Below are 72,089 nucleotides of genomic sequence, written 5' to 3'. Positions count from 1 at the left end.
ACCCTGTCTTGGAAATCATGTTGTTAGACAACGGTGAACCTTCGAACTATGAAGAAGCGATGGCGGGCCCGGATTCCGACAAATGGCTGGAGGCCATGAAATCTGAGATAGGATCCATGTATGAAAAGGAAGTATGGACTTTGACTGACTTGCCCGATGATCGGCGAGCCATAGAAAATAAATGGATCTTTAAGAAGAAGACAGACGCGGATGGTAATGTGACCATCTATAAAGCTTGGCTTGTCGCTAAGGGTTATCGACAAGTTCAAGGGGTTGACTACGATGAGACTTTCTCACCTGTAGCGAAGCTGAAGTCCGTCCGAATCATGTTAGCAATTGCCGCATTCTATGATTATGAAATATGGCAAATGGACGTCAAAACGGCATTCCTTAATGGTTTCCTTAAGGAAGAATTGTATATGATGCAGCCGGAAGGTTTTGTCGATCCTAAGAATGCTGACAAGGTGTGCAAGCTCCAACGTTCGATTTATGGGCTGGTGCAAGCATCTCGGAGTTGGAACATTCGCTTTGATGAGATGATCAAAGCGTTTGGGTTTATGCAGACTTATGGAGAAGCCTGCATTTACAAGAAAGTGAGTGGGAGCTCTGTAGCATTTCTCATATTGTATGTGGATGACATACTGTTGATGGGAAATGATATAGAATTCTTGGAAAGCATAAAGGCCTACTCGAACAAGTGTTTTTCAATGAAGGACCTTGGAGAAGATGCTTATATATTAGGCATCAAGATCTATAGAGATAGATCGAGACACCTCATTGGTTTTTCACAGAGTACGTACCTTGACAAGATATTGAAGAAGTTCAAAATGGATCAGTCAAAGAAGGAGTTCTTGCCTGTATTGCAAGGTACGAGATTGAGCACGGCTCAAAGCCCAACCGCGGCAGAAGATAGAGAAAAGATGAGTGTCGTCCCCTATGCCTCAGCCATAGGGTCTATCATGTATGCTATGCTGTGTACCAGACCTGATGTAAACCTTGCCATAAGTTTGGTAGGAAGGTACCAAAGTAATCCCGGCATGGAACACTGGATAGCGGTCAAGAATATCCTGAAGTACCTGAAAAGGACTAAGGAAATATTTCTCATTTATGGAGATGATGAAGAGCTCGTCATAAAGGGTTACGTCGATGCTAGCTTCGACACAGATCTGAATGACTCTAAGTCACAAACCGGATACGTGTATATTTTGAATGGTGGGGCAGTAAGCTGGTGTAGTTGCAAGCAAAGCGTGGTGGCGGGATCTACATGTGAAGCGGAGTACATGGCAGCCTCGGAGGCAGCACAAGAAGCAATCTGGGTGAAGGAGTTCATCACCGACCTAGGAGTCATACCCAATGCGTCGGGGCCGATGACTCTCTTCTGTGACAACACTGGAGCTATTGCCCTTGCCAAGGAGCCCAGGTTTCACAGGAAGACCAGGCATATCAAGTGTCGCTTCAACTCCATTCGTGAAAGTGTTCAAAATGGAGACATAGAAATTTGTAAAGTACATACGGACCTGAATGTAGCAGATCCGTTGACTAAACCTCTCCCTAGAGCAAAACATGATCAACACTAGAATTCCATGGGTGTTCGATTCATCACAATGTAACTAGATGATTAACTCTAGTGAAAGTGGGAGACTGTTGGAAATATGCCCTAGAGGCAATAATAAAATGATTATTATATTTCCTTGTTCATGATAATTGTCTATTATTCATGCTATAATTGTATTATCCGGAAATCGTAATACATGTGTGAATACATAGACCACAATGTGTCCCTAGTGAGCCTCTAGTTGACTAGCTCGTTGATCAACCGATAGTCATGGTTTCCTGGCTATGGACATGGGGATGTCATTGATAACGGGATCACATCATTAGGAGAATGATGTGATGGACAAGACCCAAACCTAAGCATAGCACAAAGATCGTGTAGTTCGTTTGGTGTAGCTTTTCTGAATGTCAAGTATCATTTCCTTAGACCATGAGATTGTGCAACTCCCGGATACCGTATGAGTGCCTTGGGTGTGACAAACGTCATAATGTAACTGGGTGACTATAAAGGTACATTACAGGTATCTCCGAAAGTGTCTGTTGGGTTGGCACGAATCGAGACTGGGATTTATCACTCCGTACGACGGAGAGGTATCTCGGGGCCCACTCGGTAATGCATCATCATAATGAGCTCAATGTGATCAAGTGGTTGATCACGGGATCATGCATTACGGTACGAGTAAAGTGACTTGCCGGTAATGAGACTGAACAAGGTATTGGGATACCGACGATCGAGTCTCGGGCAAGTAACGTACCGATTGACAAAGGGAATTGAATACGGGATTGATTAAGTCCTCAACATCGTGGTTCATCCGTTGAGATCATCGAGGAGCATGTGGGAGCCAACATGGGTATCTAGATCCCGCTGTTGTTTATTGACCGGAGAGTCGTCTCGGTCATGTCTGCTTGTCTCCCGAACCCGTAGGGTCTACACACTTAAGGTTCGGTGACACTAGGGTTGTAGAGATATGAGTATGCAGTAATACGAAAGTTGTTCGGAGTCCCGGATGAGATCCTGGACGTCACGAGGAGTTCCGGAATGGTCCGGAGGTGAAGAATTATATATAGGAAGTGTAGTTTCGGCCATCGGGAAAGATTTGGGGTCACCGGTATTGTACCGGGACCACCAGATGGGTCCCGGGGGTCCACCGGGTGGGGCCACCCATCCCGGAGGGCCCCATGGGCTGAAGTGGGGAGGGGAACCAGCCCATAGTGGGCTGGTGCACCCCCCCCCTTGGGCCCCCTGCGCCTAGGGTTGGAAACCCTAGGGTGGGGGGCGCCTCCACTTGCCTTGGGGGCACTCCACCCCCCTTGGCCGCCGCCCCCTTGGGAGATCCCATCTCCAGGGCTGGCCCCCCCCAGGGGGCCTATATAAAGGAGGGGGGAGGGAGGGCAGCCGCACCCCAAGCCTTGGCACCTCCCTCTCCCCTGCTACACCTCTCCCTCTCACAGAAGCTCGGCGAAGCCCTGCTGCGATCACTGCTGCATCCACCACCACGTCGTCGTGCTGCTGGATCTTCATCAACCTATCCTTCCCTCTTGCTGGATCAAGAAGGAGGAGACGTCATCTGCTCCGCACGTGTGTTGAACGCGGAGGTTCTGTCCGTTCGGCACTTGGTCATCTGTGATTTGGATCACGGCGAGTACGACTCCATCATCCCCGTTCTCTGAACGCTTCCGCTCGTGATCTACAAGGGTATGTAGATGCACTCCTCTCTCCCTCGTTGCTAGATGACTCCATAGATTGATCTTGGTGATGCGTAGAAAATTTTAAAATTCTGCTACGTTCCCCAACAAGTCCTTCAAAGATGCATCTCTGAGGAGGAGAGCCGGCAGCTCCTGGCTGAAATTCATGCCGGCCTCAGCGGGCACCATGCCGCAGCTCGGGCCCTTGTTAGAAAGGCCTTCCGTACAGGGTTTTATTGGCCGACGGCCCAAGCAGATGCACAGGAACTTGTCCAACGTTGCGTCGGATGCCAACTCTTCGCCAATCAAAGCCACATGCCCCCCACTTCCCTACAAACAATCCCCATCACTTGGCCTTTTGTGGTTTGGGGACTGGACATGGTTCGACCCCTTAAAGGAGGAAGCCATAAGAAAATATATCTGCTGGTCATGATGGATAAATTCACCAAGTGGATAGAGGCCAAACCAGTTAAAACGGCTGAGTCCGGGCCGGTGATAGAATTTATATCCGGCGTTGTACACCGTTATGGTGTCCCACATAGCATCATCACTGATAACGGCTCTAATTTCACAGCCGACGAAGTGAAAACCTGGTGCACTAATCTGGGCATCAAGCTCGATTATGCCTCTGTCTATCATCCGCAGACAAACGGTCAAGTCAAACGGGCCAACGGTCTTATAATGAGCGAAAACAAACCCAGGCTGGTGCAGTCTTTGAAGGAATCAGACACACACTGGGTCGAGGAGCTTGACTCCGTACTCTGGGGGCTGCGGACCACGCCCAACCGAACTACCGGATACACACCTTTTTTCATGGTGTATGGCGCAGAGGCTGTGCTACCCTGCGACATTATACATGACTCACCTCGGGTGCGCATGTACAAAGAGAGAGAGGCCGAGCTCGATCGGCAGGACAGCCTAGATGCCCTAGAGGAGGAGCGTGACGTTGCAAAAGCCCGTTCCGTGTTTTATCAACAACAGGCCCACAAATATCAAAGAAGAGAAGTATGGGCCAAGACTTATAACATTGGTGAACTTGTTCTACGCTTGCCGGAGAAGAAAAAGGACAAACTCAAGCCCAAATGGGAGGGTCCCTTCATCATTGACGAAGTCCTCAACGGAGGAGCGTACCGCCTGCGTGATGCTTCAGACAATCGCCTCGAGCCGAACCCCTGGAACATGGCCAGACTCCAAAGATTCTATGCCTAAGCGCTGAACTCTTTGTGCGTCTCCCTCTCCCTGCTATTTCCATAATACTTTTTTCTTTCTCTCTCTCTCTTTTAGTTTTTCTCTTTAGCCTTAAAGCTTTTGTGCGGTTAGACCGCACACCTCGGACGCACACATATGCCTTCAAATATGTATGTCCATATACCTCGGGGCTTCTTGTACAGAAGCTTGCTATTATTCTCCGGGCATCAAGCTCATCACATATGCGTTTTCCCCATATGTACCTTTTCTTCGCCATTATATGCATCAATATGACTTAAGTTTTGGCCAAGCTGGGTTGCCTGGCTCCTGTGCTTATGCCCTACGTTCCCGTTAGTTCGGCTAGGGAATAAAGGGAGCACCTCTGTGATTGTTACTGTCGGGTCATCCGGAAGTGTACCTCAGACTGGGTGAAGCCAGAAGCTAGAGTTCTTAAGGGAATATTCAGTCGGTGAATTAAAGATGTTTTTTGCATTTGCTCCATTTGCGAACCCCAGAAGATATATATATATATATATATACATATATATACATATATATATATACTGCGATTTTTTCAATCACAATTTGGACATGCGGTCTAACGCATGCACACCCAGGGAAAGGAACCCTTAACGGAACTATTCTCTCTAGAAGATGTTTCTTACATAATGTAATATAACATAACTAGCCGAATACAACTTGTCTTTTCAAGCAACTATGACCCTTACGCCTGGTTTCCACGCATACCTCGGTCTATTCGGCTGCACGGGTACTCGGAAACACTCCGCGCCTTCAGGTCCAGAGGGCAAAGCGAAAAGGTCTGCCATGAAAATCGTTTTACAATTCAGCTAGATGAAAAAATACACAGTCATTTCGACTCAAAAATTTCCTCCTCTATACCCTGCAGTAGGCTATCTAACTTACAATCCTACTGGGAATATCTAGCGGCCACCTCTACTTGGTCATATACTAAACTAACGGGAATTTCTTCCCCATTTGACCCTAGCGGTCCGACCCGGGCCATGTGATTTGGATTCAGCTTCGTATGCCGCATTTTCACCATGGCCCAGGCCTCTCGCGCACCCTCACGGCAGGTTGATATCTTCCATAGTCGGATACGTGCTACCTCTTGAGCACTGCATTGGTTTTCCCCGAAGAGGAAGGGATGATGCGGCAAAGTAGCGTAAGTATTTCCCTCAGTTTTTTAGAACCAAGGTATCAATCCAGTAGGAGGCTACGCGCGAGTCCCTCGTACCTGCACAAAACAAATAAATCCTCGCAACCAACGCGTTAAGGGGTTGTCAATCCCTACACAGCCACTTAAGAGAGTGATACCTGATAGATAGATATGATAAGATAATATTTTTTGGTATTTTTATGATAAAGATGCAAAGTAAAATAAAAGCAAAGTAAAAGCAAAAGGAAATAACTAAGTATTGGTAGATTAATATGATGAAGATAGACCCGGGGGCCATAGGTTTCACTAGTGGCTTCTCTCGAGAGCATAAGTATTCTACAGTGGGTGAACAAATTACTGTTGAGCAATTGACAGAATTGAGCATAGTTATGAGAATATCTAGGTATGATCATGTATATAGGCATCACGTCCAAGACAAGTAGACCGACTCCTGCCTGCATCTACTACTATTACTCCACTCATCGACCGCTATCCAGCATGCATCTAGAGTATTAAGTTAATGAAAACAGAGTAATGCCTTAAGCAAGATGACATGATGTAGAGGGATAAACTCATGCAATATGATGAAAACCCCATCTTGTTATCCTCGATGGCAACAATACAATACGTGCCTTGCTGCCCCTACTATCACTGGGAAAGGACACCGCAAGATTGAACCCAAAGCTAAGAACTTCTCCCATTGCAAGAAAGATCAATCTAGTAGGCCAAATTAAACTGATAATTTGAAGAGACTTGCAAAGATAACCAATCATACATAAAAGAATTCAGAGAAGCTTCAAATATTGTTCATGATAGACTTGATCATAAACCCACAATTCATTGGTCTCAACAAACACACCGCAAAAAGAAGATTACATCAAATAGATCTCCACAAGAGAGGGGGAGAACATTGTATTGAGATCCAAAAAGAGAGAAGAAGCATCTAGCTAGTAACTATGGACCCGTAGGTCTAAGGTAAACTACTCACACTTCACCGGAGGGGCTACGGTGTTGATGTAGAAGCCTTCCATGATTGCTGCCCCCTCCGGCGGAGCTCCGGAACAGGCCCCAAGATGGGATCTCGTGGATACAGAAAGTTGCGGCGGTGGAATTAGGGTTTTGGCTCCGTATCTGATCGTTTGGGGGTACGTAGGTATATATAGGAGGAAGGAGTACGTCGGTGGAGCAGCAGGGGGCCGACGAGGGTGGAGGGCGCGCCTGGGGGAGTAGGCACACCACCGTACCTCGTGGCCTCCTCTTTTGTGTCTTGACGTAGGGTTCATGTCTCCTGAGTCTTGTTTGTTGAGAAAATCACGTTCCCGAAGGTTTCATTCCGTTTGGACTCCGTTTGATATTCCTTTTCTTCGAAACCCTAAAATAGGCAAAAACAACAATTCTGGGCTGGGTCTCCGGTTAATAGGTTAGTCCCAAAAATAATATAAAACTGGATAATAAAGCCCAATAATGTCCAAAACAGTAGATAATATAGCATGGATCAATCAAAAATTATAGATACGTTGGAGACGTATCAATCATCCCCAAGCTTAATTCCTGCTTGTCCTCGAGTAGGTAAATGATAAAAACAGAATTTTTGATGCGGAGTGCTACTTGGCATAATTTTGATGTAATTCTTCTTAATTGTGGCATGAATATTCAGATCCGAAAGATTCAAGACAAAATTTCATATTGACATAAAAATAATAATACTTCAAGCATACTAACTAAGCAATTATGTCTTCTCAAAATAACATGGCCAAAGAAAGTTCATCCCTACAAAATCATATAGTTTAGTCATGCTCCATTTTCGTCACACAAGGATGCTCTCATCATGCACAACCCCGATGACAAGCCAAGCAATAGTTTCATACTTTAGTAATATCAAACCTATAAACTTTCACGCAATATATGAGCGCGAGCCATGGACATAGCACTATGGGTGGAATAGAATATAATGAGGGGGGTTATGTGGAGAACACAAAAAAGGAGAAAGTCTCACATCAACGAGGTTAATCAATGGGCTATGGAGATGCCCATCGATTGATGTTAATGCAAGGAGTAGGGATTGCCATGCAACGTTTGCACTAGAACTATAAATGTATGAAAGCTCAACAAAATAAACTAAATGGGTGTGCATCTAACTTGCTTGCTCATGAAGACCTAGGGCACTTGAGGAGACCCATTGTTGGAATATACAAGCCAAGTTCTATAATGAAGAATTCCCACTAGTATATGAAAGTGACAAAACAAGAGACTCTCTATCATGAAGGTTACGGTGCTACTTTGAAGCACAAGTATGGCAAAGGATAGTAACATTGTCCCTTCTCTCTTTTTCTCTCATTTTTTATTTGGCCTTTCTCTTTTTTTATATGGCCTTTCTCTCTTTTTTTTATAATTCCTCACTTGGGACAATGCTCTAGAAAATGATCATCACACTTCTATTTATTTACAACTCAATGATTACAACTCGATACTAGAACAAAAGATGACTCTATATGAATGCCTCCGGCGGTGTACCGGGATATGTAATGGACCAAGAGTGACATGTATGAAAGAATTATGAATGGTGGCTTTGCCACAAATACTATGTCAACTACATGATCATGCTAAGAAATATGACAATGATGAATGTGTCATGATAAACGGAATGGTGGAAAGTTGCATGGCAATATATCTCAGAATGGCTATGGAAATGCCATAATAGGTAGGTATGGTGGCTGTTTTGAGGAAGATATAAGGAGGTTTATGTGTGAAAGAGCATATCATATCATGGGGTTTGGATGCACCGGCGAAGTTTGCGCCAACTCTCAATGTGAGAAAGGGCAATGCGCGGTACCGAAGAAGATAGCAAGGATGGAAGGGTGAGAGTGCGTATAATCCATGGACTCAACATTAGTCATAAAGAACTCAAATACTTATTGCAAAAATCTACAAGTCATCAAAAACCTCGGTACTACGCGCATGCTCCTAGGGGGATAGATTGGTAGGAAAAGACCATCGCTCGTCCCCGACCGCCACTCATAAGGAAGACAATCAAATAACACCTCATGTCTCAAATTTGTTACATAATGTTTACCATACGTGCAGGCTACGGGACTTGCAAACTTCAACACAAGTATTTCTCAATTTCACAACTACTCAACTAGCACAACTTTGATATTGTTACCTCCATGTCTCAAAACAATCATCAAGCATCCAACTTCTCTTAGTATTCAAAACACTCATAAGAAATTTTACTAATCTTGAATACCTAGCATATTAGGATTTTAAGCAAATTACCATGATATTAAGACTCTCAAAATAATCTAGGTGAAGCATGAGAGATCAATAGTTTCTATAAAACAAATCCACCACCGTGATCTAAAAGATATAAGTGAAGTACTAGAGCAAAACTATATAACTCAAAAGATATAAGCGAAGCACATAGAGTATTCTAACAAATTCCAAGTCATGTATGGCTCTCTTAAGAGGTGTGTACAGCAAGGATGATTGTGGTAAAATAAAAAGCAAAGAGTCAAATAATACAAGACGCTCCAAGCAAAACACATATCATGTGGTGAATAAAAATATAGCTCCAAGTAAAGTTACTGATAGAAGTAGACGAAAGAGGGGATGCCTTCCGGGGCATCCCCAAGCTTTGGCTTTTAGGTGTCCTTAGATTGTCTTGGGAGTGCCATGGTCATCCCCAAGCTTAGTCTCTTGCCACTCCTTGTTCCATAATCCATCAAATCTTTACCCAAAACTTGAAAACTTCACAACACAAAACTCAAAGTAGAAAATCTCGCGAGCTCCGTTAGCGAAAGAAAACAAAAGACCACTTCAATGTACTGTAGTGAACTCATTCTTTATTTATATTGGTGTTAAACCTACCGTATTCCAACTTCTCTTTTGTTTATAAACTATTTTACTAGCCATAGATTCATCAAAATAAGCAAACAACACACGAAAAACAGAATCTGTCAAAAACAGAACATTCTGTAGTAATCTGTAGCTAGCGCAAGATCTGGAACCCCAAAAATTCTAAAATAAATTTCAGGACGTGAGGAATTTATCTATTAATCATCTGAAAAAAGAATTAACTAAATAACACTTTCCAAATAAAAATGACAGCAGTTCTTGTGAGCGCTAAAGTTTATGTTCTTTACAGCAAGTTTAACAAGACTACTTGGCACAAACAGTAATTAAACTCAAAAAAACACAACCAAAACAGAGTCTAGATAAATTATTTATTACTAAACAGGAGCAAAAATCAAGGAATAAAAATTGGGTTGCCTCCCAACAAGCGCTATCGTTTAACGCCCCTTGCTAGGCATAACAAGCAAGGATAGATCTAGGTATTGCCATCTTTGGTAGGCAATTCTTCAATGAGGCATCTACCATCTTTAGGAATTTCTTTCTTTTTATTAATTATCAAACTTTTAGGCACAATATCAAAAAATTCATTTGTAACAAATGGTTCCTTAGTGATAGCAAAAAGATTGGGATGAATACTTATAGATTTGAGATCCGCAGTTTCCTTACTAGAGGATTCACCCTTATTTTTAGGACTATACATAAGTTTGGAATTTTTAGTGGGAGGACCTGGAGTATTCTTTACGGAAGAAAAAGTGGTTCCCAAGTTGGTAATAATATCCTCAAGTTTATCGATTCTAGTGGAATCATGATTTATTTTCTCATTAACTATGGGTTCCTTCTCTTTAATATTTTTCAAAGTGATTCCTACTTTAGATCAATATTGAGAGATTCGGTTGTGGATCTTTTTATCCAAATTTTCAATTAACTCTACGGTAGCAACCTTATTTTCAATAATTTCAAGCCTTTGCATTACATGCTCCAAAGTTAATACAGTTCCATTAACCAAAAGAGGGGGTGATCCAAACAATTCTATAATAGCATTATAAGAATCAAAAGTGTGGCTACCCAAGAAGTTCCCTCCAGCAATAATATCAAGGACATATCTGTGCCAAGGAGTAACGCCTACATAAAAATTGTGAAGAATAACGGAAGTAGATTGCTTCCTAGTAGATCTATTTTGAGCATTGCAAATTCTATACCAACCGTCTTTTAGATTTCCCCCCTCCCTTTGCTTAAAATTTAGAATTTCATTCTCGGAAGACAACGAAGAAGATAAGGGACTAGCCATAACGACAAGCAAACGAACTAATGCACAAGAAAACAAAAAGCAAGCGGGCAAAAAGAGGCAAACGGGAAAGAGAAGGAGGATAGAGAGAGAGGGCGAATAAAACAGCAAGGGTGAAGTCGGGGAGAGGAAAACGAGAGGCAAATGGCAAATAATGTAATGCGGGAGATAAGGGTATGTGATGGGTACTTGGTATATTGACTTTTGCGTAGACCTCCCTGGCAACAGCGCCAGAAATCCTTCTTGGTATCTCTTGAGCACTGCGTTGGTTTTCCCTGAAGAGGAAGGGATGATGCAGCAAAGTAGCGTAGGTATTTCCCTCAGTTTTTGAGAACCAAGGTATCAATCCAGTAGGAGGCTACGCGTGAGTCCCTCGTACCTGCACACAAAAAAATAAATCCTCGCAACCAACGCGTTAAGGGGTTGTCAATCCCTACACAACCACTTACGAGAGTGAGATCTGATAGATATGATAAGATAATAATTTTTGGTATTTTTATGATAAAGATGCAAAGTAAAATAAAAGCAAAGTAAAAGCAAAAGGAAATAACTAAGTATTGGTAGATTAATATGATGAAGATAGACCAGGGGGCCATAGGTTTCACTACTGGCTTCTCTCGAGAGCATAAGTATTCTACGGTGGGTGAACAAATTACTGTTGAGAAATTGACAGAATTGAGCATAGTTATGAGAATATCTCGGTATGATCATGTATATAGGCATCACGTCCGAGACAAGTAGACCGACTCCTGCCTGCATCTACTACTATTACTCCACTCATCGACCGCTATCCAGCATGCATCTAGAGTATTAAGTTAATGAAAACAGAGTAACGCCTTAAGCAAGATGACACGATGTAGAGGGATAAACTCATGCAATATGATGAAAACCACATCTTGTTATCCTCGATGGCAACAATACAATACGTGCCTTGCTGCCCCTATTGTCACTGGGAAAGGACACCGCAAGATTGATCCCAAAGCTAAGCACTTCTCCCATTGCAAGAAAGATCAATCTAGTAGGCCAAACCAAACTGATAATTCGAAGAGACTTGCAAAGATAACCAATCATACATAAAAGAATTCAGAGAAGATTCAAATATTGTTCATAGATAGACTTGATCATAAACCCACAATTCATCGGTCTCAACAAACACACCGCAAAAAGAAGATTACATCGAATAGATCTCCACAAGAGAGGGGGAGAACATTGTATTGAGATCCAAAAAGAGAGAAGAAGCCATCTAGCTACTAACTATGGACCCATAAGTCTGAGGTAAACTACTCACACTTCATCGGAGGGGATATGGTGTTGATGTAGAAGCCCTCCGTGATTGATGCCCCCTCCGGCGGAGCTCCGGAACAGGCCCCAAGATGGGATCTCATGGATACAGAAAGTTGCGGCGGTGTAATTAGGGTTTTGGCTCTGTATCTGATCGTTTGGGGGTACATAGGTATATATAGGAGGAAGGAGTACGTCAGTGGAGCAACAGGGGGCCCACGAGGGTGGAGGGCGCGCCTGGGGGGTAGGCACGCCCCCCTACCTCGTGGCCTCCTCCTTTGTGTCTTGACATAGGGTCCATGTCTCCTGGGTCTTGTTCGTTGAGAAAATCACATTCCCGAAGGTTTCATTCCGTTTGGACTCCGTTTCATATTCCTTTTCTTCGAAATCCTGAAATAGGCAAAAAACTGCAATTCTGGGATGGGCCTCAGGTTAATAGGTTAGTCCCAAAAATAATATAAAAGTGGATAATAAAGCCCAATAATGTCCAAAACAGTAGATAATAGAGCATGGAGCAATCAAAAATTATAGATACGTTGGATACATATCAAGCATCCCCAAACTTAATTCCTGCTCGTCCTTGAGTAGGTAAATGGTAAAAACAGAATTTTTGATGCGGAGTGCTACTTGGCATAATTTTGATGTAATTCTTCTTAATTGTGGCATGAATATTCAGACCCGAAAGATTCAAGACAAAATTTCATATTGACATAAAAATAATAACACTTCAAGCATACTAACTAAGCAATTATGTCTTCTCAAAATAACATGGCCAAAGAAAGTTCATCCCTACAAAATCATATAGTTTAGTCATGCTCCATTTTCGTCACACAAGGATGCTCTCATCATGCACAACCCCGATGACAAGCCAAGCAATTGTTTCATACTTTAGTAATCTCAAACCTATAAACTTTCACGCAATAAATGAGCGCGAGCCATGGACATAGCACTATGGGTGGAATAGAATATAATGAGGGGGGTTATGTGGAGAAGACAAAAAAGGAGAAAGTCTCACATCAACGAGGTTAATCAATGGGCTATGGAGATGCCCATTGATTTATGTTAATGCAAGGAGTAGGGATTGCCATGCAACGGATGCACTAGAGCTATAAATGTATGAAAGCTCAACAAAATAAACTAAGTGGGTGTGCATCCAACTTTCTTCCTCACGAAGACCTAGGGCACTTGAGGAGACCCATTGTTGGAATATACAAGCCAAGTTCTATAATGAAGAATTCCCACTAGTATATGAAAGTTACAAAACAAGAGACTCTCTATCATGAAGATTACGGTGCTACTTTGAAGCACAAGTGTGGCAAAGGATAGTAACATTGTCCCTTCTCTCTTTTTCTCTCATTTTTTATTTGGCCTTTCTCTTTTTTTATATGGCCTTTCTCTCTCTTTTTTTATAATTCCTCACTTGGGACAATGCTCTAGAAAATGATCATCACACTTCTATTTCTTTACAACTCAATGATTACAACTCGATACTACAACAAAAGATGACTCTATATGAATGCCTCCGGCGGTGTACCGGGATATGCAATGGACCAAGAGTGACATGTATGAAAGAATTATGAATGGTGGCTTTGCCACAAATACTATGTCAACTACATGATCATGCTAAGCAATATGACAATGATGAATGTGTCATGATAAACGGAATGGTGTAAAGTTGCATGGCAATATATCTCAGAATGGCTATGGAAATGCCATAATATGTAGGTATGGTGGCTGTTTTGAGGAAGATATAAGGAGGTTTATGTGTGAAAGAGCATATCATATCATGGGGTTTGGATGCACCGGCGAAGTTTGCGCCAACTCTCAATGTGAGAAAGGGCAATGCGCGGTACCGAAGAAGATAGCAAGGATGGAAGGGTGAGAGTGCGTATAATCCATGGACTCAACATTAGTCATAAAGAACTCAAATACTTATTGCAAAAATCTACAAGTCATCAAAAACCTCGGTACTACGCGCATGCTCCTAGGGGGGTAGATTGGTAGGAAAAGACGATCGCTCGTCCCCGACCGCCACTCATAAGGAAGACAATCAAATAACACCTCATGTCTCAAATTTGTTACATAATGTTTACCATACGTGCAGGCTACAGGACTTGCAAACTTCAACACAAGTATTTCTCAATTTCACAACTACTCAACTAGCACAACTTTGATATTATTACCTCCATATGTCAAAACAATCATCAAGCATCCAACTTCTCTTAGTATTCAAAACAATCATAAGAAATTTTACTAATCTTGAACACCTAGCATATTAGGATTTTAAGCAAATTACCATGCTATTAAGACTCTCAAAATAATCTAGGTGAAGCATGAGAGATCAATAGTTTCTATAAAACAAATCCACCACCGTGCTCTAAAAGATATAAGTGAAGTACTAGAGCAAAACTATATAACTCAAAAGATATAAGCGAAGCACATAGAGTATTCTAACAAATTCCAAGTCATGTATGGCTCTCTCAAAAGGTGTGTACAGCAAGGATGATTGTGGTAAACTAAAAAGCAAAGAGTCAAATAATACAAGACGCTCCAAGCAAAACATATATCATGTGGTGAATAAAAATATAGCTCCAATTAAAGTTACTGATAGAAGTAGACGAAAGAGGGGATGCCTTCCGGGGCATCCCCAAGCTTTGGCTTTTAGGTGTCCTTAGATTATATTGGGGGTGCCATGGTCATCCCCAAGCTTAGTCTCTTGCCACTCCTTGTTCCATAATCCATCAAATCTTTACCCAAAACTTGAAAGCTTCACAACACAAAACTCAAAGTAGAAAATCCCGTGAGCTCCGTTAGCGAAAGGAAACAAAATACCACTTCAAGGTACTGTAATGAACTCATTCTTTATTTATATTGGTGTTAAACCTACCGTATTCCAACTTCTCTATGGTTTATAAACTATTTTACTAGCCAAAGATTCATCAAAATAAGCAAACAACACACGAAAAACAGAATCTGTCAAAAACAGAACAGTCTGTAGTAATCTGTATCTAGCGCAAGATCTGGAACCCCAAAAATTCTAAAATAAATTGAGGGACGTGAGTAATTTATCTATTAATCATCTGAAAAAACAATTAACTAAATAGCACTTTCCAAATAAAAATGACAGCAGTTCTCGTGAGCGCTAAAGTTTCTGTTCTTTACAGCAAGTTTAACAAGACTTTCCCCAAGTCTTCCCAACGGTTCTACTTGGCACAAACACTAATTGAACTCAAAAAAACACAACCAAAACAGAGTCTAGATAAATTATTTATTACTAAACAGGAGCAAAAATCAAGGAATAAAAATTGAGTTGCCTCCCAACAAGCGCTATCGTTTAACGCCCCTTGCTAGGCATAACAAGCAAGGATAGATCTAGGTATTGCCATCTTTGGTAGGCAATTATTCCATGAGGCATATACCATCTTTAGGAATTTCTTTATTTTTATTAATTATCAAACTTTTAGGCACAATATCGAAAAATTCATTTGTAACAAATGGTTCCTTAATGATAGCAAAAAGATTGGGATGAATACTTATAGATTTGAGATCCGCAGTTTCCTTACTAGAGGATTCACCCTTATTTTTAGGACTATACATAAGTTTGGCAATTTTAGTGGGAGGACTTGGAGTATTCTTTACGGCAGAAAAAGAGGTTCCCAAGTTGGTAATAATATCCTCAAGTTTATCGATTCTAGTGGAATCGTGATTTATTTTCTCATTAACTATGGGTTCCTTCTCTTTAATATTTTTCAAAGTGATTCCTACTTTAGATCAATATTGAGAGATTCGGTTGTGGATCTTTTTATCCAAATTTTCAATTAACTCCACGGTAGCAACCTTATTTTCAATAATTTCAAGCCTTTGCATTACATGCTCCAAAGTTAATACAGTTCCATTAACCAAAAGAGGGGGTGATCCAAACAATTCTATAATAGCATTATAAGAATCAAAAGTGTGGCTACCCAAGAAGTTCCCTCTAGCAATAATATCAAGGACATATCTGTGCTAAGGAGTAACGCCTACATAAAAATTGCGAAGAATAACGGAAGTAGATTGCTTCCTGGTAGATCTATTTTGAGCATTGCAAATTCTATACCAAGCGTCTTTTAGATTTCCCCCTCCCTTTGCTTAAAATTTAGAATTTCATTCTCGGAAGACAACGGAGAAGATAAGGGACTAGCCATAACGACAAGCAAACGAACTAATGCACAAGCAAACAAAAAGCAAGCGGGCAAAAAGAGGCAAACGGGAAAGAGGAGGAGGATAGAGAGAGAGGGCGAATAAAACAGCAAGGGTGAAGTGGGGGAGAGGAAAACGAGAGGCAAATGGCAAATAATGTAATGCGGGAGATAAGGGTATGTGATGGGTACTTGGTATATTGACTTTTGCGTAGACCTCCCCGGCAACTGTGCCAGAAATCCTTCTTGGTACCTCTTGAGCACTGCGTTGGTTTTCCGTGAAGAGGAAGGGATGATGCAGCAAAGTAGCGTAAGTATTTGCCTCAGTTTTTGAGAACCAAGGTATCAATCCAGTAGGAGGCTACGCGCGAATCCCTCGTACCTGCACACAAAAAAATAAATCCTCGCAACCAATGCGTTAAGGGGTTGTCAATCCCTACACAACCACTTACGAGAGTGAGATCTGATAGATATGATAAGATAATATTTTTTGGTATTTTTATGACAAAGATGCAAAGTAAAATAAAAGCAAAGTAAAAGCAAAAGGAAATAACTAAGTATTGGTAGATTAATATGATGAAGATAGACCCGGGGGGCCATAGGTTTCACTAGTGGCTTCTCTCGAGAGCATAAGTATTCTACGGTGGGTGAACAAATTACTGTTGAGAAATTGACAGAATTGAGCATAGTTATGAGAATATCTCGGTATGATCATGTATATAGGCATCACGTCCCAGACAAGTAGACCGACTCCTGCCTGCATCTACTACTATTACTCCACTCATCGACCGCTATCCAGCATGCATCTAGAGTATTAAGTTAATGAAAACAGAGTAACACCTTAAGCAAGATGACACGATGTAGAGGGATAAACTCATGCAATATGATGAAAACCACATCTTGTTATCCTCGATGGCAACAATACAATACGTGCCTTGCTGCCCCTATTGTCACTGGGAAAGGACACCGCAAGATTGAACCCAAAGCTAAGCACTTCTCCCATTGCAAGAAAGATCAATCTAGTAGGCCAAACCAAACTGATAATTCGAAGAGACTTGCAAAGATAACCAATCATACATAAAAGAATTCAGAGATGATTCAAATATTGTTCATAGATAGACTTGATCATAAACCCACAATTCATCGATCTCAACAAACACACCACAAAAAGAAGATTACATCGAATAGATCTCCACAAGAGAGGGGGAGGACATTGTATTGAGATCCGAAAAGAGAGAAGAAGCCATCTAGCTACTAACTATGGACCCATAGGTCTGAGGTAAACTACTCACACTTCATCAGAGGGGATATGGTGTTGATGTAGAAGCCCTCTGTGATTGATGCCCCCTCCGGCGGAGCTCCGGAACAGGCCCCAAGATGGGATCTCATGGATACAGAAAGTTGTGGCGGTGGAATTAGGGTTTTGGCTATGTATCTGTTCGTTTGGGGCTACGTAGGTATATATAGGAGGAAGGAGTATGTCAGTGGAGCAACAAGGGGCCCACGAGGGTGGAGGGCGCGCCTGGGGGGTAGGCGCGCCCCCCTACCTCGTGGCCTCCTCTTTTGTGTCTTGACATAGGGTCCAAGTCTCCTGGGTCTTGTTCGTTGAGAAAATCACATTCCCGAAGGTTTCATTCCGTTTGGACTTTGTTTGATATTCCTTTTCTTCGAAACCCTGAAATAGGCAAAAAACTGCAATTCTGGGATGGGCCTCCGGTTAATAGATTAGTCCCAAAAATAATATAAAAGTGGATAATAAAGCTCAATAATGTCCAAAACAGTAGATAATATAGCATGGAGCAATCAAAAATTATAGATACGTTGGAGACGTATCAATACGCCATCGCGCTCCCTTGAGCAACTCTACAAGCTCCTCCATATTCCCTGGAGGGGAGGCGGATGGCCATAAGGCCTTGGCTACACTCCGCATTGCCTGCCGAGCTTGCTCGTGCAATTGCGACAGCCCTTGCAGAAGATCACTTGATGATCCGGACACCTCCTCTTCGGGACGGCCCGTCAACATACCTGCAATCATAGCTATATCAGCTACTTTTTACCTCCAAACTGTAATACGGTAAATTCGACCACGCACTGAATATGCCGCCTCGCAACTTTTTGTTCTCCTTCATGGAGTCGGCCAGCTGGACTCGCACATCTTTCAGTTATTCACCCAGTTTGGTGTTTGAATCCTGGAGTTTGTTCTTCTCCTCTCTAACCCGGGTCAGAACGCGCTCGCCAGCGGGATGTTGTCTCTTTGCCTCTTTTTCACTTGTTTAAGCGGCCTTCAGTTTCTCTTCCAGTTGGTCTGACGACCCTGTTATGAGACAAAGCAGCAATTTCAACACACCTGGCATATCATTTTTTGTTTCTCTATGGAGGGAAAAATTACCAGAGGACGCCTTCTTGAGCTGTTCTAGTTCAGTGGTAGCAGCAGATAGCTGTGTGCGGCACTTTTCCAGCTCTTGGGCTAGCAGGTCGTTCTTCTGCGTAAGAACCTGGTTACACAACGATCCTTAAATCATTTGTACCCACTGCTTCAAGTCTCGGGGGCTACTGGCATATGGTTATCATAGTTAGACAAACTAAACCTACCTGCACATCTTTTAAATGCTGCTTTGTGGCTCTGTTAAGCCCATCTCGAGCAGCTTGGATATATTCATCAGCCGAGCTGAAGGCGTTAAATGCCTCTTCTGAAAAACCAGGGTCTTGTAAATCGGCCCTGCGGTGCCGATGATTCATGGCGCTCTCCACTTCCGAGTTGGTGACGGATACATCATCCGAATCCTCGGCTGGAGGACAGTCTGGCATCACGCCCGCATCAGCCCTCGTCTTCACAGCAGGATCTGGATCCTAGCTGCGGGAAGTATGACCGGCCAGACCCCCGGATATAGTTCGGCACACCTTTTTTCTGATACAGGGTAAATGGAAAGGTCATGGTTGGATGTGACTGCCAAGGTGCATATTTGCAAATTCATACCTCTTTGATGAAGGCTCGGTCGTATATTTGTTTGCCTTCCTCTTCGACGGCTTGCCTGGTGTGGGGGACGCTCTCTTCGGAGATGCCCCCGAGGCAGCATGGCACGCCGAACGCGTCCCCTTTTGAGCACAGGACAGTGCGGTGGGTGAGGAGGAATGAGAAAACTCTCTTGGACAAGGTATCTCCGGATTACTTACATGTGAAGCAGGAAGGAGACCGGGGTAATCGGCGATGATGGGTACTGATACGTCCATTTTGCATCATGCTTTTATATCAATATTTATTGCATTATGGGCTGTTATTACACATTATGTCACAATACTTATGCCTATTCTCTCTTATTTTACAAGGTTTACATAAAGAGGGAGAATGCCGACAGCTGGGATTCTGGGCTGGAAAAGGAGCAAATATTAGAGACCTATTCTGCACAGCTCCAAAAGTCCTGAAACTTCACGGATGATGTTTTCCAAATATATAAAAGACATTGAGCTCAAGAACTTCACCAGGGGGGCCACACCCTGCCCACGAGGGTGGGGGCGCGCCCTACCCCCTAGGCGTGCCCCCTACCTCGTGGGCCCCCTGGTGGCCCTCCGGTGACCATCTTCTGCTATATAGACTCTTTCGATGGGAAAAATCATAAGCCATCTTCTCAGACGAAACTCGGCCGCCACGAGGCGGAACGTTGGCGGAACCAATTGAGGATTCTGGCGGGGCTGTTCTGTCGGGGAAACTTCCCTCCCGGAGGGGGAAATCATCGCCATCGTCATCACCAACGCTCCTCTCATCGGGAGAGGGCAATCTCCATCAACATCTTCATCAGCACCATCTCATCTCAAAACCCTAGTTCATCTCTTGTATCCAATTCTTGTCTCCAAGTCCGGGATTGATGCTAGTAGGTTGCTACTAGTGTTAATTACTCCTTGTAGTTGATGCTAGTTGGTTTAATTGGTGGAAGATCATATGTTCAGATCCTATATGCACATTAATACCCCTTTGATTATGAAGATGTTTATGCTTTGTGAGTAGTTACTTTTGTTCCTGAGGACATGGGAGAAGTCTTGCTATTAGTAGTCATGTGAATTTGGTATTCGTTCGATATTTTGATGAGATGTATGTTGTCTCTCCTCTAGTGGTGTTATGTGAATGTCAACTACATGGCACTTCACCATTGTTTGGGCCTAGAGGAAGGCATTGGGAATTAATAAGTAGATGATGGGTTGCTGGAGTGACAGAAGCTTAAACCCTAGTTTATGCGTTGCTACGTAAGGGGCTGATTTGGATCCATATGCTTCATGCTATGGTTAGGTTTATCTTAATACTTTTGTTGTAGTTGCGGATGCTTGCAATAGGGGTTAATCATAAGTGGGATGCTTGTCCAAGTAAGGGCAGTACCCAAGCACCGGTCCACCCACATACCAAATTATCAAAGTACCGAACGCGAATCATATGAACGTGATGAAAACTAGCTTGACGATATTCCCATGTGTCCTCGAGAGCGCTTTACATCATATAAGAGTTTGTCCAGGCTTGTCCTTTGCTACAAAAAGGATTGGGCCACCTTTCTGCACCTTATTTACTTTTGTTACTTGTTGCTCGTTACAAATTATCTTATCACAAAACTATTTGTTACCACTTATTTCAGTACTTGCAGAGAATACCTTGGTGGAAACCGCTTATCATTTCCTTCTGCTCCTCGTTGGGTTCGACACTCTTACTTATCGAAAGGACTATGATAGATCCCCTATACTTGTGGGTCATCAGGTACATTTGTACCGTCATAGCTCATATGATAGAATATTCCATCCTCGAGATCCACAAATATGTCCGGATCTTCCTCATATCCGGGGTCAAGATCTCGGTTGCGATTCTCCGGCTGAGGAGCAAGGTCATGGATCCCCTCGATAGCCTTTCGCCATTCCTGTTATAAGTGGATAAGATACTGCCTGTCAAGAATGATTCAGGGATGGGAGTAAAATTGTGGAGCTGAAGCTTACCCAGCTGGGAGGATTATACATGGAAAATCCATCTCGATATTGGAGACGGGTGAACTCCTCCTTCTCCCCTTTATACAGCTCGGCCAGTATTTTGGCCAGGGCGGCGGGGGTCTTTGGGCCCTTCCGACCATAGCGTGAGGTGTCGTCTTCCCCGTTATAATGCCACATGGGCAGCCCTCTATATTGGAGTGGCTGGACCCCCGCGCTATAGAGATTGCCATTACCTCGACTATTGACAATTCGGACTGGACAAGCATCTTAATCTTGCCCAGCAGCAGGCTGATCTCTGCACTATCCTCTTCCTCGAGGCTCTGAGGACGCCAGCTATGGCGTTTCTTTAGCGGAGCACTTGAAAACTCGGGGAGGCCCATACGGACGGGGTAGGGTAGCGACGTCGTCGATGTAGAACCATTCGGAAGGCCACTCTTCGGAAGCTTTCTTCGACGTGCCGGACAGGTATCCGGTCTCGGCGATGCGCCAAACTTCGGCTCCTCCCCTTCAAAAATTGACCCTCCTTGATTACGAGGGACGAGGAAGAACAGTCTTCTCCATAAATCGAAATGGGCCTTGCAGCCCAGGAATAGCTTGCATAGAGCGGTATAACCCGCAATATGAAGGATAGAGGCGGGAGTGAGACTGTGCAGTTGGAGGCTGTAATACTCCAGCAGACCTCGGAGGAAGGGATGGATCGGAAATCTGACACCTCTTAACAAGAAGGGGACGAAGCATACTCGTTCTCCCTTTGACGGATTGGGGAAGTCCTCCGTTTGATCCCCCCCCCCCTTGAAGGACGTCATCCCTGCTCGTACGGGGACCAAGTATGCGGGGGGAAGAAAGCCCTGTTGACGGTGTCCTGGACTAGGGGGTACTCACCACGTCATCTCCCAATCTGTTAGATTGGGCCGAGGACCCCCATGGCCGTATACTCATGGGCCAGTTCGGACAGCTGCCACATACAAGGAAGATTCCACAAGACTTGGCGATCAAGACAAGGACTCCTCCCCACCGACGTATTTGGCTAGGACTCTTGTTATCCTAGGCCTCGGGTGCATTATATAAACCGAGGCCAGGCTAGTCGATAGAGGATATACAACAATCATACCATAGGCTAGCTTCTAGGGTTTTAGCCTCTACGATCTCGTGGTAGATCAACTCTTGTAATACTCATATCATCAATATCAATCAAGCAGGACGTAGGGTATTACCTCCATAAAGAGGGCCCGAACCTGGGTAAACATCGTGTCCCCTGCCTCCTGTTACCATCGATCCTAGACGCACAGTTCGGGACCCCCTACCCGAGATCCGCCCGTTTTGACACCGACACCTATGTTTGCAGCTTCGCCAGCTGACTGTGGGATACGAAACATCTCTCCCAATCACCCTTTTTGGAGCCGTGGGGACGAGAGGAAGAGCCGGGAGCGCTAGCCATGGCACCTTTGTGGTACGGTCAGGGTGGTATATGCAAAAAATACCCCGACCTCTCGTGTTCGCTCAACACATGGAGACTGAAGTTGTTGATGCACAGAAGCAGAGGGGTACAAAATTAAATGGAAGGCCGAAGACACTACTTGGAAGTCATCGGTGAAGGAACCCGCCTTGCAATGTTGAAGATAATCTATGTGCCGAACACCTCGTCATTGGAGACTGGTTCGGGGGCTACTGAGGGACTCCTGGACTAAGGGGTCCTCGGGCATCCGGCCTGTTAGCCATGGGCCGGACTGATGAGCTATGAAGATATGAAGACCGAAGACTGCACCCGTGTCCGGATGGGACTTTCCTTGGCGTGGAAGGCAAGCTTGGTGGCCAACTATGTAGATTCCTTTCTCTGTAACCGACCTTGTGTAACCCTAGATCCCTCCCATGTCTATATAAACCAGAGGGCTAGGTCCGTAGATACCCCGAATCCTCATAATCATAGCCAGACTAGACCTCTAGGTTTTAGCCATTACGATCTCGTGGTAGATCAACTCTTGTAATACTCATATTCATCAAGATCAATCAAGTAGGACGTAGGGTATTACCTCCATAGAGAGGGCCTGAACCTGGGTAAACATCGTGTCTCCTGTCTCCTGTTACCATCAACCTTAGACGCACAGTCCGAGACCCCCTACCCGAGATCCGCCGGTTTTGATACCGACAAGGACCACATATCGTGGATCATTGATTGTTACCGCACACTACCAAGACACTAACGGTTTGGATATTTGATCCAAGTAGGCCTCTGGCCTTTTTCGCACTAACCACCACACGGGAATAATTATGGGCACTCTACGTCGTACGTATCAGCCAAAAGCTCAATGGACGTTAGCGATGGAGCGACGTGCGCCGGGTTGGACTGCAACGCCTTCTATTGTATAAGGGAGGCTAGTTCTGCTCACCGGCTGCGCATGCAACATGCATGATTGCAAAGGGAGATGGCCCATGACCCCTTCACATTTAGGATGTGGACCGGTATCCTGGCCTCTTTGTTGAGCCTAGGTAGGACTACGGTGTGTTGATCAATCGAGGGCGGTCATGACCTGATGGTTTGTCCGGCCGGAGTTGATCGAGCATGTTGGGTAAGTTGGTGCACCACTGCAGGGAAGTATTCTATCTATTCGAATAGTTGTCTCCATGGTAATGGAAGCTCGGAGTTGTATCCCGATTGATACAACTAGAACTTGATGCCGAGGCATGTAATGGAAATGATGGCTCCGGGATTGTTTTCTTGCATGGAGTCGAGGAAGTGATCTCTGGGCAGTGTTACAAAATACTTACTAATATTATAATATGCCACTCTTATCTCTTCTGATGCTGCAAGATGCTTGGAGCTGCTTGAAGATGCTAGTCTTTGATAGGCTAGGTTTTCCCCTTCTCTTCTGGCATTCTGCAGTTCAGTCCACAAATACTACCCATTTCATTGACATCGATGCATATGTAGTGTAGATCTTTGCTAGCAAGTACTTCGTGTTGGGGAACGCAGTAATTTCAAAAAATAATCCTACGCACATGCAAGATCCATCTCGGTGATGCATAGCAACGAGAGGGGAGAGTGTTGTCCATGTACCCTCGTAGACCGTAAGCGGAAGCGTTATAACAACGAGGTTGATGTAGTCGTACGTCTTCACGACTCGACCGATCCTAGCACCGAAGGTACTGCACCTCTGCGATCTGCACATGTGCAGCTCAGTGATGTCCCATGAACTCTAGATCCAGCTGAGGTCGAGGGAGAGTTCCCTCAGCACGACGGTGTGATTACGATGATGATGAAGTTACCGATGCGGGGCTTTGCCTAAGCTCTAGAACGATATGACCGAGGTGGAAATCTGTGGAGGGGGCACCGCACATGGCTAAAACAATCATCTTCTGTGTTCTAGGGTGCCCCCTCCCCATGTATATAAAGGAGGGAGGGGGAGGCCGCCCGACCCTCCTTGGTGCGCCCCCAAGAGGGGAATCCTACTAGGACTCCAAGTCCTAGTAGGTTTCCACCAAAAGGGAGAGAGGGGGAAGGAAGGAGAGGGAGAGGGGAAAGTAAAAGGGGGGGCGCCCCCCCTTCCTAGCCCAATTCGGACTCAAGGGGGAGGGGGCGGCCTGCCCTGGCCGCCCCTCTCTCTCTCCACTAAGGCCCATGAGGCCCATTAGTTCCCCCAGGGTTTCCGATAATCGTCCGTCACTCCGGTTTTATTCGAAACTTCTCCGGAACACTTCCGGTGTCCGAACATATTCACCCAATATATCAATCTTTATGTCTCGACCATTTCGAGACTCCTCGTCATGTCCATGATCATATCCGGGACTCCAAACTACCTTCGGTACATCAAAACACATAAACTCATAATATCGATCGTCACCAAACGTTAAGCGTGTGGACCCTACAGGTTCGAGAACTACGTAGACATGACCGAGACTCATCTTCGGTCAATAACCAATAGCGGAACCTGGATGCTCATATTGGTTCCTACATATTCTATGAATATCTTTATCGGTCAAACTGCATAACAACATACGTTGTTCCCTTTGTCATCGGTATGTTACTTGCCCGATAATCGATCGTCGGTATCTCAATACCTAGTTCAATCTCGTTACCGGCAAGTCTCTTTACTTGTTCCATAATGCAACATCCCGCAACTAACTCATTAGTCACATTGCTTGCAAGGCTTATAGTGATGTGCATTACCGAGAGGGCCCATAGATACCTCTCCGATACACGACGTGACAAATCCTAATCTCGATCTATGCCAACTCACCAAACACCATCGGAGACACCTGTAGAGTGCTACCTCTTTTAGCACTGGGTTGGTTTCCCCGAAGAGGAAGGGATGATGCAGCAAAGTAGCGTAAGTATTTCCCTCAGTTTTTGAGAACCAAGGTATTAATCCAGTAGGAGGCTACGCGTGAGTCCCTCGTACCTGCACAAAACAAATAAATCCTCGCAACCAACGCAAATAGGGGTTGTCAATCCCTATACGGCCACTTACGAGAGTGAGATCTGATAGATATGATAGGATAAAAAATTTCGTATTTTTATGATAAAGATGCAAAGTAAAATAAAGGCAAAGTAAATAGCAAAGTAAAAAAACTAAGTAGTAGGAGATTGATATGATAAAGATAGACCCGTGGGCCATAGGTTTCACTAGTGGCTTCTCTCAAGAGCATAAGTATTCTACAGTGGGTGAACAAATTACTATTGGGCATAGTTATGAGAATATCTAGGTATGATCATGTATATAGGCATCACGTCCGAGACAAGTAGACCGACTCCTGCCTGCATCTACTACTATTACTCCACTCATCGACCTCTATCCAGCATGCATCTAGAGTATTAAGTTAAAAACAGAGTAACGCCTTAAGCAAGATGACATGATGTAGAGGGATAGACTCATGCAATATGAAGAGAACCCCATCTTGTTATCCTCGATGGCAACAATACAATATGTGCCTTGCTGCCCTTACTGTCGCCGGGAAAGGACACCGCAAGATTGAACCCAAAGCTAAGCACTTCTCCCATTGCAAGAAAGATCAATCTAGTAGGCCAAACCAAACTGATAATTCGAAGAGACTTACAAAGATAATCAATCATACATAAAAGAATTCAGAGAAGATTCAAATATTATTCATAGATAGACTTGATCATAAACCCACAATTCATCGGTCTCAACAAACACATCGCAAAAAGAAGATTACATTGAATGGTTCTCCATAGGAGAGGGGAGAACATTGTATTGAGATCCAAAAAGAGAGAAGAAGCCATCTAGCTACTAACTATGGACCCGTAGGTATGAGGTAAACTACTCACACTTCATCGGAGAGGCTATGGTGTTGATGTAGAAGCCCTCCCTGATCGATGCCCCCTCCGGCAGAGCTCCGGAACAGGCCCCAAGATGGGATCTCGTGGATACAGAAAGTTACGGCGGTGGAGTTAGGGTTTTGGCTCTGTTTCTGATCATTTGGGGGTACGTGGATATATATAGGAGGAAGAAGTACATCGGTGGAGCAACAGGGGGCCCACGAGGGTGGAGAGTGCGCCTGGGGGGGTAGGCGTGCCCCCTACCTCATGGCCTCCTGTTAATTGTCTTGATGTAGGGTCCAAGTCTCCTGAGTTGTATTCGGTGAGAAAATCACGTTCCCGAAGGTTTCATTCCGTTTGGACTCCGTTTGATATTCCTTTTCTTCGAAACCCTAAAACAGGCAAAAACAGCAATTTTGGGCTGGGCCTCTAGTTAATAGGTTAGTCCCAAAAATAATATAAAAGTGGATAATAAAGCCCAATAATGTCCAAAACAGTAGATAATATAGCATGGAGCAATCAAAAATTATGGAGATGTTGGAGACGTATCAAGCATCCCCAAGCTTATATCCTGCTTGTCCTCGAGTAGGTAAATGATAAAAACAGAATTTTTGATGCGGAGTGCTACTTGGCATAATTTTAATATAATTCCTCTTAATTGTGGTATGAATATTCAGATCCGAAAGATTCAAGACAAAAGTTCATATTGACATAAAAATGATAATAATTCAAGCATTCTAACTAAGCAATTATGTCTTCTCAAAATAACATGGCCCAAGAAAGTTCATCCCTACAAAATCATATGGTTTAGTCATGTTTCATTTTCGTCACACAAGAATGCAATCATCATGCACAACCCCGATGACAAGCCAAGCAATTGTTTCATACTTTAGTAATCACAAACCTATAAACTTTCACACAATATATGAGCGCGAGCCATGGACATAGCACTATAGGTGGAATAGAATATAATGAGGGGGGTTATGTGGAGAAGACAAAAAGGAGAAAGTCTCACATCAACGAGGCTAATCAATGGGCTATGGAGATGCCCGCCGATTGATGTTAATGCAAGGAGTAGGGATTGCCATGCAACGGATGCACTAGAGCTATAAATGTATGAAAGCTCAACAAAATAAACTAAGTGGGTGTGCATCCAACTTTCTTCCTCACGAAGACCTAGGGCACTTGAGGAGACCCATTGTTGGAATATACAAGCCAAGTTCTATAATGAAGAATTCCCACTAGTATATGAAAGTTACAAAACAAGAGACTCTCTATCATGAAGATTACGGTGCTACTTTGAAGCACAAGTGTGGCAAAGGATAGTAACATTGTCCCTTCTCTCTTTTTCTCTCATTTTTTTATTTTGGGCCTTTTCTCTTTTTTATGGCCTTTCTCTTTTTTGGGGCCTTCTCTTTTTTGTGGCCTTTTTTTATATTCCTCACTTGGGACAATGCTCTAGAAAATGATGATCATCACACTTCTATTTATTTACAACTTAATGATTACAACTTGATACTAGAACAAAGGATGACTCTATATGAATGCCTCCGGCGGTGTACCGAGATATGCAATGGACCAAGAGTGACATGTATGAAAGAATTATGAACGGTGGATTTGCCACAAATACTATGTCAACTACATGACCATGCTAAGCAATATGACAATGATGAATGTGTCATGATGAACGGAATGATGGAAAGTTGCATGGCAATATATCTCGGAATGGCTATGAAATGCCATAATAGGTAGGTATGTTGGCTATTTTGAGGAAGATATAAGGAGGTTTATGTGTGAAAGAGCATATCATATCACGGGGTTTGGATGCACCGGCGAAGTTTGCACCAACTCCCAATGTGAGAAAGGGCAATGCTCGGTACCGAAGAGGCTAGCAAGGATGGAAGGGTGAGAGTGCGTATAATCCATGGACTCAACATTAGTCATAAAGAACTCATATACTTATTACAAAAATCTACAAGTCATCAAAAAACAAGCACTACGCGCATGCTCCTAGGGGGATAGATTGGTAGGAAAAGACCATCGCTCGTCCTCGACCACCACTCATAAGGAAGACAATCAAAGAAACACCTCATGCTTCAAATTTGTCACACAACGATTACCATACGTGAATGCTACAGGACTTGCAAACTTCAACACAAGTATTTCTCAATTTCACAACTACTCAACTAGCAAAACTTTGCTATTATTACCTCCATGTCTCAAAACAATCATCAAGCATCAAACTTCTCTTAGTGTTCAACACACTCATAAGAAAGTTTTTATTATTAATCTTGCATACCAAGCATATTAGGATTTTAAACAAATTACCAATGTATTAAGATTCTCAAAATAATCTAAGTGAAGCATGAGAGATCAATATTTTCTATAAAACAAATCCACCACCGTGCTCTAAAAGATATAAGTGAAGCACTAGAGCAAAATTATATAACTCAAAAGATATAAGCGAAGCACATAGAGTATTCTAACAAATTCCAAATCATGTATGGCTCTCTCAAAAGGTGCGTACAGTAAGGATGATTGTGGTAAACTAATAAGCAAAGACTCAAATAATACAGGACGCTCCAAGCAAAACACATATCATGTGGCGAATAAAAATTAAGCTCCAAGTAAAGTTACCGATAGAAGTAGACGAAAGAGGGGATGCCTTCCGGGGCATCCCCAAGCTTTGGCTTTTAGGTGTCCTTTGATTATCTTGGGAGTGCCATGGGCATCCCCAAGCTTAGGCTCTTGCCACTCCTTGTTCCATAATCCATCAAATCTTTACCCAAAACTTAAAAACTTCACAACACAAAACTTAAAGTATAAAAACTCATGAGCTCCGTTAGCGAAAGAAAACAAAAGACCACTTCAAGGTACTGTAATGAACTAATTCTTTATTTATATGGGTATTATACCTACTGTATTCCAACTTCTCTATGATTTATAAACTAATTTACTAGCCATAGATTCATCAAAATAAGCAAACAACACATGCAAAACAGAATCTGTCAAAAACTGGAAAGTCTGTAGTAATCTGTAGCTAGCGCAATATATGGAACCCCAAAAATTCTAAAATAAATTTCTGGACGTGAGGAATTTATCTATTAATCATATTCAAAAAGAATTAACTAAATATCACTTTACAAATAAAAATGAAAGCAGTTCTCGTGAGCGCTAAAGTTTCTGTGTTTTACAGCAAGTTCAACAAGACTTTCCCCAAGTCTTCCCAATGGTTCTACTTGGCACAAACACTAATTAAACACAAAAACACAACCAAAACAGAGGTTAAATAAATTATTTATTACTAAACAGGATCAAAAATCAAGGAATAAAAATAAAATTGGGTTGCCTCCCAGCAAGCGCTATCGTTTAACGCCCCTAGCTAGGCATAACAAGGAAGAATAGATCTAGGTTTTGCCATCTTTGGTAGGCAATCCATAAGTGGCTCTCATAATAGATTGATAAGGTAATTTAATTTTCTTTCTAGGAAATTGTTACATGCCTTTCCTTAATGGAAATTGGAATCTAATATTTCCTTCCTTCATATCAATAATTGCACCAACCGTTCTAAGGAAAGGTCTACCAAGAATAACAGGACATGAAGGATTGCAATCTATGTCAAGAACAATAAAATCTATGGGCACATAATTACTATTTGCAACAATAAGAACATCATTAATTCTTCCCATAGGTTTCTTAATAGTGGAATCCCCTAGGTGTAAGTTTAGAGAGCAATCATCAAAATCAAGGAAAGCTAACAAATCACACACGGTCTTTGGAATCGTGGAAACACTAGCACCCAAATCACATAAAGCATAGCATTCATGATATTTAATTTTAATTTTAATAGTTGGTTCCCACTCATCATAAAGTTTTCTAGGGATAGAAACTTCCAATTCAAGTTTTTCTTCATAAGATTGCACCAAGGCATCAACGATATGTTTAGTAAACGCTTTATTTTGACTATAAGCGTGAGGAGAATTTAGCACAGATTGCAACAAGGAAATACAATCAATCAAAGAGCAATTTTCATAGTTAAATTCCTTGAAATCCATAATAGTGGGTTTAGCAATATCTAGGGTTTTAATTTCTTCAATCCCACTTTTATCAATTTTAGCATCAAGATCAAAAGATTCAGAATTCTTGGAACGCCTTCTAGGTAAAGGTGGATCATATTCAGTCCCATCATTATCAAGATTCATATTGCAAAACAAAGATTTAATAGGGGACACATCAATAACTTTTAGATCTTCATCATTATTTTCATAGGAACTAGAAGAACACGCTTTTATAAAGGCATATTTCTTCTTTTGCATGTCACATAAATCAACGAAGCTATTTAGATGGGTAGCGGCATCTTCACTAGGAAGGCCGGAGAACAGATATTTCATGACAAGATTCAGCAAAGCAGCATTAATTTCACAAGATTCAACATCGGTAAGAGGAGCAATCGGAGTGCTAATAAAATCATTGTTGTTGGTATTGGTGAAGTCACACAATTTATTATTATCTTGAGCCATCATGATAAGCAAGCAAACTAACACACAAGCAAACAAAAAGCAAACGGGAAAAAGAGGCAAATAGAGAAAGAGAGGGAGGATAGAGAGAGAGGGCGAATAAAGCGGCAAGGGTGAATTGGGGGGAGAGGAAAACGAGAGGCAAATGGCAAATAATGAAATGCGAGAGATAACGGTATGTGATGGCTACTTGGTTTGTTGACTTTTGCATAGACCTCCCCTGCAACGACGCCAGAAATCCTTCTTGCTACCTCCTTCAGCACTGCGTTGGTTTTCCCCGAAGAGGAAGGGATGATGCAGCAAATAGCGTCAGTATTTCCCTCAGTTGTTGAGAAGCAAGGTATCAATTCAGAAGGAGGCTATGCGCGAGTCCCTCGTACATGCACAAAACAAATAAATCCTCACAACCAACGCAAATAGGGGTTGTCAATCCCTATAGGGCCACTTACGAGAGTGAGATCTGATAGATATGATAAGATAATATTTTTGGTATTTTTATGATAAAGGTGCAAAGTAAAATAAAGGCAAAGTAAATAGCAAAGTAAATAACTAAGTAGTAGGAGATTGATATGATAAAGATAGACCCGGGGGCCATAGGTTTCACTAGTGGCTTCTCTCAAGAGCATAAGTATTCTACGGTGGGTGAACAAATTACTATTGAGCAATTGACAGAACTGAGCATAGTTATGAGAATATCTAGGTATGATCATGTATATAGGCATCACGTCCGAGACAAGTAGACCGACTCCTACCTGCATCTACTACTATTACTCCACTCATCGACCGCTATCCAGCATGCATCTAGAGTATGAAGTTAAAATCAAAGTAATGCGTTAATAAAGATGACATGATGTAGAGGGAGAGACTCATGCAATATGAAGAAAACCCCATCTTGTTATCCTCGATGGCAACAATACAATACGTGCCTTGCCGCCCTTACTGTCACCGGGAAAGGACACCGCAAGATTGAACCCAAAGCTAAGCACTTCTCTCATTGCAACAAAGATCAATCTAGTAGGCCAAACCAAACTGATAATTCGAAGAGACTTGCAAATATAACCAATCATACATAAAAGAATTCAGAGAAGATTCAAATATTATTCATAGATAGACTTGATCATAAACCCACAATTCATCGGTCTCAACAAACACACTGCAAAAAGAAGATTACATCAAATGGTTCTCCACAAGAGTGGGGGAGAACATTGTATTGAGATCCAAAAAGAGAGAAGAAGCCATCTAGCTACTAACTATGGACCCGTAGGTCTGAGGTAAACTACTCACACTTCATCGGAGAGGCTATGGTGTTGATGTAGAAGCCCTCCCTGATCGATGCCCCCTCCGGCGGAGCTCCGGAACAGGCCCCAAGATGGGATCTCGTGGATACAGAAAGTTACGGCAGTGGAATTAGGGTTTTGGCTCTGTTTCTGATCGTTTGGGGGTACGTGGATATATATAGGAGGAAGAAGTACCTCGGTGGAGCAACAGGGGGCCCACGAGGGTGGAGGGCGCGCCTGGGGGGGTAGGCGCGCCCCCTACCTCGTGGCCTCCTATTAATTGTCTTGACGTAGGGTCCAAGTCTCCTGAGTTGTATTCGGTGAGAAAATCACGTTCCCGAAGGTTTCATTCCGTTTGGACTCCGTTTGATATTCCTTTTCTTCGAAACCCTAAAATAGGCAAAAAATAGCAATTTTGGGCTGGGCCTCTGGTTGATAGGTTAGTCCCAAAAATAATATAAAAGTGGATAATAAAGCCCAATAATGTCTAAAATAGTAGATAATATAGCATGGAGCAATCAAAAATTATAGATACGTTGGATACGTATCATAGAGCATCTTTATAGTCACCCAGTTACGTTGTGAAGTTTGATAGCACACTAAGTGTTCCTCCGGTATTCGGGAGTGGCATAATCTCATAGTCATAGCAACAAACTAAACGATCATCGTGCTAAGCTAACGGATGGGTCAAGTCAATCACATCATTCTCTAATGATGTGATCCCGTTCATCAGATGAAAACTCTTGTCCATGGCTAGGAACTTAACCGTCTTTGATTAACGAGCTAGTCAAGTAGAGGCATACTAGTGACACTCTGTTTGTCTATTTATTCACACATGTAGTAAGTTTCCGTAATACAATTCTAGCATGAATAATAAACATTTATCATGATATAAGTAAATATAAATAACAACTTTATTATTGCCTCTAGGACATATTTCCTTTAGTCTCCCACTTGCACTACAGTCAATAATCTAGATTACATTGTAATGATTCTAACACCCTGGAGTCTTGGTGATGATCATGTTTTGCTCATGAGAGAGGCTTAGTCAATGGGTCTGCAACATTTAGATCCGTATGTATCTTGCAAATCTCTATGTCTCCCTCCTTGACTTGATCGCGGATGGAATTGAAGCGCCTCTTGATGTGCTTGGTTCTCTTGTGAAATCTGGATTCCTTTGCCAAGGCAATTGCACCAGTATTGTCACAAAAGATTTTTCATTGGACCTGATGCACTAGGTATGACACCTAGATCAGATATGAACTCCTTCATCCAGACTCCTTCATTTGCTTCTTCCGAAGTAGCTATGTACTCCACTTCACACGTAGATCCCGCCACGGCGCTCTGCTTGGAACTGCACCAACTGACAGCTCCACCATTCAATAAAAATACGTATCCGGTTTGTGACTTAGAGTCATCCAGATCAGTGTCAAAGCTTTCATCGACGTAACCATTTACGACAAGCTCTTTGTCACCTCCATAAACGAGAAACATATCCTTAGTCCTTTTCAAGTATTTCAGGATGTTCTTGACCGTTGTCGAGTGATCCACTCCTGTATTACTTTGTTACCTCCCTGCTAAACTAATAGCAAGGCACACATCAGGTCTGGCACACAGCATTGCATACATGATAGAACCTATGGCTGAAGCATAGGGAATGACTTTCATTTTCTCTCTATCTTCTGCAGTGGTCGGGCATTGAGTCTGACTCAACTTCACACCTTGTAATACAGGCAAGAACCCTTTCTTTGCTTGATCCATTTTGAACTTCTTCAAAACTTTATCAAGGTATGTTCTTTGTGAAAGTCCAATTAAGCGTCTTGATCTATCTCTATAGATCTTGATGCCCAATATATAAGTAGCTTCACCGAGGTCTTTCATTGAAAAATTCTTATTCGAGTATCCTTTTATGCTATTCAGAAATTCAGTATCATTTCCGATCAACAATATGTCATCTAGATATAATATCATAAATGCTATAGAGCTCCCACTCACTTTCTTGTAAATACAGGCTTCTCCAAAAGTCTGTATAAAACCATATGCTTTGATCACACTATCAAAGCGTATATTCCAACTCCGAGAGTCTTGCACCAGTCCATAAATGGATCGCTAGAGCTCACACTTTGTTAGCACCTTTTGGATCGACAAAACCTTCTGTTTACATCATATACAACTCTTCTTTAAGATATCCATTAAGGAATGCAGTTTTGACATCCATTTGCCAAATTTCATAATCATAAAATGCGACAATTGCTAACATGATTCGGACGGACTTAAGCATCGCTACGGGTGAGAAGGTCTCATCGTAGTCAACTCCTTGAACTTGTCGAAAACCTTTTGCAACAAGTAGAGCTTTGTAGACAGTAACATTACCGTCAGCGTCAGTCTTCTTCTTGAAGATCCATTTATTCTCTATGGCTTGCCGATCATCGGGCAAGTCAACCAAAGTACACACTTTGTTCTCATACATGGATCCCATCTCAGATTTCATGGCCTCAAGACATTTTGCGGAATCTGGGCTCATCATCGCTTCCTCATAGTTCATAGGTTCGTCATGGTCAAGTAACATGACCTCTAGAACAGGATTATCGTACCACTCTGGTGCGGATCTTACTCTGGTAGACCTACGAGTTTCGGTACTAACTTGATCAGAAGTTTCATGATCATCATCATTAGCTTCCTCAGTTACTAGTGTAGGAATCACTGGAACTAGTTTCTGTGATGAACTACTTTCCAATAAGGGAGCAGGTACGGTTACTTCATCAAGTTTCACTTTCCTCCCACTCACTTCTTTCGAGAGAAACTCCTTCTCTAGAAAGGATCCATTATTAGCAACAAATATCTTGCCTTCGGATCTGTGATAGAAGGTGTACCCAACAGTCTCCTTTGGTTATCCTATGAAGACACATTTCTCCGATTTGGGTTTGAGCTTATCAGGTTGAAGCTTTTTCACATAAGCATCACAGCCCCAAACTTGAAGAAACGACAACTTGGGTTTCTAGCCAATCCATGGTTCATAAGTGATACGTCTCCATCATATCTACTTTCCCAAACACTTTTGACCTTGTTTTGGACTCTAACTTGCATGATTTGAATGGAACTAACCAGACTGATGCTATTTTCAGCAGAATTGCCATGGTGTTATTTTTGTGCAGAAATAAAAGTTCTCGGAATGACTTGGCACAAACAGTAATTAAAACATAAAACCACATCTAAATAGAGGCTAGATGAATTATTTATTACTAAATAGGAACAAAAAGCAAAGAACAAAAATAAAATTGGGTTGCCTCCCAACAAGCGCTTTCGTTTAACGCCCGTAGCTAGGCATGATGATTTCAATGATGCTCACATAAAAGATAAGAATTAAAACATAAAGAGAGCATCATGAAGAATATGACTAGAACATTTAAGTCTAACCCACTTCCTATGCATAGGGATTTTGTGAGCAAACAATTTATGGGAACAATAATCAACTAGCATAGGAAAGCAAAACAAGCATAACTTCAAGATTTTAAGCGCATAGAGAGGAAACTTGATATTATTGCAATTCCTACAAGCATATATTCCTCCCTCGTAATAATTTTCTGTAGCATCATGAATGAATTCAACAATATAACTAGCATTTTTTTCATGATCTACAACCATAGAATTTTTATTACTCTCCACATAAGCAAAATTCTTCTCATTCATAATAGTGGGAGCAAACTCAACAAAATAACTATCATGTGAGGCATAATCCAATTGAAAACTAAAATCATGATGACAAGTTTCATGGTTATCATTATTCTTTATAGCATACATGTCATCACAATAATCATCATAGATAGCAACTTTGTTCTCATAATCAATTGGAACCTCTTCCGAAATAGTGGATTCATCACTAAATAAAGTCATGACCTCTCCAAATCCACTTTCATCAATATAATCATCATAAATAGGAGGCATGATTTCATCATAATAAATTTGCTCATCAAAACTTGGGGGACAAAAAACATCATCTTCATCAAACATAGCTTCCCCAAGCTTGTGGCTTTGCATATCATTAGCATCATGGATATTCAATGAATTCGTACTAACAACATTGCAATCATGCTCATCATTAAAATATTTAGTGCCAGACATTCTAATGCATTCTTCTTCTAACACTTTGGCACAATTATCGTAATCCTAATTTTCATGAAAGACATTAAAAAGATGAAGCATATGAGGTACCCTCAATTCCATTTTTTTTAAATTTCTTTTATAAACTAAACTAGTGATAAAACAAGAAACTAAAAGATTCGATTGCAAGATCTAAAGATATACCTTCAAGCACTAACCCCCCCCCGGCAACGACGCCAGAAAAGAGCTTGATGTCTACTACACAACCTTCTTCTTGTAGACGTTGTTGGGCCTCCAAGTGCAGAGGTTGTAGGACAGTAGCAAATTTCCCTCAAGTGGATGACCTAAGGTTTATCCATCCGTGGGAGGCGTAGGATGAAGATGGTCTCTCTCAAACTGTGATGCCCCGAGACCGATGCACCAGGTGTCTTCCAGTTATTCGCTGTCGTTGCCATGTCATTTTCTTGTGTGTCGCTCTTGCCATGTCATCATGTGCATTGCATCATCATGTTTTCAAAACTTGCATTCGCCCGGGTTCCCCCAGTTCTTTTCGTTGTCCGTTCTGAGCCCAGACACACTTGCACGCGCCCGCGACACATCCGAAATATTATTTTATAAGTGGCCGGAAAATGTTCTCAGAATGGGTTGAAAGTTGGCATGCGATGTTCTTATGTTGTTAGGAGGTCTCCTGCCAAGTTTCATTGCATTCGGATCCGTTTGATGCCCCAACGTTAAACTATAGCGGCATTATAGTCGGGCACACGTCGGACGTTTTCGGTCTCCGAAAACTGTTGCCGGGCTTTCCCTCTCTTTCCTCTCTAGTCCGTCTGCACGGTCCGCTATCACCGACAGGCCCCGAAACCCCTCTTTGCACAGTGCACCGACCCCTCACGTGCGTGTCCGAAACATCCCCGGACCCGACCCGGGCAGTCATCACCGTTGTGTCCAGATCATCCCCAAACATCAACGAAACATCACCGTTATCTTTTTTGGACTCCCTAGCTATTTTTTTCGCGACCATCCAATTAAAATCAAAGGGACCAAATGACCCTACCAAAATTCCACTTGCCATATATTAGACCACCCCCTAACCAAATCAGTCTAACCCTAGCCTAACCCAGTCCCATCCGCGCCGCCACCGCTCTCATTCTTCCCCTCAGGATCCATCCCCACCAACCGCAGCCTCTAACCAGATCCCTGATTTTCCGCGCAGCCGCCCGAGCATCTCGATGGATCGAGTGCTTTGCCTCCAAGCACAGCCTCCCCTGCTCATGCCCCGAGCCTCCCGTCGTCCAGGAGCACGAGCTCCATCGCCTCACTGCCACTAGCAGGAGCATCCCCATCGTCGGCCTCCAGGACCTCTGCTCCTCCTCTCTGTCTTCTTCTCCTCCCTCTCGCGATTTCTTCTCTCTCATGCATCTCTCTCTCAGGAACCCCACGCCATGGATGGGTGAGCCCCGCACCGAGCTCCTCAAGTCCTTCTGCAGCAGCAGGAGCTTCCACCGCCGCGCCATGTTGCCCTCCTCTGCTTCTCCTTCGTCGGAACCACACCATCCTGCCGTCCCGCTGGAGTCCTCAGCTCGCCGGAGTAGCGCCAAGTACCCCTGCATCGCCTGTGCGTTGAAGGCACCTCTACCTCACCCGCCAGCCTCGTCTGCTTCATCTACGAACCAGCTCCTCTGACCGATCCCCGCATTGACCCTATCGATTGCCCGTGTGAACCTCCTGCGCCAAGCCAACCAGGCCGATCCGGTCTCTAGCCGTCCCCGCCGCCGAGTTTCCCTGCTTCGTGCCTCTACTCGCGCCGCTGCCAGATCGAGCGAGCGAGGAGAGCGCTCGCGTTGACCGCAGCCCAACTGCCCACTCACCCGAACTGGGCCTTGGCCCATGGTGAGACACCCCCTCCCCCCCCAGCAGCGCCTCTTTTGTTTTTTTCAGTGGCCCAACTTGCACCAGTTTCGGCCCATAGATGTTTTTTTAGTTCTGTGATTTTACTAATTTTCCTTCACATGCATAATTACAGAATATGCCATCATTTTAAAAATGCTCACACCTAAATAACCGTGCATCGGATTTAAACAAACTTAACATGAAAGTTGCTTAGAATTTTGTGTAGTTTCATAATATGTCTTTTTCATCCATGTTTAAAATGTTTAAAATGTTGTTTGTGTAATTTTTCCCATATGCCATGCTAAAATGATTTACTTCATAACTATTTAACCGTAGCTCCAAATTTAATAATCTTTATATGTAAATGGGGTAGAAAAGTGCATAGTTTAACATGGTTCACATTCTTTGCATGTTTAACAACCATGAAATTGTGTTTAGGGCAGAACAGTACAAAATCCATAAATTGCACATGAGGATTTTTCTGGACTTGTTGCTCGTTGTTCCGGCCTCATTTAAACTTGTCTAGATAGGTAGTTTTTCATATGCTTCACCCTCTTGCCATGTTTAACAACATTTAATATTGTTGGGTACATAAACAAGATCGAACTAAATAAGTCACATGGTGTTTCGTCAATATGCAACAGAGTTGCATATGGAGCTCCACTGAATTTGTAGGGTTGATTGAGCACTTTGCCATGACATGCTTCATTAAACCGGACATGCATCATACTTGGTTGTGCATCATGCCATGTTCATGTGTTGGTTTTTTACTATGTTGCTTGTTTCTTTACGGGTTGCTTCTCTCGTTAGCTTCGGTTCCGTTTCGGAGTTGTGAGGATCCGTTCGACTATGTCCGTTTGTCTTCTTCATGGACCCATTCTTCTTCCTTGCAGGATCTCAGGCAAGATGACCATACCCTCGAAATCACTTCTATCTTTGCTTGCTAGTTGCTCGGCCTATTGCTATGCCGCGATACCTACCACTTGCTATATGATGCCTCCCATATTGCCATGTCAAGCCTCTAACCCACCTTTCCTAGCAAACCGTTGTTTGGCTATGTTACCGCTTTGCTCAGCCCCTCTTATAGCATTGCTAGTTGTAGGTGAAGATTGAAGTTTGTTCCTTGTTGGAACATGTTTATTGTTGGGATATCACAATATCTCTTATTTAATTAATGCATCTTTATACTTGGTAAAGGGTGGAAGGCTCGGCCTTATGCCTGGTGTTTTGTTCCACTCTTGCCGCCCTAGTTTCCGTCATACCGGTGTTATGTTCCTGGATTTTGCGTTCCTTACGCGGTTGGGTTATAATGGGAACCCCTTGAAAGTTCGCCTTGAATAAAACTCCTCCAGCAAGGCCCAACCTTGGTTTTACCATTTGCCACCTAAGCCTTTTTCCCTTGGGTTCTGCAGACTCAAGGGTCATCTTTATTTTAAACCCCCCAGGCCAGTGCTCCTCTGAGTGTTGGTCCAAACTAGAGCACCGTGTAGGGCCATCCCTTGGCAACTTGGGTTACGTCGGCTCCTGTATGCTTAGCTTATCCAGTGTGCCCTGAGAACGAGATATGTGCAGTTGCTATCGGGATTTGTCGGCATAGCGGGTGGTCTTGCTTGTCTTGTTTTACCATTGTCAAGATGTCTCGTCCTGGGAGAAGGAATATCCTTCATTGACCGTGAGAGCTTGTGATGGGCTAAGTTGGGACACCCCTGCAGGGTTTTGAAGTTTTGAAAGCCGTGCCCGCAGTTATGGGCAGATGGGAATTTGTTAATGTCCGGTTGTAGAGAACTTAACAGTTAACTTAATTAAAATGCATCAACCACGTGTGTAGCCGTGATGGTCTCTTTCCGGCGGATTTCGGGAAGTGAACACGGTTTTGGTGTTATGCTTGAACGTAAGTAGTTTCAGGATCACTTCTTGATAACGTCTAGTTCACGACCGTGCTTTGCTTATCTTCTTGCTCTCATTTGCGTAAGTTAGTCACCATATATGCTATTGCTTGCTGCAGCTCCACCTCACTACCTTCTTCCTACCCATAAGCTTAAATAGTCTTGATCGCGAGGGTGTGAGATTGCTAAGTCCACGTGACTCACAGATTACTTCCAAAACCAACTGCAGGTGCCGATGATGACCGTGCAGGTGATGCAACCGAGCTCAAGGAGGAGCTTGATGAAGATCGTGTTCGTTGTGTTGTTTCGTTTCCAGTCGATCAGTAGTGGAGCCTAGTTGGGGCGATAGGGGACCTATTGCATTAGGGGTAGTCATTCTTTATTTGGTTCCGTAGTCGGACCTTGATTGTAATTCTGGATGATGTAATGCTATTTTATGTATTGTGTGAAGTGGAGATTGTAAGCAATCTCTTTATCTCTTTCTTATTCAGTACATGGGATGTGTAAAGATTACCCCTCTTGTGACATGCCTACAATGCGGTTATGCCTCCAAGTCGTGCTTCGACACGTGGGAGATATAGCAGCATCGTGGGTGTTACAACTTGGTAATCAGAGCCTTCCCCGACTTAGGAGCCCCCTGCTTGATCGAATCGCTGGCGTTGTTGAGTCTAGAAAAATGTTTTGAGTCTTTTAGGATTATATATATCGGAGAGTAGGATTCTTTTTACTCCTCAGTCCCTTCGTCGCTCTGGTGAGGCCTCCTGACGTAGAGTTTTGACTCTTCTCTCCTCAAATTTCACTTAAAAAATTTAGGATCACGCGGGTATCTTGGAATCGTTCCGATGGTTTTGTGACGACAATATTGTTCTTGGTGCCTCCTGACATTTAGGGGTTGTGGCAGTGTCCCGGGGAGTTGAGCTCCGAGGTGTTGTCGTCACAATTTTATCGTTGTAGTTCTGGAATACCTGAGTTTGGCTGACATCGAAAATCTCTTTTATGCAGTTGTTGATGAGATAACCTCGATGCCACCCAGTACTGGGGCGGGAGTTCCGGAGTATTGCCATAACTCATATAACGGATGCTTTTCGAAGGTTGAGGTAAATGATTTCTGAAGGTTTCTTGGTTATGTGTTGAAGGATGGATACAGCTGGATGTAGGATTTGCTAGTTTGGGTGAGATATTATGCTTCCCATGTATCCCCAACACCTGATTGCATAACCTGAAAGTTTCGGGAGTTTATAAGTGGGAATTCAAGTAGCTCCTAGGATATCTTTCCGACAGATGTATGATATGAAATTGGGGTTCGACGTCTAGTGGTCCGCCTATCCACGGTTGGTTTTACAGTGGTCTCGTTGTGTCTTAAAGAGTCCTTGGCTATGCTGACTCGGGGACGCTTCGTATGTCATGTGCACTGCCTTGTACATGATGGTGTTGTACGATCGAGCCCGTGTGGGCCCCACCACAAAAACTTCGGATGAAATCTCTATCATATGTTTGTTCCGGCTTTTTCTGCAAGCCAATCCTTTGTTTTGTTTTGAGTTGTGGTATTCGAGTTGCTTCAATGTCAAGTGTTGATTCCATACCTTTCCTAAGCGGTGTTCTCATATCTCTATGTGAGTACTAATCCTTCATGATAATCGAGGTTGTCTTTTCAATTCTTTCCAACCGGCGTGCTTCTCTGCTAGTGGATCCGATCATTTTTCAACCGCAAGTTCAACTCTAAGTATTCTCATCGGTGTTTGTTTCATCCGTCCCATGTTGTCTTTGTTTTTCCCACCCTCCCACCCTTTTTCTTCGAGGACTCAGATATCTTAATCAAGTATACATTTGATTCATGTGAACTTTCTTCTTTCCTTTCCTTCAATGTTCTTAACCCGTGATTTCTCGTGGAGATACTAACGGAGCTTCAAGTTCATCATTCCTCGTTCTCTTTACTCTTCGGTGGATTCAATTCAAGCTTTGTTGATCATATCTTTTCCTCGTTTCAAATGCTTTCTTATGCCGGTGCACCTCTTGATCATCCACTTCTCGCCATTCATTTATTCTGGAGTGCTGAAGATATCTCAGAAGGCTCGTTTTGTCATTCAAGATCCGTTCAAGCTATTTGGAGGTTATTATCTCATTCAAGTCACTTAATTCAACCGGTGCAATCTCCCTTTCAAGCAATCTCTTCAACGGTGTTTCTTTTGAGTGGGCCCTAACCCATAGGTTTTTCCCATGATCTTAACTAACTCTTCTAATTTTCCCAGAGTTATTCTCGAATTCATTTCAAAGTTTGATGTAAGAATGAATTATCATCAGTCAAATGCCTTTCTCCAAGATCTTTCAAATTATTTTCATCGTTGGTTCAACCTTTCTAATTTTTCATCCCGGGGTATCTCAAAAATTCGTGGTGGTCTCTCTCATTGTCTTTCTCAACATTTGAAGACTGAAGAAGAGTTTCTCTTCAATCTTACCCGTTCTTCCAAAGATTCATGGCTATAGCTTGTTGCCATCCTCTCATAATTGTTTTCGATTGTGAGAATTCTTTTCATCCTTCCAGAGCAATTCATGAGTCTTTTCAGTTTGATTCTCCGAAGCCCATCATCTCAGATTATTCATTCCGTCTTTCAGCTCTCGATCTCCAAATCTTACCGGTGCATCATGCAAGTATTCTCTAGTTAGTTCATGATCTCTCTGTTCACTTGTATCTAAATTCTCTCAAGCATCTTAATTCATTTGCTAATTCTTCCAGGTATTTCTTTATCTTTTCTTCTATCATTTTCAATTCTTATGGTGGTTTGTTCAAGTTTCTTCTTCCTTCATTTTCATATCAATTCATTTGTTGTTTCAATCTTATCGGCGGATCGTTGAAGTCTTTTCTCAAGTTTGCGCTATATCTATCTTAATCCTTTCAACGAGAATAAGAAGTATGACAAGTTCGTTGCTTCATCAATTTAAACTGGTGAAGGATATGCATAACATAATTCTTATTATTGTTCATCCAAGTGATCTAATTTCTTCTTTCCGGAGTGGTTCATCATATCACATTCTCGGTTCGAGATGCTTCATCTTTCTTTTCCGGAGTTCCAAGTTTTTTCGCATTATCTAGTCGTGAAGATTCATCTAAACCATTGCAAGGCTTCACCTTATATTCTCAACTTCTCTTTCATTTGATCTTCTTTTTGTTACCGGAGTTCTTCATGGAGGCTCTACATGATGGTTCATCAAGGATTTAATTCCTTCTTGAAGTGTTCATTGAGATTCTTTCCAGAGGAGTTCAAGCATTCTTCATCTAGCATTCCGAAGTGCGATTCTTTCATATCTCATCTTTTGAGGTGGTGTTATGTCATTGTTGATAATTTCCCTTCGTGTTTCATGATTCACATGTTTTCAAGAGTGACATATCTAAATCCATCATTTTCTCTTCGCTCAAGACATCTTTTCAACCAATTAATCTCGTCATTGAAGTTATCTTGGGTTATATTTCACCTAAAGCTTTCCTTAAGGATTGTTGCTATTTACGGTGCTTATAAATTACCCAAGTTCTTCTTTTATCCTCCCGGTGAAATAGTTTCTCGTCTCCTTGTTCTTATCAATCCAATCTTTTTTTCTGTGAGTGGCAGGTTGTCACCTCATAATTTTGAGATGTTCTCCATAAGCCCACTACAAGCTTACTCTTTTTGTTGTTGGTTTTCCAACAACTCCGTTCGACCCTTCTCCTAAGGATGCCTTTTCAAGCTCAATTGTGGCAGAAGTTGGCATTTTCTTCTCCATTCTTTTATTTCAATTATATATCTTCTATTCTTTCTCCCGGAGGCTTTGTGATGTTGCACTCTTCGACCCATCATCTCATTTGTTGTCAAAGATCATGTTCTTTCCTTTTGCTTATCCATTCAACCGGCGTGTCGTTTTTTCATTCGATCTCTCTCACCTTATCAAGTTTTTTCCTCCATTCTCAACCGGAGTGATGTCTGAAATCTTTCTTACCCCCTTGTGCCATTCTTTCAATAGTTCTAGAGGCAGTGTGTTGTTGCTTTCATCAAGTATCCTCTCATCTTGTCAAGATCATATTCTATGCCTTCCTTTTCCAACCGGAGTGTTATCGTAATTGATCTTTATCGTTCCTTGTACATCTCGTTTCTACTGGAGTGCTTGCATGTACGTCTTGTCCATTGCAACCAATTTCTTATGTCTTTCAACCTACAAGGTTCTAGTAATGATTGCTTGTTCCTCTTTTCCTAACAGAGTGTTTTCAACTGTGTGCATCTTCGTTGTAGTCTTTCGTTCAATCTGTTCAATCTCTCAAGGCTCATGGTTTCACTCGTTTGTCAAAGAAGCAACTTAGTTTTACCTCTTCTCTTCCTCTTCCATTCCTCTCCGGTGCCATCCTAGATCTCGGGACGAGATCATCTCATAGTGGTGGAGTGTTGTGACGCCCCGAGACCGATGCGCCAGGTTACTTCCAGTTATTCGCTGTCGTTGCCATGTCATTTGCTTGTGTGTCACTTCTTGCCATGTCACCATGTGCATTGCATCATCATGTTTTCAAAACTTGCATTCACCCGGGTTCCCCCAGTTCTTTTCGTTGTCCGTTCTGAGCCCAGACACACTTGCACGCGCCCTCGGCACATCCGAAATATTATTTTATAAGTGGCCGGAAAATGTTCTCGGAATGGGTTGAAAGTTGGCATGCGGTGTTGTTATGTTGTTAGTAGGTCGCCTGGCAAGTTTCATCGCATTCGGAGTCCGTTTGGCGCCCCAACGTTAAACTATAGCGACATTATAGTCACGCACACGTCGGACGTTTTCGGTCTCCGAAAACTGTTGTCGGGCTTTCCCTCTCTTTCCTCTCTAGTACGTCTGCACAGTCCGCTATCACCGCCAGGCCCCGAAACCCCTCTTTGCACAATGCACCAACCCCTCACGTGCGCGTCCGAAACTTCCCCGGACCCGACCCGGGCAGTCGTCACCGTTGTGTCCAGATCATCCCCAAACATCTACAAAACATCACCGTTTTCTTATTTGGACTCCCTAGCTTTTTTTGTGACCGTCCGATTAAAATCAAACGGACCAAATGCCCCTACCAAAATTCCACTTGCCATATATTAGACCACCCCCCAACCAAATCAGTCTAACCCTAGCCTAACCCAGTCCCATCCGCGCCGCCACCGCTCTCATTCTTCCCCTCGGGATCCATCCCCACCAACCGCAGCCTCCGACCAGATCCCTGATTTTTCACACAGCCGCCCGAGCATCTCGATGGATCGAGTGCTTCGCCTCCAAGCACAGCCTCCCCTGCTCAAGCCACGAGCCTCCCGTCGTCCAGGAGCACGAGCTCCATCGCCTCGCTGCCACTAGCAGGAGCATCCCCATCGCCGGCCTCCAGGACCTCTGCTCCTCCTCTCTGTCTTCTTCTCCTCCCTCTCTCAATTTCTTCTCTCTCATGCATCTCTCTCTCAGGAACCCCACGCCTCGGATGGGTGAGCCCCGCGTCGAGCTCCTCAAGTCCTGCTACAGCAGAAGGAGCTTCCGCCGCCGCGCCATGTTGCCCTCCTGTGCTTCTCCTTCACCGGAATCACACCATCCTGCCATCCCGCCAGAGTCCTCAGCTTGCCGGAGTAGCGCCAAATACCCCTGCATCACCCGTGCGTTGAAGGCACCTCTGCCTCGCCCGCCAGCCTCGTCTGCTTCATCTACGAACCAGCTCCTCTGACCGATCCCCGCGTTGACTCTGTCGAGTGCCCGTGTGGACCTCCTGTGCCAAGCCAACCAGGCAGATCCGGTCTCTAGCCGTTCCAGCCGCCGAGTTTCCCTGCTTCGTGCCTCTGCTCACGCCGCTGCCAGATCGAGCGAGCGAGGAGAGCGCTCGCGTTGACCGTGGCCCAACTTCCCTCTCACCCGAACTGGGCCTTGGCCCATGGTGAGACGCCCCCCAGCAGCGCCTCTTTTGTTTTTTTAGTGGCCCAACTTGCACCAGTGTCAGCCCATAGATGTTTTTTTTGTTCTGTGATTTTACTAATTTTTCTTCACATGCATAATTACAGAATATGCCATCATTTTAAAAATGCTCACACCTAAATAACCGTGCATCGGATTTAAACAAACTTAACATGAAAGTTGCTTAGAATTTTGTGTAGTTTCATAATATGTCTTTTTCATCCATGTTTAAAATGTTCAAAATGTTGTTTGTGTAATTTTGCCCATATGCCATGCTAAAATGATTTAATTCATAACTATTTAACCGTAGCTCCAAAATTAATAATCTTTATATGTAAATGGGGTAGAAAAATGTATAGTTTAACATGGTTCACTTTCTTTGCATAGTTAACAACCCTGAAATTGTGTTTAGGGAAGAACAGTACCAAATCCATAGATTGCACATGAGGATTTTTCCGGACTTGTTGCTTGTTGTTCCGGCCTCATTTAAACTTGTCTAGATAGGTAGTTTTTCATATGCTTCACCCTCTTGCCATGTTTAACAACATTTAATATTGTTGGGTACATAAACAAGATCGAACTAAATAAGTCACGTGGTGTTTCGTCAATATGCAACGGAGTTGCATATTGAAAGGATCGATATGGTTGACTACAGAGGGGGTGAATAGGAAACTAACAATTTTTAGCTTTTCTTTAGCAATTTAAACTTTGCATCAAAGTAGGTTGTCTAGATATGCAACTAGGTGAGCAACCTATATGATGCAGTACGAATAGGAACACAAGCAAGCAAGATATATGAAACAAATAAGCTTCCACAAGTAAAGGCACGAGATAACCAAGAGTGGAGACGGTGGAGACGAGGATGTGTTGCCGAAGTTCCTTCCCTTTGAGAGGAAGTACGTCTCCGTTGGAGTGGTGTGGAGGCACAATGCTCCCCAAGAAGCCACTCGGGCCACCATAATCTCCTCACGCCCTCACACAATGCGAGATGTCGTGATTCCACTATTGGTGCCCTTGGAGGTGGAGACCGAACCTTTACAAACAAGGTTGGGGCAATCTCCACAACTCAATTGGAGGCTCCCAGCGACACCACGAAGCTTCACCACAATGGACTATGGCTTCGCGGTGACCTCAACCGTCTAGGATGCTCAAACACCCAAGAGTAACAAGATCCGCAAGGGATTAGTGGGGGGAATCAAATATCTCTTGGTGGAAGTGTAGATCGGGGCCTTCTCAACCACTCCCGAGCAAATCAACAAGTTTGGTTGGCTAGGGAGTGAGATCGGGTGAAAATGGAGCTTGGAGCAATAATGGAGCTTAGTGGTGGAAGAGGTGAGTCAACCGGGAAGAAGGGGACCCCTTATATAGTGCATGGAAAAGATCCAACCGTTACCCACCAACCAGCCCGCGGCCAGCGGTACTACCGCAAGGCCGCGCGGTACTACTGCTTGCAACCAAGCGGTACTACCGCACGGCTGTGCGGTACTACCGTACCGACCCACGGTACTGCCGCAACCCCAGCACAGAACCGATAAATAGACGCACATAAGCTGGGGGCGGAACTTCCGCACGCGCAGTACTACCACGCCCCCATGCGGTACTACTACGAGGCAAAAGTCCCAGCTAGGGGAGAAGGGAAACTTCCGTGCCTACTTCTGCAAAGAAACGGAAGTAGCAAAAACCCGACACCATAGTACTGCCGAGGGGCGGTACTACTGCCTGACCGCATAGTGCGGTACTACCGCACGACGAAAGCGGTACTTCCGCGGTAGGTGCGGATGTAAAAAATTACATCCGCTCCTACTACCGCAAAGGGGCGGCACTAGCCTAGTGGGCAGCGGTAGTACGGCTCCAATGGAGCGGTACTACCGTGGGCACCTGCGGTACTACCGCGCCACCGCGCGATACTACCGCGGATGCCTACGGTACTACCGTTGACCCAGGAGCAGTACTACCGCAACCAACAACGGCACCCAGACAAGGGAGGCAAGAAAACGGAGGAAGCTCCAATGAAGAAGGAGGGGATAAGAAGGAGATGTGTACGTGATGATTCCACGCAAACCTTTCCAACGCGGACCCCCTCTTAATAGTACGGCTTTCCTACGACTCAAATCCACAAAAAAGAAACGTAGAAAAGACGTCGTCTTCGTCAGTCTTCGAGGGGCACCCAATCGTCTTGTGCCTAGCAAAGAAGTGTCTGGAATACTCATGGCACACGATTAGTCCGCAAATGCGTTGTCATCAATCACCAAAACACTTAGGGATAAATATGTCCTTACAATCTCCCCCTTTTTGGTGGATTGATGACAAAACGGGATTTTCACAAAGAAAATACTATTAAGTAAATGCAAACCCCTCCTCTCTATAATATAGACGGGCTCCCCCTAGTTGTGTGCCACCTAGATGAGTGCTATGGACTGCATGGCACACGAATACTAGGAACAGAGCTCCCCCTATATTATAGAGACAAGGCATATCTATCACTAGACAAGATAGTACAAACATAAGTTAACTAAGATAGATAGAGTGCATATGTCTTACACCATATGTAGGATAGGTCTTGAAGGCACAAACCAAACAAAAGCAAACGAGGTCCAAACGACAAAGCAGACAAACACACCAAGCACGACACAACGCAAATCCCTACACTCTTTCCCCCTTTGGCATCGAGACGCCAAAAAGGCAGAGAGGACACCTACACACAGGGGTGGCTCAGGCAGAGAAGTCGTCCCACTGCTCCTCGTCAGACTCAGCGGCGGGGATAGTCTCCTCGAGGTCATCCTCTGAACTGGTCCACTTGTATCCCTGCTTTGACATCCAGGCAGCCTCAGGTGTGATGACTTCCTCAGACCCGCCAGACACATCCTCTCCAAAGAGCCTCATAACCTTCTTGTCACGGTGGCGACTCTCCTTGTCAGCCACGTGAGCCCTGTACTGTCCCTTCGCCTGCATGCAGAAGAGAGTCTTCATCTTGTCCTTTAGCTTCTTGGCCCATGACGGCTCAGAGGAAGAAGTGGTGGACTAGCAGCACGGTCTTCAGCAACATTCTCAGCAGCAGCAGCCTCCCCCTCACTAGCAGCCCTCCTAGCAGAAGAGGCCTCAGCACGGGTAGTGGTGTTGGCCCAGTTGGGCTTGACGCGGAGGCTGATGGACTCATGGAGAATCCAGTCTGGAGCAAGGAAATCATCACCTGGGTACATCTTCTCCCAAGTGGTGGAGAGCAGCAGAAACATGTACGGTCCATAGATAGGTACCTTATGAGTGAACACCGCAAATCGAAGCTCACACCACATGATGTTTGAGACATCAAGTGGCTGAGTCTGAGAAGAACATGCCTCTGCACACAAGAGCAACATGTCCACTAGATATGTATGTACCTTGTCCTTGTTGCCAATGCGTGGGAACAGAGTGTTGCGGAAGATGCGATGCATGATATCCAGAAAGGAGTTTAACACCCAGATGACTTGCCATTGGGGAGTACCTTCTCAACAAGGAAGGGCTGAAGCAGGTTCTTGTTGGCAGACTCAGAGTTGGCATGGGGGCGAACGCCAACGGGGGTGTGAAGCCCGTTATCAGGAATGTGCAGCAGATCCATGAACTCTTTCCATGTAGCAGATAGCTGACGGCCATTGGTCATCCAGGTCATCCTCCGCTCCTCCCCGGGATGAAAGTACACTGAGGAAAAGAACTGACAGATGAGCTCAGGGTCATAGTCAAGGTGAAAAGAGACCACCGCCTCAATAGCAAACTGCTCCACCAAGTCCAGAGCCTCTCCAAAATAGTCACGAAACTTGTCCTTCCGCAGGTGATGCATGTCTATCCACTTGACATCCACGAAGGTATTCTGCTTGTTCTTGATCACATCCAGATAGATGAGAGCCTGTTGCTTGGTCCAGAACAACTCGGTGCCTCTGAGGATAGCCCGAGGATTCACATAGGGATTGATCTTCCGGTGCTCGACATACTCAATGATTGAAATCTCATCCATGCCCTTAGCAGGTTCCTTTTGCTTGCTGGCAGTGGTCTTGACATTGCGCTTGGGGCATTGGAGCCCTTTGGGGCTTCATCTTGGGGGTTACGCAGACACTTGGAGCCAGTGTCACGACTGGGATTGGAACGGCGAGAGCCACCACCTGAGACACAGAACGCAAAAACACCCACAACAGCCAAGAGAGATTAATGCAAAGACCACGACAACGCAAGTGAAACAAGCAGAAAGCACACATGATAAATGCCTAGAGAGAGATTTGATCCCTACGGTAGTACTGCCAAGTGCTGCGGAGCTAAGATAGTAGTACGGCTCTTAGACGCGGTAGTACCGTGCGAGATCACGGTAGTACCGGGTGTAGGAGCGGTAGTACGACCTTAGCGCCACGGCTGGCGCGGTAGTACCGCGACTGCAGAGTGGTAGTACCGCACCTGACAGGCGGTAGTACCGCAAGAGTGGTAGTACTGCACATTAGGCATGGTAGTACCGCACCGCGTCAGATCTGAACAAGTTCAAATCTGAAAAAGCCCGTGAAACCACGGCGGTACTACGGTTGGACAAAGCTATCACAAGACAGCATATCAAGTATGTTTCCTACGCATCACGACTCTCCTACATCCTACTCTTGCACAGATTTGGCCTAAAATCTCAAGAACGACAAGTTTCTCCCCAAAAACCTAGAAGCAAGAGAACAGCCAAGAAAAAGAGGGATTTAGGGAAAAACATTGGTCCATGGCAAGAGGAAGTGGTGGGGAACGATCCCACCAGTCGGAATCCGAGGAGAGTGGCCGGAGACGGAGATCCGGTGAGGGCCTCCGGCGCCGTTCTTGAGAGAGAGACGTGGAGAGAGAGACAAACGAATGGGTATGGGGAGTTGGAACTCCCCTGTCCGAGTCATAACCCCCACGCGCCCTCGACGGCGCGGTAGTACCGTGCCCAGACAAGGTAGTACCGCCCGGCGCGGTACTTCCGAAGTATCGCACCAGAGCGGTAGTACCGTGCTGTGGCGCAGTAGTACCGTGCCTCCCAAAGCGGTAGTACCACGTCCAGATGTGGTAGTACCGTGAGCTCAAGAAGATGCACGTTTCGAGCACACGAAAAACTGGATCTTTGCACAAAACACTCCGAGCCAACACGACACCACAAGACCACGCAACACACAAAACCAGAAAGGCACACGACAAATGAACCAACCACGAGACACCACCTTTCCAAAAGAGAGGGCGGTAGCCGTAGCCACCTATGCTTGAGTCTATTGGTATGGCACCGCGAAGAATTATCCTTGGGTCCATGACCAAAACTCGTCTTTGAAGCACAAGTACCATCAAACATGGCTAATGTGAAAGACTTGATTGATTTATGCATAATGGGGGGAGGGAGAGTTCATTGAGAGAACATCACTCCCCCTATGTCCATGCCTACATCTAAATAGGACAACACGTTGAGTATGGTGGGGTGTGCAAGGGTTCAAGCAACATTGCTCGAATCGATGATATTTAGCTCATGCCTTAACTCGCGAAATCTTGCTTCATCCAAGGGCTTCGTGAAGATATCTGCAAGGTTATCATGAGTGTTGACGTAGTTGAGCTTGATCTCTCCTCGCCTAATGTGATCCCGGATGAAGTGATACCGGATCTCAATATGCTTCGTCTTGAAGTGTTGCACCGGGTTGAGAGGGATCTTGATGGCACTTTCATTGTCACACCAAAGAGGCACTTTGTCACAAGTGACACCGTAATCCTTTAAACTTTGCCTCATCCATAAGAGTTGTGCACAACAACTACCGGCCGCCACATACTCCGCTTCGGTGGACGAGAGAGACACACAACTTTGCTTTTTGGAAGACCAACTTACCAAAGAGCAACCAAGGAATTGGCACCCTCCGGAAGTGGACTTCCTATCCACTTTGTCTCCCGCCCAATCGGAATTTGAGTACCCTACAAGCTTGAAGTTTGATCCTCTTGGGTACCATAAGCCAAAGTTTGGGGTATGAGCCAAATATTGAAAGATTCGTTTGACCGCCACATAGTGACTTTCCTTAGGTGCGGCTTGAAACCGTGCACAAATTCCCACACTCAACATGATGTCCGGTCTAGATGCACAAAGGTAAAGCAAGGATCCAATCATGGAACGATATACCTTTTGATCCACCACTTTACCATTGGGATCTAAGTCAAGTTGGCACTTGGTGGGCATTGGAGTGGAAGCTGGCTTGACGTCACTTAGCTTGAATCTCTTGAGCATGTCTTGAGTGTATTTGGATTGATTGATGAAGGTTCCTTCTCTTCTTTTCTTCACTTTGAACCCTAGAAAGAACTTCAACTCTCCCATGGAGGACATCTCGAACTTTGAGGTCATGAGAGCGGCAAATTCCACGTTGAAAGCTTTGTTAGGAGAACCAAAGATAATATCATCAACATATAATTGGCACACAAACAACTCCCCTTTGACCTTCTTAGTAAAAAGAGTGGGGTCGATTAGCCCAACTTCAAAACCACGGTCTTGTAACAACTCGGTAAGGTGGTCATACCACGCACGTGGGGCTTGTTTAAGGCCATAGAGTGCCTTATCGAGTTGATACACATGATCGGGAAAGTAGGGATCCTCGAACCCGGGGGGTTGCTTGACGTAAACCAATTCATTAATAGGACCATTAAGAAAAGCACTCTTCACATCCATTTGTTGTAACTTAAAGTTGTGATGATAAGCATATGCAATCAACATGCAAATGGATTCAAGAAGAGCAATGGGAGCAAAGGTTTCACCGTAGTCGATACCCTCGACTTGGGAGTAGCCTTCTGCTACCAGACGAGCCTTGTTGCGAATGATAATCCCATGGGCATCTTGCTTGTTCTTAAATATCCACTTAGTTCCTATGACATTGTGATTCCCGGGTGGTCTTGGCACCAATCTCCACACTTTGTTGCGCTTGAAGTTGTTGAGTTCTTCATGCATGGCATTGAGCCAATTCGGATCTTCTAGCGCCTCATAGACCTTGTGGGGTTCCACACAAGAGACAAACGCGTGATGCTCACAATAATTTGCTAATTTTCTACGAGTGCTTACCCCCTTTCTTAAGCTTCCAAGCACATTCGTCATGAGATGATCCTTGGTGGAGAGCTTGGAAGCAACCTTGGCGGCACGACGCTCTAATTCCTCCTCGGTGGTGAGTTGAGGAGCGGTTACTTGATCATCTTGAGAGCCGTCATGAACTTGTTCTTGATCTTGAACTTGCTCGGGGGAGAGAACTTCACCTTGGGCATCACTTGGTGTGTCCACACCGTCTTGAGTATGATCTTGCCCTTGGTCTTGTTCATGAGGTTGAGGGCCTTCACTTTGTTCTTCGGAAGCGTGTGGGCCTTGGGTTGGTGATGGCTCCACTTGAGTGGAGCATTGTCCTTCTCCTTCGGCCACAAGGGGTTCCTCAATGGGTAGGATAAAACCAACACCCATTCTTCTTATGGCTTGAGGAGGAATTTCATCAACTACATCACAAGTGCCACTTTGCTCCACTTGGGAGCCGTTATTCTCATCAAACTCCACGTTACACGTCTCCTCAATAAGTCCCGTGGATTTATTGAGGACATGGTAAGCATGAGAGTTTGTAGCATAACCAACAAATATGCCCTCATAAGCTCTAGCCTCAAATTTAGACAACCGAACACCTTTCTTGAGAATGAAACACTTACACCCGAATACCCGGAAGTACTTGAGGTTGGGCTTGTTACTAGTGATTATCTCATATGGAGTCTTGTTCAAGCCCTTACGGAGGTAGAGCCGATTGGATGCATGACATTCGGTGTTGATGGCTTCGGCCCAAAAGTTGTACGGAGACTTGAACTCCGCCATCATGGTCCTTGCCGCATCCATCAACGTCCGGTTCTTCCTCTTCGCAACACCGTTTTGTTGAGGGGTGTAGGGTGCGGAATATTGATGTTTGATTCCCTCATCACTAAGAAACTCATCCAAGGTGTAGTTCTTGAACTCAATGCCGTTGTCACTTCTTATTGTCAAGATCTTTGCATTGTGTTGACGTTGAGCTTCATTTGCAAAGTCAATGACGGTTTGTTGGGTCTCGCTCTTCCTCTTGAAGAAATACACCCACGTGTACCTTGAGTAGTCATCCACAATCACCAAGCAATACTTCCTACCTCCAAGACTATCGAAGGATGGAGGCCCAAAGAGATCCATGTGAAGGAGCTCCAAAGGCCTCTTTGAATAAATGATAGTCGTGGGAGGGTGAGCCTTCTCATGTAGCTTTCCTTCGATACAGGCACTGCAAGCACGATCTTTAGCAAAACTAACATTCGTTAGTCCACGAACATGGTCCCCCTTGAGGAGACTTTGCAAAGATCTCATATTGACATGGGCTAAACAGCGATGCCAAAGCCATTCCACATCAACTTTAGCCATTAGGCATGTCGCGGTCTTAGTGGGTCGCTCCGAAAAGTTAATCACATAGAGACCATTCTCGACATGCCCAACAAAAGCTACTTTAAGAGTGTTGCTCCACAAGAGGGCCACGGTATCGATATCAAAGAAAGTGGCAAAGCCCATGATAGCAAGTTGACGAACGGAAAGTAAATTGTATGCAAGGGACTCAACAAGCATGACTTTCTCGATCGTGAGATCATGAGAGATGACCACTTTGCCAAGTCCCAATACCTTAGAAGATGAGGCGTCACCCCACTCGACATTGGTGGGCATAGATGGAACTTTGTGCACGTCCACCACCAAGTCCTTGCTTCCAGTCATATGATTTGTAGCTCCGCTATCGAGCAACCATGATCCACCACCAGAAGCAAACACCTACAAGAGATCAATGCTTGGTTTAATGGGTCCTTTGATGTTAGTAACAAGGGTCTTAGGAACCAAATAGACCATTCAATGTACTCATGAAGAGAACCAACAAATTTGGCATAAACATGCCCATCACTAGCACGACATAACACATAAGAAGGGTTAAAATCGTCGGCTTTGTTGAGAGGGGTGACATTGCCCTTCTTGACATTGTTCTTCTTCTTCTCCTCGGGGGCACTCTCTCCCTCCCTCACAAAGGTTTGCATGAGGGGAGGAGGTCTTTTGGTCTTGTCATTCTTCTTCTTGTTCTTGGAGTCGGGCACGTACCCAACCCCTTCCTTGGCCACACCTCCCTTTTGGTTGATCAAGAGATCGTTGAGGTTCTTCTTGCCTTGTATGCAAGTCGCAAGACCTCTCTCAAGTTGCTCCTTCAACTTAGCATTTTCCTCAACAAGATGTATATGCTCACAACACGGGTTAGTAGCATTTGCATTATCAATTAGAACCATATGAGTAAAAGTTGCTTTCTCCTTAGTTAGCTTCACTTGGAGTTGATCATGAGACTCATTGAGACTAGCGTGAATACTCTTCAAGGCCTTGTGGGCCTTGTCAAGTATATCAAACTCCTCTTTGAGTCTAGCAAGATCAACCCCAAGTTTGGCCTTCTCAGAATTTAGCAGACAAGAAACAATGAGGACATGATCATAATCTTTCTTTAACTTAGCATGATCAACGTTGTGTGACTCCTCAAGAGCCAAACGAAGACCACGCTCTTCCTCAAGAGCATTGGAAACATCCGAAATCTCATCGGCATAGTCACGACTATGCCCTTCCATATTAGAGATGGTGTCTTCGTGAGCCTCGATCATGTCATTGGCTTCACCAAGTTGTTCCAAGAGAGCAACAAAGTGCTTCTTGGATCTTCCATTGAGTTTGCCCATAAAGGCCTCAAACTCGTTAGCCTCCACATTAGCTCCCTCAAGTTCATTAATGCTATCCGTCGGGGAAGGATGATTAATGATGGTAGTTTTGATGTTGGAGGTTACCTTGTTGGTGGCTTTAGCCATGAGGCACTTGGCGGTGATGCTCTCGTTGGGTGAGTCGAAGAGAGACACCCGTGACATTGTTGCAATGGCAACAGAGGCCATGGCAACCGACTCACCATCTTCATCATCGTCATCATCATCATTGTACTCTTCTTGCACAACCAAAGCCTTGGGAGGAGTCTTCTTGGTGAAGTTGTTCTTGTTGGGGAACGACTTGGCCTTGTCCTTTCGGATGAGCTTGCCACCATTGTCTTCCCTCTTCTCATACGGGCATTCCGCAACGAAATGACTCACGTTGCCGCAATTGTAGCAAGTCCTTACACGTTGCTTGCCCCTTGTGCCACTTGAGTTGCTTTTGCTAAAGTTTGGCCTCGAGTTTTTATTGCTCCAAAATTGCCTTGAAGCAAGTGCCATGTGTTCATGATATGCATACTTCGTATCTTCGGGGTTGCTCTCCTCTTCTTCCTCTTCTTCTTCTTCCACAGTGAGCTTGGCCTTCAATGCAAGGTTAGGCTTCTTTGCCCGTTGAGAACGGAGCACCGCATTGTCGGAGGTCTTGTCCAAAATGTTCATGGCCACAAACTCATCCAACACTTCGCTTGAGGTCAGAGTGTGGAAGTCCGGTCTTCGACGAATGACGGAGGACATGGCCTTGTGATAGGGCATCATTGCCTTGAGGAATTTGCGCTTGATCCAATTGTCATCCGTGTCCTTGCTCCCGTGATCTCGTAGTGAGACCGCGAGTTTGGTCACTCTCCGATAAAGCTCATGAGGTTCTTCATCTTCTTTCATTGCAAACTCATTGGCCTCATCTTGTACCACTTCATAATTGGAGCATTGAATGCTTGCGCTTCCCCGTTAGAGAGAGACAACACAATGCCATGCATCTTTGGCCAAGGCGAAGGGACAAAGATGAGGTAGGTCTTCGGGTGGAATTGCATCTTGAATGATGAAGAGAGCATTCTCATTGAATTGATTATCCGCGGCTTCTCGAGGAGTGAAGTTGCTTGGATCATGCGGATAAAAACCTTCTTCAATGATTCTCCAAAGGTTAGTGTTCACATGATTTAAATGACGTTTAAAGCAGTAAACCCAAGAATCAAAGTCCTCATTTTTCACAACCTTAGGAGGAGGACCGGCATGATTCAAATGAGTGGAAGGAATCGGTCCACCATAAACAAGTGGTGGTTCCACATGGGCAAAGATGCCGGTGCCATTCTTACCACTTGAAGAAGGAGCCTTTTCACTACTAGCTTCCCCCTTGTCGGGGATAGCATCCGTCACCTTGTTGGCGGGATCACCCACTTTCAACGGTGCGGTGGATAGTTTAAGCCCCTCAAGAAATTTAGTAAACATGCTCTCAACTTCGGTCATCATGGAGGTTTTCAATGTCTCCAAGGCCACATTGAACTCCTCACGAGAGACCGAGGTTCCCCCATCGCCCGTAGACGAGATAGGATTCACACCGAAGTGTTTCTCCACACCGTCTACGGTATCAACCATACTCTTTGGACGGTAAAGTCCTTAATAAAGAGACGAGGCTCTGATACCAATTGAAAGGATCGATATGGTTGACTAGAGGGGGGGTGAATAGGCAACTAACAATTTTTAGCTTTTCTTTAGCAATTTAAACTTTGCATCAAAGTAGGTTGTCTAGATATGCAACTAGGTGAGCAACCTATATGATGCAATACGGATAGGAACACAAGCAAGCAAGATATATGAAACAAATAAGCTTCCACAAGTAAAGGCACGAGATAACCAAGAGTGGAGACGGTGGAGACGAGGATGTGTTGCTGAAGTTCCTTCCCTTTGAGAGGAAGTACGTCTCCGTTGGAGTGGTGTGGAGGCACAATGCTCCCCAAGAAGCCACTAGGGCCACCGTAATCTCCTCACGCCCTCACACAATGCGAGATGTCATGATTCCACTATTGGTGCCCTTGGAGGCGGCGACCGAACCTTTACAAACGAGGTTGGGGCAATCTCCACAACTCAATTGGAGGCTCCCAACGACACCACGAAGCTTCACCACAATGGACTATGGCTTCGCGGTGACCTCAACCGTCTAGGATGCTCAAACACCCAAGAGTAACAAAATCCGCAAGGGATTAGTGGGGGAATCAAATATCTCTTGGTGGAAGTGTAGATCGGGGCCTTCTCAACCACTCCCGGGCAAATCAACAAGTTTGGTTGGCTAGGGAGTGAGATCGGGCGAAAATGGAGCTTGGAGCAATAATGGAGCTTAGTGGTGGAAGAGGTGAGTCAATGGGGAAGAAGGGGACCCCTTATATAGTGCATGGAAAAGATCCAACCGTTACCCACCAACCAGCCCACGGCTAGCAGTACTACCGCGCCTGGCCAGTGGTACTACCGCAAGGCCGCGCGGTACTACTTCTTGCAACCAAGTGGTACTACCGCACGGCTGTGCGATACTACCGTACCGACCCACGGTACTGCCGCAACCCCAGCACAGAACCGATAAACAAACGCACAGAAGCTGGGGGCGGAACTTCCGCACGCGCGGTACTACCGCGCCCCCCATGCGGTACTACCGCGAGGCAAAAGTCCTAGCCAGGGGAGAAGGGAAACTTCCGTGCCTACTTCCGCAAAGAAACGGAATTAGCAAAAACCCGATACAGTAGTACTGCCGTGGGGCGGTACTACTGCCCGACCGCATAGCGCGGTACTACCGCACGGCGAAAGCGGTACTACCGCGGTAGGTGCGAATGTAAAAAATTACATCCGCTCCTACTACCGCAAAGGGGCGGCACTAGCCTGGTGGGCAGCGGTAGTGCGGCTCCAGGGGAGCGGTACTACCGTGGGCACCTGCGGTACTACCGCGCCACCGCGCGGTACTACCGCGGATGCCTACGGTACTACCATTGACCCAGGAGCAGTACTACCGCAACCAACAACGGCAGCCAGACAAGGGAGGCAAGAAAACGGAGGAAGCTCCAAGGAAGAAGGAGGGGATAAGAAGGAGACGTGTACGTGATGATTCCACCCAAACCTTTCCAACGCGGACCCCCTCTTAATAGTACGGCTTTCCTACGACTCAAATCCACCAAAAAGAAACATAGAAAAGACGACGTCTTCGTCAGTCTTCGAGGGGCACCCAATTGTCTTGTGCCTAGCAAATAAGTGTCTGGAATACTCATGGCACACGATTAGTCCACAAATGCGTTGTCATCAATCACCAAAACACTTAGGGATAAATATGTCCTTACACATATTGATCTCCACTTAATTTGTAGGGTTGTTTGAGCACTTTGCCATGCCATGCTTCATTAAACCGGACATGCATCATACTTGGTTGTGCATCATGCCATGTTCGTGTGTTGGTTGTTTACTATGTTGCTTGTTTCTTTCCGGGTTGCTTCTCTCGTTAGCTTCGGTTTCGTTCCGGAGTTGTGAGGATCTGTTCGACTATGTCTGTTTGTCTTCTTCATGGACCCGTTCTTCTTCCTTGCGGGATCTCAGGCAAGATGACCATACCCTCAAAATCACTTCTATCTTTGCTTACTAGTTGCTCGCTCTATGGCTATGCCGCGATACCTACCACTTGCTATATCATGCCTCCCATATTGCCATGTCAAGCCTCTAACCCACCTTTCCTAGCAAACCATTGTTTGGCTATGTTACCGCTTTGCTCAGCCCCTCTAATAGCGTTGCTAGTTGCAGGTGCAGATTGAAGTTTGTTCCTTGTTGGAACATGTTTATTGTTGGAATATCACAATATCTCTTATTTAATTAATGCATCTATATACTTGGTAAAGGGTGGAAGGCTCGGCCTTATGCCTGGTGTTTTGTTCCACTCTTGCCGCCCTAGTTTCCGTCATACCGGTGTTATGTTCCTGGATTTTGCGTTCCTTACGCGGTTGGGTTATAATGGGAACCCCTTGACAGTTCGCCTTAAATAAAACTCCTCCAGCAAGGCCCAACCTTGGTTTTACTATTTGCCACCTAAGCCTTTTTCCCTTGGGTTCTGCAGACTCAAGGGTATCTTTATTTTAAACCCCCCGGGCCAGTGCTCCTCTGAGTGTTGGTCCAAACTAGAGCACCATGCAGGGCCATCCCTTGGCAACTTGGGTTACGTCGGCTCCTGTATGCTTAGCTTATCCGGTGTGCCCTGAGAAAGAGATATGTGCAGCTGCTATCGGGATTTGTCGGCATAGCGGGTGGTCTTGCTGGTCTTGTTTTACCATTGTCGAGATGTCTTGTAACCGGGATTCCGAGCCTGATCGGGTCGTCCTGGGATAAGGAATATCCTTCGTTGACCGTGAGAGCTTGTGATGGGCTAAGTTGGGACACCCCTGCAGGGTTTTGAACTTTCGAAAGTCGTGCCCGCGGTTATGGGCAGATGGAAATTTGTTAATGTCCGGTTGTAGAGAACTTGACACTTAACTTAATTAAAATGCATCAACCGCGTGTGTAGCCGTGATGGTCTCTTTCCGGCGGAGTTCGGGAAGTGAACACGGTTTTGGTGTTATGCTTGAACGTAAGTAGTTTCAGGATCACTTCTTGATCACGTCTAGTTCACGACCGTGCTTTGCTTCTCTTCTCGCTCTCATTTGCGTAAGCTAGTCACCATATATGCTATTGCTTGCTGCAGCTCCACCTCACTACCTTCTTCCTACCCATAAGCTTAAATAGTCTTGATCGCGAGGGTGTGAGATTGCTGAGTCCCCGTGACTCACAGGTTACTTCCAAAACCAGTTGCCGGTGCCGATGATGACCGTGCAGGTGACGCAACCGAGCTCAAGGAGGAGCTCGATGAAGATCGTGTTCGTTGTGTTGTTTTGTTTCCAGTCGATCAGTAGTGGATCCCAGTTGGGGCGATCGGGGACCTATTGCATTAGGGGTAGTCTTTCGTTATTTGGTTCCGTAGTCGGCCCTTGATTGTAATTCTGGATGATGTAATGCTATTTTATGTATTGTGTGAAGTGGCGATTGTAAGCAATCTCTTTATCTCTTTCTTATTTAGTACATGGGATGTGTAAAGATTACCCCTCTTGCGACATGCCTACAATGCGGTTATGCCTCTAAGTCGTGCTCCAACATGTGGGAGATATAGCCGCATCGTGGGTGTTACACAAACAATCCTGCAACCAAATAACAAAGAGTCTCTTATGTCCCCAACACACCCAATACAATGGTAAATTGTATTGGTGCACTAGTTCGGTGAAGAGATGGTGATACAAGTGCAATACGGATGGTAGATATAGGTTTTTGTAATCTGAAAATATAAAAACAGCAAGGTAACTAATGATAAAAGTGAGCACAAACGGTATTGCAATGCGTTGAAACAAGGCCTAGGGTTCATACTTTCACTAGTGCAAGTCCTCTCAACAATAATAACATAATTGGATCATATAACTATCCCTCAACATGCAACAAAGAGTCACTCCAAAGTCACTAATAGCGGAGAACAAATGAAGAGATTATTGTAGGGTACGAAACCACCTCAAAGTTATTCTTTCTAATCGATCTATTCAAGAGTCGGTAGTAAAATAACACAAAGCTGTTCTTTCTGTTCAATCTATCCTAGAGTTCATACTAGAATAACACCTTAAGACACAAATCAACCAAAACCTAATGTCACCTAGATACTCCAATGTCACCTCAAGTATCCGTGGGTATGATTATATGATATGCATCACACAATCTTAGATTCATCTATTCAACCAACACAAAGAACTTCAAAGAGTGCCCCAAAGTTTCTACCGGAGATTCAAGATGAAAATGTGTGCCAACCCCTATGCATAAGTTCACGAGGTCACGGAACTCACAAGTTGATCACCAAAACATACATCAAGTGGATCACGTGATATCCCATTGTCACCACAGATAAGCACATGCAAGACATACATCAAGTGTTCTCAAATCTTTAAAGACTCAATCCGATAAGATAACTTCAAAGGGAAAACTCAATCCATTACAAGAGAGTAGAGGGGGAGAAACATCATAAGATCCAACTACAATAGCAAAGCTCGCAATACATAAAGATCATGCCAACTCAAGAACACGAGAGAGAGATCAAACACATAGCTACTGGTATATACCCTCAGCCCCAAGGGAGAACTACTCCCTCCTCGTCATGGAGAGCGCCAGGATGATGAAGATGGCCATCGGAGAGGGATTCCCCTCCGGCAGGGTGCCGGAACGGGTCTAGGTTGGTTTTCAGTGGCTACGGAGGCTTCTGGCGGCGGAACTCCCGATCTAGGTTATTTTCTGGAGGTTTCTATATTTATTGGAATTTTTGGCATAGGTCTCACGTCAAGAAGGTGCCTGAGTTGTCCACGAGGTAGGCCCACGTGTCCGGGGGCGCCCCCCACCCTCGTGGATGGCCCGAGACTCTTCTGGCCCAACTCTTTTACTCCGGGGTCTTCTTTTGGTCCATAAAAAATCGTCAAAAATTGGCACGTCAATTGCACTCTATTTGGTATTCCTTTTTTGTAAAACTCAAAACAAGGAAAAACAGAAACTGGCACTGGGCTCTAGGTTAATAGGTTAGTCCCAAAAATCATATAAAATAGCATATAAATGCATATAAAACATCCAATGTTGATAATATAATAACATGCAACAATCAAAAATTATAGATACGTTGGAGATGTATCAAGCATCCCCAAGCTTAATTCATGCTCGTCCTCGAGTAGGTAAATGATAAAAATAGAATTTTTTATGTGGAATGCTACCTAACATATTTATCCATGTAATTCTCTTTAATGTGGCATGAATGTTCAGATCCGAAAGATTCAAGACAAAAGTTTAATATTGACATAAAAATAATAATACTTCAAGCATACTGACTAAGCAATCATGTCTTCTCAAAATAACATGGCCAAAGGAAGTTCATCCCTACAAAATCATATAGTTTGGTCATGCTCCATTTTCGTCACACAAGAATGCTCTCATCATGCACAACCCCGATGACAAGCCAAGCAATTGTTTCATAGTTTAGTAATCTCAAACTTTTTTCAACTTTCACGCAATACATGAGCTGAGCCATGGATATAGCACTATGTGTGGAATAGAATATAATGATGGGGGTTATGTGGAGAAGACAAAAAAGGATAAAGCCTCACATTGATGCGTCTAATCAACAGGCTAGAGAGATGCCCATCAATTGATGTCAATGCAAGGAGTAGGGATTGCCATGCAACGGATGCACTAGAGCTATAAATGTATGAAAGCTCAACAAAAGAAACTAGGTGGGTGTGCATCCAACTTGCTTGCTCACGAAGACCTAGGGCATTTGAGGAAGCCCATTGTTGGAATATACAAGCCAAATTCTATAATGAAAAATTCCCACTAGTATATGAAAGTGACAAAACAAGAGACTCTCTATCATAAAGATCATGGTGCTACGTTGAAGCACAAGTGTGGAAAAAGAGGATAGTAGCATTGTCCCTTTTTATTTATTTTATTTTTTTTCTTTCTTTTCTTTTTTTGGGCCTTTCTTTCTTTCTTTTTTTTGCCTTTCCTTTTTTATTTGGGACAATGCTCTATTAATGATGATCATCACACTTCTATTTATTTATAAATCAATGATTACAACTCGATACTAGAACAAAATATGACTCTATATGAATGCCTCCGGCGGTGTACCGGGATGTGCAATGAATCAAGAGTGACATGTATGAAAATTTATGAATGGTGGCTTTGCCACGAATACGATGTCAACTACATGATCATGCAAAGCAATATGACAATGATGAAGCGTGCCATAATAAACAGAATGGTGGAAAGTTGCATGGCAATATATCTCGGAGTGGCTATGGAAATGCCATAATAGGTAGGTATGGTGGCTGTTTTGAGGAAGATATAAGGAGGTTTATGTGTGATAGAGCATATCATATCACAGGGTTTGGATGCACCGGCGAAGTTTGCACCAACTGTCGAGGTGAGAAAGGGAAATGCACGGCACCGAAGAGGCTAGCAATGATGGAAGGGTGAGAGTGCGTATAATCCATGGACTCAACATTAGTCATAAACAACTCATATACTTATTGCAAAAATCTACAAGTCATCAAAAAACAAGCACTACGCGCATGCTCCTAGGGGGATAGATTGGTAGGAAAATACCATCGCTTGTCCTCGACCACCACTCATAAGGAAGACAATCAAAGAAACACCTCATGCTTCAAATTTGTCACACAACGATTACCATACATGCATGCTACGGGACTTGCAAACCTCAACAAAAGTATTTCTCAAATTCACAATTACTCAACTAGCACAACTCTAATATCGCCATCTCTATATATCAAAACAATTATCAACTATCAAACTTCTCATAGTATTCAATGCACTTTATATGAAAGTTTTTATTATACCCATCTTGGATGCCTATCATATTAGGACTAATTTCATAACCAAAGCAAATTACCATGCTGTTCTAAGGACTCTCAAAATAATATAAATGAAGCATGAGAGTTCATCTATTTCTTCAAAATAAAACCACCGCCGTGCTCTAAAAGGATATAAGTGAAGCACTAGAGCAAACAACAAACTACTTCAAAAGATATAAGTGAAGATCAATGAGTAGTCGAATAATTATGTAACTATGTGAAGACTCTCTAACATTTAAGAATTTCAGATCTTGGTATTTTGTTCAAACAGCAAGCAAAACAAAAGAAAAGAAAATGTCGCTCCAAGCAAAACACATATCATCTGGTGAATAAAAATATAGCCTCAAGTAAAGTTACCGATGAATGAAGACGAAACAGGGGATGCCATCCGGGGCATCCCCAAGCTTAGGCTCTTGGTTGTCCTTGAATATTACCTTGGGGTGCCTTGGGCATCCCCAAGCTTAGGCTCTTTCCACTCCTTATTCCATAGTCTATCGAATCTTTACCCAAAACTTGAAAACTTCACAACACAAAACTTACCAGAAAACTTGTAAGCTCCGTTAGTATAAGAAAATAAATCACCACTTAGGTACTGTTGTGTGATACGTCTCCGTCGTATCTACTTTTCCAAACACTTTTGCCCTTGTTTTGGACTCTAACTTGCATGATTTGAATGGAACTAACCCGGACTGACGTTGTTTTCAGCAGAATTGCCATGGTGTTATTTTTGCGCAGAAATAAAAGTTCTCAGAATGACCTGAAAATCAACGGAGATTATTTTTAGAATTTATAAAAAATATTGGAAGAAGAATCCACGTCAGGGGGGGCATACCCTGTCCACGAGGGTGGGGAGCGCACCTACCCCCTGGGCGTGCCCCCTGCCTCGTGGCCCCCCTGACGCTCCACCGACCTCAACTCCAACTCCATATATTCGTGTTCGGGGAGAAAAAAATCAAAGAGAAGGATTCATCACGTTTTACGATATGGAGCCGCCGCCAAGCCCTAAACTCTCTCTGGAGGGCTGATCTGGAGTCCGTTCGGGGCTCTGGAGAGGGGAATCCGTCGCCATCGTCATCATCAACCTTTCTCCATCACCAATTTCATGATGCTCAGCGCTGTGCATGAGTAATTCCATCGTAGGCTTGCTGGATGGTGAATGGGTTGGATGATATTTATCATGTAATCGAGTTACTTTTGTTAGGGTTTGATCCCTAGTATCCACTATGTTCTGAGATTGATGTTGCTATGACTTTGCTATGCTTAATGCTTGTCACTAGGGCCCGAGTGCCATGATTTCATATCTGAACCTATTATGTTTTCATGAATATATGTGAGTTGTTGATCCTATCTTGCAAGTCTATAGTCACCTATTATGTGTTATGATCCGTTAACCCCGAAGTGACAATAATCGGGACCATTACCGGTGATGACCGTAGTTTGAGGAGTTCATGTCTTCACTATGTGTTAATGCTTTGGTCCAGTACTCTATTAAAAGGAGGCCTTAATATCCCTTAGTTTCCAATAGGACCCCGCTGCCACGGGAGGGTAGGATAAAAGATGTCATGCAATTTCTTTTCCATAAGCACGTATGACTATATTCCGAATACATGCCTACATTACATTGATGAACTGGAGCTAGTTCTGTGTCACCCTATGTTATAAATGTTGCATGATTGATCGCATCCGACATAATTCTCCATCACCGATCCAATGCCTACGAGCTTTTCCTATATTGTTCTTCGCTTATTTACTTTTCCGTTGCTACTGTTACAATCACTATAAAACCCCAAAATGTTACTTTTGCTGCCGTTACCATTATTATCATATTACTTTGCTACTAAATACCTTGCTGCAGATATTAAGTTTCAAGGTGTGGTTCAATTGACAACTCAGCTGCTAATACTTGATAATATTCTTTGGCTCCCCTTGTGTCAAATCAATAAATTTGGGTTGAATACTCTACCCTCGAAAACTGTTGCGATCCCCTATACTTGTGGGTTATCAAGACTATTTTCTGGCGCTGTTGCCGGGGAACATAGCTCTATTCTTTGAGTCACTTGGGATTTATATCTTCTTATCATTAAGAAGAACTTGAAAGATCAAAGAAGCAAGATTTTCCCCTCAACTACGAGGGGAGGTAAGGAACTGCCATCTAGCTCTGCACTTGATTCACCTTCTATTTTGAGTAAACTTGCGACACCTACACATGCTATTGATTCCGATAGGTTGCATGGTATTGATGATGCCACTTCTGCTTTGCATGATATTTATGATGAAACTACTTCTATGCTTGATACTACTGTGCCACTAGGTGAATTTCTTGATGAACAACTTTCTAGGGCTAGAGAGAATGAAATTATTGAAACTGATAACATTGATGAAAGTGATGATGAAGATTCTCCCCGTAGATATGAATTGCCTATTGTTCCTGAGGATTATGTTATGGATGAAGAAATTATTAGCTAAGCTTAAAGAAAAATCTTTGAATGCTAGAATGAAATATGACCCTGCTTTTGCTACTTCACCTATCTTTATTACTGATAAGGATTATGATTTCTCTGTCGATCCTGAGTTAATTACTTTGGTTGAATCTGATTCTTTTTATGGTTATGAATCTGAAACTGTTGTGGCACATCTTACTAAATTAAATGATATAGCCACCCTCTTTACACATGATGGGAAAACTTGCTATTACTTTATCCTTAAGTTGTTTCCGTTCTCATTAAAGGGTGATGCTAAAACATGGTTTAATTCTCTTGATCCTGGTTGTGTGCGTAGTCCCCAGGATATGATCTATTACTTCTCTACTAAGTATTTCCCTGCTCATAAGAAACAAGCTGCTTTAAGGGAAATATATAATTTTGTGCAAATTGAAGAAGAGAGTCTCCCACAAGCTTGGGGGTGGCTTCTCCGGTAACTTAATGCTTTGCCTGATCATCCTCTCAAGAAAAATGAAATAATTAGATGCTTATGTTGGACTAACCGATGCTTCCAGAGATTACCTGGATAGTTGTGCTGGTTGTGTTTTCAGGGAAATAACTGTTGATCAAGCTGAATTGCAATTGAATAATATGGTGACTAATGAAAATAATTGTACACTTCCTGAACCAACTCCTAAGCCAACTCCGAAGAGAAGGGGTATTCTATTTCTCAGTCCTGAATATATCCAATAGGCAAAGAAATCTATGAAAGAAAAAGGTATTAAAACTGAAGATGTTAAGAATTTACCACCTATTGAAGAAATACATGGTCTTAATTTGCCGCCTATTGAAGAAATACATGGTCTTGATAACCCGACACAGGTAGTAAAGGTAAATTCTCTCTGTAGATTCGATAAATGTGAAATCCCACTTACTAAGTTTGCTAGCCCATGCTTGGATGAGTTTAATGACTTTATGGTTAAACAAGAAAACTTCAATGCTTATGTTGGTAGACAATTGAAACACAATGCTGATATGCTTGAACACTTGGGTGATTATATGGCTAATGTTAAAGGTGAACTTAAACTTATTAGTAAACATGCTTCTATGGTTACCACTCAAGTAGAACAAGTACTTAAAGCTCAGAATGATTTGCTTAATGAATTAAATAATAAGAAAAATGGTAATGATGTTAGAGTTATAACTAGAGGTGGTAAAATGACTCAGGAACCTCTGTATCATGAGGGCCATCCTAAGAGAATTGAGCAAGATTCTCAGAGAACTAATGTTGATGCACCTAGTCCTTCTAAGAGGAAGAAAAAGAAAAATGATAGGACTTTGCATGCTTCTAGTGAACCTGTTGTTGACACACCTGAGAATCCCAATGATATTTCTATTTCTGATGTTGAAACACAATCTGGTAATGAACATGAACCTAGTGATAATGTTAATGATGATGTTCATGTTGATACTCAACCTAGCAATGATAATGATGTAGAGATTGAACCTGCTGTTGATCTTGATAACCCACAATCAAATAATCAATGTTATGATAAGAGAGACTTTGTGGCTAGGAAGCACGGTAAAGAAAGAGAACCATGGGTTCAGAAATCCATGCCCTTTCCTCCTAAACCATCCAAGAAAAAGGATGATGAGGATTTTGAGCGCTTTGCTGAAATGATTAGACCTATCTTTTTTACGTATGCGTTTGATTGATATGCTTAAAATGAATCCTTATGGTAAGTATATGAAGGAAATTGTTACTAATAAAAGAAAGATACCGGAAGCTAAAATTTCCACCATGCTTGCTAACTATACTTTTATGGGTGGAATACCAAAGAAACTTGGAGATCCAGGAGTACCAACTATACCATACTCCATTAAAAGAAACTATGTTAAAACTGCTTTATGTGATCTTGGAGCCAGTGTTAGTGTTATGCCTCTCTCTTTATATCGTAGACTTGATTTGAATAAGTTGACACCTACTGAAATATCTTTGCAAATGGCTGACAAATCAACTGCTATACATGTCGGTATTTGTGAGGATGTGCCTGTTGTGGTTGCAAATGTTACTATTTTAACGGACTTCGTTATTATTGATATTCCCGAGGATGATAGAATGTCTATTATTCTTGGAAGACCCTTTTTGAATACTGTAGGGGATGTTATTGATTGCACCAAAGGGAATGTCACTTTTCATGTTAATGGTAATGAGCATATGATACGTCTCCAACGTATCTATAATTTTTTATTATTCCATGCAAAAGTGGGATTGAAGAGATTAAAACTTTAGATAGCAACGAACCCACTATCTTGGATTTCAAGGAATTTAATTATTATAATTGCTCTTTGATAGATTGTATTTCCTTGTTGCAATCCATGCTAAATTCTCCTCATGCTTATAGTCACAATAAAGCTTTTACTAAACATATCGTTGATGCTTTGATGCAATCTTATGAAGAAAACCTTGAGTTGGAAGTTTCTATCCCTAGAAAACTTTATGATGAATGGGAACCTACAATTAAAATTAAAGATCATGAATGTTATGCTTTGTGTGATTTGGGTGCTGGTATTTCCACGATCCCAAAAACTTTGTGTGATTTGCTAGGTTTCCGTGAATTTGATGATTGTTCTTTAAACTTGCACCTTGCGGATTCCACTATTATGAAACCTATGGGAAAGATTAATGATGTTCTTATTGTTGCAAATAGGAATTATGTGCCCGTAGATTTCATTTTTCTTGATATAGATTGCAATCCTTCATGTCCTATTATTCTTGGTAGACCTTTCCTTAGAACGATTGGTGCAACTATTGATATGAAGGAAGGGAATATTAGATTCAAATTTATGTTAAGGAAAGTCATGGAACACTTCCATAGAAATAAAATTAAATTACCTTATGAATCTATTATGAGAGCCACTTATTGATTGCCTACCAAAGATGGCAATACCTAGATCTATCTTCGCTTTTATGCCTAGCTAGGGGCGTTAAACGATAGCGCTTGTTGGGAGGCAACCCAATTTTATTTTTGTTCCTTGCTTTTTGTTCCTATTTAGTAATAAATAATTTATCTAGCCTCTGTTTTGGTTGTGTTTTTTGTGTTTAATTAGTGTTTGTGCCAAGTACAACCGTTGGGAAGACTTGGGGAAAGTCTTTTTGATCTTGCTGTAAAAAACAAAAACTTTTGCCCTCACGAGAATTGCTGCCATTTTTCATTAGAGAGTTCTATTTAGTTAATTATTTTTGAAGATGATTAATAGATAAATTCCTCACGTCCAGTAATTTATTTTTGAATATTTGGGGTTCCAGAAGTTTGCGTTAGTTACAGATTACTACAGAATGTTCTGTTTTTGAAAGATTCTGTTTTTCGTGTGTTGTTTGCTTATTTTGATGAATCTATGGCTAGTAATAGAGTTTATAAACCATAGAGAAGTTGGAATACAGTAGGTTTAACACCAATATAAATAAATAATGAGTTCATTACAGTACCTTGAAGTGGTGTTTTTTTCTTTCGCTAACGGAGCTCACAAGATTTTCTGTTAAGTTTTGTGTTGTGAAGTTTTCAAGTTTTGGGTAAAGATTTCATGGATTATGGAACAAGGAGTGGCAAGAGCCTAAGCTCCCAAGGCACCCCAAGGTAAAATCCAAGGACACCAAAAATCCTAAGCTTGGGGATGTGTCGGTGTACTAGAATAGGGGTACCCTAGTACCCTGAACTTGTGCACGGGCAGTTGCAGCACCCCGCGGCAAAGGCTTGCCGGGTGATCGCCAAGTTCCCCCAAGGTTGCCTTGGAGCCATCCAAGAACAAAGTATTTAGGCTAAGGAGACAAGACCCCGGCAAGAGGAGCTTGCCGGGAAGGCCAACCAAGGCGCTCCAATGAACTTGCCGCGACGCGCCACGTGCTCCGGCAAGGCAACAAGGCCCCGGCAAGAGGAGCTTGCCGGGAAGACAAACCAAGGTACCTCGAAGCTCGGTGAGCGACAAGCTTCCGGACCCGACAAGATAACAACAGCGGCAAGGCGCTTGCCGCGGTAGGCGGCCACTCTGCGCCCACGCTCCAGCGCATCCACCAACGTGTCGCTCTGGGGGCCTCTCCGGGCATACGTGGCGGGAGGCTGTGCAGCCAGCGGTGCGCAGTGGCATGCGAAGCTGACAAGATTGCCATCGTGGCGAACGGGGGCGCCCCTAACGGTCCTTTTCTGCACTGTTCGGGCAACTCAAACGGGAATTTAATGCCCTTGTCCCCTGCCGTCAGGGTTAGGTAGGATGCACTGTACAAGCAACTGTATCAACTACCTCGCTTTTTACATTTTTACCCTCCTCTGCGTTGCCACCTGTCGGTGAGCCCTTTAGCGTATAAAAGGAGGCCCATGCGCAACGTAGGGGGGGTTCGGCTGATAGGTTCGAAGCCTCAGACAGTTTGCTTCGATCCATCCGTAGCCCAGAGAACATCACACTCTCGCTTTGGAGAACAAGAACACCAGATAATACAACCAGACAAGCAGCAGTAGGAGCGTTATCTCTCCAGAGAGCTCCGAAGCTGGGTAAACTGCTCGTGTGCCTCGCCTCGATCTGCTCTTCGTGCGATCTCCGCCCCCCGCCGAACCGAAAGGGGCCCGGTCCACCGGCCCCATAGGTGTTCGAGGATCAGTTTCCCCGACATCTTTGGCGCGCCAGGTAGGGGGCGACGAGATTGCGTGAACCTAATCCGGCGTTCACACGAGCTAGATCCTTATTCCCTTCATCAACATGCCACCGAAGAAGAAGACTTCGGCGGCGGCCGCCCCATCCACGTCCCTTCCGCCACCGTTGGAGCAAATGAGTGGTGGGATGGACGCCGGCGGAAGAAAGGACGTCGACGAGGAAGCCCATAATGCCGCCAGGTCCAAGAACAAGGCTGCACAAACCTCGGCGACTGTACATGTTCCACGCCACTCTCAGGAGGCGCAAGATCAACAGCGTCATGGCACTAGCAGTGCCATACGCATGATAGCCCAAGACCAAGATGGTGGATCTCGGGCCGCTCAAGACCAGCATGCACGCCAACGTGCTGGCACGAGCGGGGCGCGGTCGCCTGGATCGGATACTGCTCCTTCTAACATAGTTAGAAGTTCGAGCACGTCCCGCTCCTCGCGCCGTCCGCCACTGCCACCCACTACCCCAGCAGAAGCTTTGGCGCGAGCTCAACTTCTCCTAGATTACCCTCCAACGTCAGACAAGATCGACGAATGGAGAGCCACCATTCAGAGTCTCATCGGCTACGCCAATGGCGACACTCCACGGCGGCCGAGCGCGTCGCCGCCGCGGCAGGACCGCCGGACGCGAGCCGGTGGTGACGAAACGGGCGGAGGTGCAACTACCATGCAATCACCGCCCCGAAGGCCAAGATCGCCGACTCATCAGATCCACCTCGACAGCGACTCCACTGCATCGTCGGATCCGCGAGCTCG

This window comes from Triticum dicoccoides, chromosome 7A (genome assembly GCF_002162155.2).
Source record: "Triticum dicoccoides isolate Atlit2015 ecotype Zavitan chromosome 7A, WEW_v2.0, whole genome shotgun sequence".
Lineage (NCBI taxonomy): Eukaryota > Viridiplantae > Streptophyta > Magnoliopsida > Poales > Poaceae > Triticum > Triticum dicoccoides.
Note: the sequence above shows the minus strand (reverse complement) of the source record.